This window comes from Urocitellus parryii, chromosome 10 (assembly GCF_045843805.1).
Source record: "Urocitellus parryii isolate mUroPar1 chromosome 10, mUroPar1.hap1, whole genome shotgun sequence".
In the NCBI taxonomy this organism is placed as follows: domain Eukaryota; kingdom Metazoa; phylum Chordata; class Mammalia; order Rodentia; family Sciuridae; genus Urocitellus; species Urocitellus parryii.
This window is the reverse complement of record NC_135540.1, coordinates 95289317-95361405: the sequence shown is the minus strand read 5'-3', so window position 1 is coordinate 95361405 and position 72089 is coordinate 95289317.

Genomic DNA, 72089 nt, shown 5'->3' with positions numbered 1-72089 from the left:
GAGTCTGCTTAGGCATAAGGGCATGCATCACAAAGAATGAAAAAGAGGTATTTTAAGACTGAAGACGACACATGGTGAACACTGGCAGGGGGGAGACAAGTCACAGGATTTTTTTAAGACCTAATGTTTCCTTTCAGGTTGACATGATGTCCCTCTCCCCTCCTGTTCTTCCTCAAGTCCCTTATCCTGACTGCCTAGGGGAGATCTATCTTCCTGTCTCAATACTGTTCTTAGACATCCCTTGCATTTTTCTAAGGGTATTTTCTTTAAATTAAGAGACAATGCTATAAAATAAAAATATAAGATGCCAAGTCTCAAACTATATGTTTAGTCCACAGTAAACTTCATATTTCTCCAAATTGTTTAATTATTTTAAAACTAATGGTCCTTCACATTGCCCATTGACATCAAAATATTCACTGAAACATTATTTAGGTCATAGAAATGCACAACTATAGATTATTGATTTGGTGATGTAGTTTGTTGTGACTTGTTCATAAATAGAATCAGAGAAACTTTTTGAAATGGGTACAAAAATATTAGAAGTATTACAAATGTTCATGCTGGGAACAGTGGCGCATGCCTGTAATATCAGCAGGTCAGGAGGCTGAGACGGAAAGATCATGAGTTCAAAGCCAGCCTCAGCAATACTGAAGCATTAAGCAACTCAGTAAGACCCTGTCTCTAAAAACATACAAAATATGGCTGGGGATATGGCTCATTGGTCCAGTGCCCCTGAGTTCAATCCCGAGTACCCCTGTAAAAAAGTTACAATCTTATACTTAGAGAAAAATGAAGATATCAAATTACATATGCACAGTACTCTGACACATGTAAAATTGTGTACAAAAAGAGGGAAATTCATGAAAAGCCACTTAGCTGTGGTCACTGAATTTAGCTTATTGGGTGTATTTAATTCTTAAATATACTTTTATGAATTTTATAATGTGAATATTTTACTAATATAATCAACTTTTTCAAAATTGCTATTTTAAGCCCATTTTAAAAAGCAATTTAACTATAAGATTTTCATAAAAATTTACAAGTTAAATGATTAACCACTTAAAATTTAAAGAAGGTTGTACTTTGTAAAATTTTGATAATTTTATCAAATTAAACTTCCTATTAGCAAAAAAAGAGTGAAAGTACAAAAACTTTATCAAGGGCAATTTAAATTTTAACTATGTTCGGACATACTGCATCCCAGTCTTCCATTTTGATGAAGAGCCCTGTTGCTTTTGGCTTTTCATCTAATCTAAAAGAAATCATGAGAAACACTAAAGGCTTATTTTTTTTTTTAATCATACACGATGTATAGATTTGTCAGGGTAGAATTGTGTGATTTAACTCTTTCATCTTAGCCCTTCTGAAAGCCACTGTCTCTAGGAAAAGTTTTTAGTTCATAATATGCTGACGTATGAATTAAAATTCACCGTCATTGTATACGCATGTCAAAATCTATACAACAAGTGAACAAAAAGCTTAACCTACAAAGCTTAATTCAACTCAGATTTTTACCTAACTTATTTTAAAGGCATGAGTCTATCTAAATGGTGATAGAAGAGTTTTTTATGTTTTCTTCAATTTATTTTATATTGGAGAATTATCTGTGATCAGCAGATAAACAATTATATTTACACATATGAAAATATTCTATAATTTTTCTATTATACTCAACATATATTTGGACCTAAATTCATGGTAAATTAAAACTACAGGTACTTAAACAAATACATATAAACACATAAATGACCTGTGACATTAATCATATTTGACTTGGAAATGTAGTTTGGGCAATTTAATCCACTGATGTTTTATAGTAGCTATGGTGAATGTTCAGTATAATCAAGTTCCTGTTTCTCTGAAGAATCAGGAACAAGCAAAGAAAAATTGAAGTTAATCAGATATTCAGTGCTTACTATCATGAGATAACTCATTATTCAACCTGAGCTTAATGATTATGAATTGTGTGCATGCTATTTACCATGGTAGATTCTGGGGATGAACACATATCTGATGGTCCTACTTTCTTAGTATTCACCAATGAATGGTAAATACTGCCAAGTAGGTGTAGTCTTATTTGCACATAAACTGCACATTAAAATAATCCCCAGATTACCTATAATACCTAATACAATGTAAATGCCATATAAGGTAGTTGTTATACTATATCATTTTGGGAATAATGACAGGAAAATACTAGACTATCTTGAGATTAGTATAAATTACTTTCCCCAAATATTTTTTAATCTGTGATAGATAGTCCACAAATGCAGCACCCATGGATATGAATGGCAAACTGTAATTTTCAGATACTGAACTAAATTTAATAACAAAAAATTAAAATTACAAGTTTCTATATCAGCATAAAATAGGAGATCTTAACTGTGGTGAAGATGGAAATGTATACTTAATGATGCAGTGCCTATTTTTATACATAGAAAATATGTAGTTTGGGCCAATAATCAGAAATGGAACAATTAAGCAAAATGTCAAAATATTCCTGTCAGAGGAAAAATTATATATAATACACATATATATGTGTTATATATACAAATACACACACACACACACACACACACACAGAGTGAGAGAGAAAGAGAGAGGCAGTTTGAGCTGCTGAAACAGAGTACCATAAACTGAGTGGTTCAAACAACATTTACTTCTCTCATTTATGGAGACTGGGGAGTTCAACAAAAACTACAGAAATTCTGGTTCTGAAAAGGACCTCTACCAGGTTTGCCGATGGTCTCTTTCTCCTAGTATCTTCATATGTTCAGGAGCAGAGAGGGAGTAGGCTTCCTTTGTTTCTTTTCATAAAGACATCATTCCATTGATGAATTGATGAAGGCTGTACCCTCAGGATCTAATTAATTATGCCTAGTAAGCATTTAAACCAGAATTTAAAACTAGATCATCAGACTAAACTACTGTTTCATTAAAATATTCTATTCTTCCTAAAAATTAAAATTGAAAAAAAATCAAATACATAAAGAACTGCAAACTTGGCATCTTTACTTTAGGTTTAAATTGCCTGCCTTCATAACACTACACCTTATTTCTATAACTGATTTCAACTTGACTCTCAAGCCTTCAATTCCTTATGAAATTACTGGACTCATTTTTGCCAAATTCAAAGTTCTTAGTCACATTTAGTTTAAATCATAGTGTTTCTTGGTAGATATTGAAGTCGAATCTTCACAAATTTATCTTATTCTTGACTATTTTCCAGGATGAAGCCAAGGCTTATAGAGAGCTTATATATAACCTTGACATCAATGGAAATATTTTTAGAATTGTCCTCAATATTGACTTGGTGGCCAGTACTACCAGGTAGTTTGGTGTTGGGTTATGAGACTTGGCCTGACCTCAATTCCATAGTTGATGACCACATTTCAACCATCAGCTATAGTATCCCTTATCAAGGCTGGGATTCCTTTGGTGTATGGCATCTCAACTACTTCTTATAGAATTTTCAAAATGTCTTTCATGTTTCTTGAACAGTGGGCTGGAAAACTTCTCTGAATCCTGTATGTGTAAGCAACGGACTCACCCTTGATCCCTGTGGTGTTCCAAAAGACATGAAATGATTTTCTGTCTATTTCTTCCACCATGTGTGAACGGAGTTACATTCACCCTGTTCTTTTCTGTGAATTTTATTATTTGAAAGTCACTTTTGGAATAAAATATGAGAAACTATAAGGAATAGAAGTCACTATTAGTGAATATTTTTTTCCTTTTGCTTTTCTTAAGTGTTACCTCAAAATGTGTTCACATTTCCTGTCTTGTGGACTTTAAAATATTTTTTTAAATTCTCATACATTCATAAGCACATCCTCAATCTATACATCAACTGTATTCTAGATCTCCCAGGATTTGTGTGTGCTCTTATTATACCTAATCAAACATTATTTTCTTCTTCTTGCACCTATTTCTTGAAATTGAAATACTTGACTTTAGGGAATGAATTAAAGCAAATTATATTCCATGTCTTTATAATTATGTCAAAATGATTCCAGATGTTAACAAAAAAGAAAAAAATGCTAGGCTTCCTTGAATATTGTTGAATATGTCTCTGAGAGGCATTTTAACACATCCAGTTTATATCCAAGTGATTTTGTTCAAGGTTTTATCTGCAAAGTTTCACAAAAACAATGACTAGCTTTTAATTGTGAAGTGCAAAAGTGAGGGTAAATGAAAAATTACCAGAATTAGAAAATGTTGGGCTGAATGTTGCTGAGTGGTAGAGCATCAATCAACACTCATGAGGCTCAGAGTTCAGTCCTCAGTATTGAAAAAAAAAAGATCATTAGCCAAAAATATTCTTTACACACATTTCTCCATAACTATTAATATCTAAAATTAACATATCATTAGAGAATGTATGTGCTAAGTTATAACACTTAGAAAATGTAGGTAATCAGTTATTTGTAGTAAGACTAGTCAAGGATATAGGAAGAACATATAAAAATACACATGTATATGTCATAAAGATAAGACTATAAATGAGACTTTTTATGTAAGAAGTCACACAATTTAAAAAACCTGACAGTTTTCATATGCCAAAATCAGTCTAATATATAATATTAGAATATATACATTTTTTAAAAAACTGCATAAAATAACTCAAATTATTGAAAAGTAGGCCTAAATATGTCCTAGAGAAAAGTTTATAAATACTAAATGTGGACAAGCAATTTAGGTTAGACTGAATATGTAATGAAATCTACATTAGTTGTCAAAAGTACTAGAAAGAGACTATACTTGACTCTGGTTCTTGTGCTGATAAATTTCTTTGTTTATATTCTTTTTCTTTCTAATATCACTATATCAACTAAGAATCGCTAAGAATTCTAGGAAGAGAAGGAAAATTCCATAGGTCTACATTTAAGTGTTCTTTAAATACGGAGCCCATTTATTTTTTGCTCTATACCATTCAACCATTCAAGGTGTGTTTTAATATAGTATTGTATGAGCTAGTATTATATTGGGTTATAAGTGATAAAAACCTAAGAGGCCTGAGGCAGGCCATTACTGGTAGATATGGGGCAACAGCAATGGAGACAGCTGTCTATAGACTGAGACATCTTGAAACCATGAACTCCAAATAAAATTTTTCTACTCTCAGTTGCTCTTGTCAGGTATTTTTGTGACAGTGACACACAGACAAACAAACAAACCCAAAAACAGTTGTCAGGCTAAACCCAATTTCATTATAATCTGTAGTTTTGACCTAGAAATTTTGATCAGAATTCTGATAAACAAAAATAAGCAGAGTGGATATCAACCCAAAAATAGTTTCTGTCATAAATTATCATAAGGTTCCGAATAAAAATCAGAATAAAATCTGCTGATTATGTAAATTGGTGTGTTATATTCTATTTAATATGTTAAAAATACAACAAAAAGTCACATACTTTCTTTGAAATATTATATTCAATGCTTTAGTGTCACTGACTCAATCCAAAAGACACTTTGTTACCTTTAATGTGAATATTTAGAAAACTGGAAGTCTGTTTAATCAGTCATTGGGGTACCACTTGCCAAGAAATTTTCCATTGGCATTAAAAATAATATTACCATCTAAAACAAGTATTTGATAATCTAAATACAATGTTTACCACAAGAAGCATCATAGTTTCCTATGGCTTATTTGTTAAAGCAGCAAATCCTTCCATGGTGAATGTGGTCTGTATGTTGTGGTAGAAGAATATGCAGTATTTTAAGTGTTACTATCCACCAATCACACATCAAAACAAAAACTGCCTGTGTAGTTGGCAGCCCTGAAATCTAATACAAGAGGAACAAAAGTAATTACCTCACACTTATAAAACTGTCTATATTTTCAAGACTATGTTGTTTTTGAAGAGAAATTTGCAGTAAATGATCAGACATCCAGAAACAAATTCTCAAATGATCAGACATCCAGAAACAAATTCTCAGTGTATGGGATTCTGCACTTGAAATGAGCAAACTAGTGGATTCTTATGCATTCTGCAATCAGAAAACCATACATTTAAGGTATGGTTTAAATTGATTAAATTGTGCACAGCCTATGGAAGATTTGTGCAGTCAGACCAAGAATTTAACATTTGGAGGAGTAAGAGTCTGGGAAGATGCCATTAAATCAAAGATACAGAGATGAGATATCCTGGATTAAGTTGTGCTCTAAATCAAATGATCAGCGCTGTTTATAAGTAACAGAAAAAGAAAAAAAAACAGAAAAGAAAGACATATCATAGATTGGGGGTAACAGAGATTGGATCAGAAGTCTATAAGCCAAGGAATGCCAAGAATTGTCAGCGGCTGCTAAAAGTTAGAAAAGAGAGTGATGGAAAATATTCTGGGAGAATAATTTTCTACTTTTTTAGAGACACCGAATTTATGGCAGTTTGTTATGGCAGTCCTAGGACATTGATCATATGGCAATATGTGCTCTCTAGGTTACTGGCTTTTTATAACTGAGCAATGGTATAAAATGCATGTAATAACTGGTAAATATCTAAATTAGGGACATCCATGAAGGTCTTCCTCATGGGATTGCCTGAAACATTTATTGTAATTGCATCACAGTTCAACATCCCCCTTTTCCCAGTCTTATTATACTTTTAGGTTTTTTTTCTGAGAACAGTCCCAAATATTCTCTGTGCATCTACATCTTAGAATTTGTTCTTCAGAGATCCTGAAATTTTAGAGTTGGTAGTATTTTTCTAAATTAATTCTAGGAAGTAGACTGGAAAAATGACATCCTGGATCTGGATGGCCTGCAGGTGAACTCGAACGGAAGCCCTCATCACTGGTAAAATATAGAGTACCATATCTATTGATGGACTTGTCGATTACCACTATTAAAATGTTTAACAGTGTAGACCAGGATAGAATGGGTTACTGTGAAAGGTATCACCGGAGCAGCCAAATTCACTCAGACTTTGAGAACTGGGGAATGTCATTAAATATAAGACTATATCATGGGCAATGGTAAATGCCTTTGCTGATTCCTCAGGACTTGGGGAGTAGAAATATTAAAATTCTGGGAAGAAGGAGGTTTAGTAAAAAGGAAAATAGAAGGAGTTAAGAGGAAGGTGGCTTTTATATGGTGCTGTATTTAATTTATGGACTACCTATATCTGAAACCATTTGACAACCATAAGAACTAACTTATTAGCCAGACATACAGTTTGCCACTATATTAATCCTCTGGGACATCTCTTTGATTCCCCTACAAACCAGTTTCCATGGCAAGTAAGCAAGTGCAATATCAGTGACCTAAGAGGGACATGAAGAGTCAAAGGGCTCAGATATTTCTAGTAGGAGAATCTGGGTCATCTCAACATGCATGTAATCTGAGTGACTCAGGAGGCTGAGGCTGAAGGATCCTGAGTTCAATGCCAGTCTCAGAAGCTTAGTGAGACCCTGTTTCAAAACATAAAAAGGCTGGAGACATAGTTCAGTAGCAGAATGTCCCTGGGTTCATTCCCCAGTATCACAAAAATAAAATAAAAATAAATGAAAATAAAATAAAAAAGAACTGGTTTTATTAGCCTCACTCTCAGTGTCTCACCTGGATAATTTATGCAATCTGATTCTGAAACTGAAGTTCTAAATGTGATTTTTTTTAAGCTTAAATGCTTGCAGGGCTCTGAATAAACTTAACCTGTGGCTTGCCACATGGTCCTTTTGGATTCTTTGTGTAAAGATCCTAAAGTTAATTAAAGTAAGTAATGCTGTCAAGGTTAATTGATCTTGATCATCAGAACCAGGTAGGATTTTAATAAGTAATGGGGGCAGGGAAGAAAGAGTTTGCCACTATATTAATCCTCTGGGACATCTCTTTGATTTACCTACAAACCAATTTCCATGGCAAGTAAGCAACTACAACATCAGTGACCTAAAAGGGACATGAAGAGTCAAAGGGCTCAGATATTTCTAGTATGAGAATCTGGGTCATCTCACCATCACTTAGATCAGCATAAATTCTTGCTAACAGTGAAGGGAATCTAAAACATGCAGTAGAAGGAGCAAATAATGAACAATGATTGTAGTTGGGAAATCAGTTGTGGTTATGTGGACTTTTTATCTAATTAACCTTCCTCTTAAAAGTCACAGAAAACATATGAACCAGAATCTTGGAAAGTCTGTTACCAAGTTGAGTGAACATACTGTATAAAGCTAATGAATTCTAATGAGTCAAGAGTGGACTGTATTGGATGTTGTCAATGAATTTCAGATCCTCCTTTGAAACCAAACTGCTTGATACTCTTTACCTGTCTGTATTGATGACGGCAGACAGCTCATGGATGAGATTCCAATGGATTATCCCATGATCAAAAGGAGCAGATTCTGTTATAGTTACAGGGCCAGATATTGCTCCAGTCAGATGTACAACAGCCCCATTTTCTTGCCTCAATTTAGGATACCACTGATGTGCCATCAGCCAAGTCCCATGCTTTACATGCATTGCAGTTCCATTATCTTTGCCTAATTCCGCTTCTCTCACTCATAGATAAGCTTGATTAACAGCAGGATGAAAATTATACAGTATAGCTTTTTACCCCAGGCTAGTCTTCATTAAAGATAATCTTTAAAGGTATCTTTTCCTCAATAACTCTTATCCTTTCCACAAATATCTCATTTACTCTCAGTATCATTTGAAGAGACTGATATATTCCACCCACTATTGAAAAGTCTTGATTTTGTAATTCCCATTTTATGAAAAAAAAAAAAACGTTAAACATCATCCTGAATTAGTTCTTGGAAAAATACTTTATTTATATTTTTCAATATTTTATAATATGTGACAATTTATTTCCTTGCCTATGTCTCCCAATAAATAAATTCAGATCCTTGAATTTGTTTGTACTAACCTATTTCACACCTGCCATCTAATAATTAGTCAATATGCATGTGAAAATAATATATGATAAAATGTTTACATATATATAATATTGTACTATTATATGTAATAATATAGGAACTAATGCATGTATATTATATAGAAACTATAATATAAATTATATTCAGTAAATTCATTGTATTATGTAAACACATTTTATAAAATTTTATTTATTTTATATGTATTCTACATATTTATAAAATAAAATATATTATATAATATAAATATATTAAATAAATCTGACATAAATTATATTGTAGTTTATATTATTTATATTTATATAAGTTATATAAATTTATATATTCTACAAAATAATATTATACTATTAGCCTAGATTGTGTTTGGAATAAAATTATCAGTGAAAAAATAAGAATATGGTATGATTCAGGAAACTTATTTTTATAAGCAGAGGAGTGAAGTATTTTCTGATTCTGATTCTGGCTTTAGGACAATGTTGAGTATGACCAGAATCTCACAAGGCAGATGTGCAGGCTCTGTAAATGCTGATAATGTTCCTGTCTAGTACAGAATGTTTATAATTTCTCATGTAATCAATGACAGCCTGTGACAGATTTCTTCCAAATAAAGGTCAAATTTTGTACTAGCCTGTCATAATTGATCTTTGCATAAAAATAGAAAAGTCCCAAGAATTCCTGTAGTTATATCTTTCAATTCCCCCTTCTTACACCCCTACATACAAGTAAAGAACTTGATATTTTCTTACTCTTACTATAATGACATACTGACACATATTCTTAAAACAAGTAAATTTGTCAATATATGTTTTCAGGGATGTTTCATAATTTATATACTGTTTTAATGAAGATGTGTTTGCTTCTGGAGAATTAGCACACCGTCAATTAAGGCAGTCAACCCTGAAACTAAAAATCATAATTATCCTCAGCACTGTAGTTAATGATTATAGATCATCTGGTGCAATTGTTCTCATCTGGGGGCTTTCTGCCCCCAAGGGAATATTGGCAATGACTAGAGTCATATTTTGTTTTTTATGACTAGGAGAAAGCTATTAACATTTAGTGGGAGAGGCCTGGGATACAGGTAAACATTCTACAATGCACAGGAGAGCCTGCCACATTAAAGAATTACCAGCCTCAAATGTCAGTAATGTCCTGACTGTGAAGCCCTAATCTAGCATAATCTCAGTATTTTACATGACATTCAGATAAGTTTTTCAGAGAAATATTTTAGTTTCCATATACTTCAAGGAATGTATTTTTATTATATTACCTCCTTTATGACAAAGAATTTTTGTACTATATAAACAGTTCTTAATTATTTTAGAAAGAGTTTTAAATTAGGATGAGTTTTTGATTTTGGAATTATTTAACTGTGTTATTTAACTTCAGAATAAATGAGTATATAATGTTTACAGTTACAAATAACATCACTAGTAATTTAGTAAATTATTTTTGTTCTGCAATTCTCTAATTTATGCAAACTTACAAAAATTTGTCCAGGGCTCAGTGGTAGAGTACTTACCTTGAATGTACTGGATTTACGCTGCAGCACCATTAAAAACAAACAAACAAACAAACAAAACAAAACAAAACAAAAACTTCATAGATCTGCATCTCTTCACCTTGTAAAGAAGAATATATGACCTAATCCCACATGATGATTAGGGCCTAATTTTTCTTCTGTAGACTCGTATAGCAAAAGAATTAAAGCCAAGAATTAATAAATGAGATGGATTTAAACTAAAAAGTTTCTTCTCAGAAAAGAAAAAAAAAATCAGTGAGGTAAATAGAGAGCCTACATCATGGGAGCAAATTTTTACCCCTCACACATCAGATAGAGCACTAATCTCTAGGGTATATAAAGAACTCAAAAAGCTAAACACCAAAAAAAAAAAAAACAAATAATCAATAAATGGACCAAGTACCCAAACAGACACTTAACAGAAGAGAATATACAATAAATCAAAAAATATATGAAAAAAAGTTTATCATCTCTAGCAATTAGAGAAATGAAACATCAAAACTACTCTAAGATATCATCTCACTCCAGTCAGAATGGCAGCTATTATGAAGAACAACTATAAGTGTTGGCGAGGATGTGAGGAAAAAGGTACACTCATACATTGCCAATGGGACTGCAAATTGGTGCAGCGAATATGGAAAGCAATATGGAGATTCCTTGGAAATCTGGAAATGGAACCACCATTTGACCCAGCTATCCCTCTCCTCTGTCTATACCCAAAGGACTTAAAATCAGCATTCTACAGGGACACAGACACATCAATGTTTATAGCAGCACAATTCACAATAGCTAAACTGTGGAGCCAACCTAGATGTCCTTCAGTAGATAAATGGATAAAAAAAATGTGGCATATATACACAATGAAATTTTACTCAGTAATAAAAGAGAATAAAATCATGGCATTTGCAGGTAAATGGATGGTGTTGGAAAAGATAATGCTAAGTGAATTTAGCCAATCAAAAAAATGCTAAATGTTTTCTCTGATATAAGGAGGCTGATTCATAGTGGGGTAGGGCGGGGGACCATAGGAGGAATATACAAACTCTAAATAAGGCAGAGGGGTGGGAGGAAAAGAGAGGGAGGAGGGGGTAAAAAGGATGGTGGATTGTGATAGACATCATTATGAAGATACGAATTGGTGTCAACATACTTTATATACAACCAGAGATATGAAAAATTGTTCTGTATATGTGTAATAAGGAAGGATAGTAGAATGAAACAGACATTATTATTACTGTGTGTATATATGTGAATGCATGACCAATGTGATTCTGCAACCTGTATACTCAGAAAAATGAGAAATTATATCCCACCTGATTCAACTGTATGATATGTCAAGGTCATTGCACTGTCATGTGTAACTAATTAAAACAAACAAAATGATTGTAATGCATTCTGCTGTCATTTCTGTTTTTAAAAAAATCTATTTATAAAAAAGAAGAGGATATGAGGATTCCTATGGTATACTTAATTCTCTTATTCATTCTTTTCTTCAAAAATAATATTGTAATCATACTTTTGTTCCTATACTTTTTAGCATCCAATACAATTAATTTTATGCTTCTGGTGTTTATTTTTATGAAAGGCTTACTTGCATATGGTTTACTTTATACACTCATTATTTTTGGTTAGATAAATTTATTTTATATGCATATTTATTTCTTACCTACCCTAAAAGTTTTAACATAATAAAAAAATTATTTCCTCTTATACTCTTTGAATATGGATACATTGTTTTACTATTAGTTCATTAGTTATTCTAAACACTAAGACTTTTAACTTTTATTTTTAGTTTTTTAAAGTAAATTTTGTTTTTACTAATAGTGATAAAAACAGAATATTTACTTATATTTAATTCTTCCCATTTCAGTTATTGTTACAAATCAGTTTAAAGTTACAAAAATACTGGAAATTTTTTACCTTTATTTATCATTATTTATTCACGTTTGTATGTTTTCTTTTCTCTTATTCCTTTCTGTACTTTTTGGGATTCATCTAGATCATTTTTCCTCAGTTGTAATTCTTTTGATATGCTTGATTTCAGGTTATGCTATGAAAATAGCTGTTTTTGTCTGATATTTTCTTTTACCTTCATGTTAAAGAATAAATCCTTGGGTGCAGAAATATAAGTATGGTTTTATTTCCTTTTATCACTTAGATAGCATCATTCCATTGTTCTCAGGTTTCCATAATTTTGTTGAGAGAATATTTCCTGGGTTGAGGTTACCCCTTTAGAGATAATACATGTTTTCCTTTGACAGCTTCTAAGATTTTTCAACTTCTCTTTGATTTTTAGCAGTGTTTTTTTGTTTTTGTTTTTGTTTTTGTTTTTGTGTGTATGTGTGTTTTGAAGTAGGGTTTTTACTACTTATCCACTTGGGGTTTGCAGAAATTCTAGGACATGTGACTTAAGTGTTTAATCATTTTTTGGAAACTTCTTCCCTTTTTTTAGCTTTTTCTTCCCACATTTTATTGTCCCCTTAGCAGCTCAATGGTTGTCATACTAGGCCTTTCCCTGTTGTTTCACCTATTTTTAATGCTGCATTATATTTTTTATTTTTGTTTTGTATTTCAATATAGACCTACCCTATGGATTCATTTAAATTGTCTATCCTCTAGTTCAATAATCCTTTATTCTTCTGCAGTTTATCTCTTATTAAATCCACTTAATGATTCTTAACAAATATTTTAGTTTTACATTTTAAAATATTATGATTTTAAAGACAGCAACAATCCTGAAAAATTCTCCATCATTTAATTTATTCTTGCATATGTATTTTATTTGCCTATTCAAATAGTTGGGCCTTATTTTTATCTATTTCTATTGTCTCATTTTCAAAACTTATTTCAAACTTAAATGACTTTTTATGATATATCAAAATCAATGATTTTATTGAATACCAGAAATTCTGTATGTTAAATATATAAATGTTCTAGTTTCTTTTTCCAAATATTAGGGCAATATATTGATGGCTAATTCCTTAATTTAATAAAATTCTGTATTCTGTAGAGGGTGGAATATGACCCTGTAGGGCAATTCTTATTGTTTAGATTTCCTCACCCCTATTTACAACAGCCTGATGTTTCACTATAGTTCTTTGTCCCTGGCATGAAGGGAGGGTGCAGGAGCTGAGGCATCAGGAAACAGCATACCTTTTATTCTGTTCTTCCCTACTTTAAAAGCTATGCTTTTCTTTAAAAATATTTTAACTCAGGTTCATAGTTTCATTTCTCCCACCAATGAAAGTAATGTACTGAAAGCTGGTTACTTTAAATCAATAATCATACTTTATTGAATTTGGGTTTTAGCTCTTATAAGACTCTCACACATTGCTGGTGCAAATACACGATGATACAGTTCCTGCTAAGAAAAATGTAACAATATATAACAAAATTACATCACTATATCCTTTGATTCATCAATACCTTTTCTAAGAACTCCTGAAAATGGACATATGTACAATGCAAAATTATAATAAGCAGGTTATTTTTTATGAAGATAAATGTTTTGGGCTGGGGATGTGGCTCAAGTGGTAGCACACTCGCCTGGCTTGCCTGCGGCCCGGGTTCGATCCTCAGCACCACATACCAACAAAGATGTTGTGTCCGCAGAGAACTAAAAAATAAATATTAAAAAAATTTTCTCTCTCTCTCTCTCATTCTCTCTCTCTCTCCTCTCTCACTATCTCTTTAAGAAAAATAAAAATTAAAATTAAAAAATTAAAAAATAGATAAATGTTTTGTAATAGAAAAATATCAGAAACTATTTAACATTCCAGATTTAAGAAATTGAACACTTTTTTCAGTTTATCGCACCTACATAAAATATAGTACTATTCAGTTATGAAACAATGAAGAAGCTCTCTCTGAACTGATAGGCAGTGATTTCAAGAAATATTGTTTAATAAAATATATTAGAATGCATATATAAAATACTACCTATTGCATATAAAAAGTCATAAAAATAGAGACATTTACTCATCTTCATTAAAAAAAGCACAGAATAAAAGTTATATACAATGAGTGGTTGGTAGGGATAAAATTGATACATGACAGAGATACCATGTATTATCACAACCATATTTTTCATTTTGCAGATTTTGACTTTTGAATCATATTCATATTCTGTGTCTAACAAAATATAGATTGAATAGATAATCAAACTGAAACAATGATCCCAAATGAATTTTATAATCACATTGGAGAGAAAAAAGAAAAATAACTAATCCAAGCATCCAAGGACACAGAATTGAATACATTCCCTCAGTTCTAAGTGGGACAGACTCTAGGAGAGAAAATGCAAATGAACTAATTTTAGTTGGTTTTTACTTTTTATTCATGTATTGAAAGCAACTTGAGAAAAAATATTTTTAAACTGAACAAATTAGTAAACACAATAATATTTTGGAAACCATAGTTCTCATTGTAGAATATATAATAAAGAAATTTAGAAGAATGAGAGAAAAGTCTGTAACAAAATGTGTTAATATTTATAGTATCAGTTTGATTTTATATTTTCTAAAACATGCTTACATATGAGTATACATATGTATACATATAATTGTACATGTATATGCATATATTATATATAAACATGTGTGTTTACACCTGTTTCCAAAAAATGGAGTTAAAACAAAGAAAATGAAGCTGTGATAAACAAAACTAGATTCCATATTTTAATTTCTAATAATACAATTATTCCTTTTCACAAAATAGTAATTAGAGTTTTTATTGAAATGACTGATTTTGGGGCTGGGACAGTGTACATACAATGTGACAATGGGACAATGTACATAAAATGAGACATATTATCATGTAAGAAGGTTGAGAAAGTATTCTGAACGTTAAAAGCATTCACAATCTTTAGAAGAGAGCCTGAAAGCATTCCATATATCTCAAAGCAGCATAATTTGAATATAAAAAAGCTAAAAAAGTAATAGAATGCAGACCAATGAAAAACTAGAAACTCATGAGTTCCTACTAATAGTCAACAAACAAACAAAAAAAATAGGGAGAAGGACAAACACAATAAAATATCTTGTATCATATGGAAGAAGGAAATTTGTTAATGAAAAAATTTTAAATACCATGGTCAAAATTGGTTCAGGACAAATTTAATGGCTTAAAAATATAGAAAGCAATTTAATGATTAACCTGATATATGCATGACAGAGAAAAATAGAAACTATACATAAATATCTTGCCTGGATGATTAACATATCAACAGTAAGTGTTGAATGTGTCTCCAGATCCAATGCCCTGAGAATAATATGATATCTTTCATCATATATGTAGCGTCCCTGTCAGAATTTATAGTGTGAACATAATCATGAGGAAGCACCAAAAATGAAAAAAGTTACATAAAATATATATTATAAATATGGTATGGAATCTATGCCAGTGAAATTCAATACATATTCCTGGACTGGATCAAATATTCTGATATAGGAAAATATAAGCAAGTTATTGTGGCAATAATTATATGAATAGTATATTATACAAATATATGCTATTAATATTCTGATTACTAAAGTTGATATGTGTATATGGTTATGCTAAAGATCATTCTTTAGTAATACACTTGTCAATATTTCTGGAATCAAAGCCTATGATATATGTAAGTTATTCTTAAATGACTCAGAGAATATTACAGTAGGTATTAAACAAGCATGAAAATATTGAAAATGAATTGTTAGGTGTTTCCATACTTAATTTTGTGTGTAAACTTGCTTATGATATGGTTTCTATTTTTTTCCAAAGACCAGTAAGTAGTTCAGATGTTGCTGTGACTGTGAAGGCCTATTTGCTAATGACATTTTGTTAATGTAATTAACATTTCAATCAGTAGATTTTAGGTAAAGCAGATTACCTTTCATGAAGTGGTTGGGTCTTAGTTGATCAATTGGAGGACCTGAGAGCAAAGATCAATCTTTCCACATGATGAAGAAATTCTGCCTAAAGACTATGACACACAAGAGTTTTATAGGATATTTTCAAGTTATTTAGTATGATGTGTTCTGCTTTATTATTTTTCCTCAAGATGACTAGGTGTGTGGATTTTTAAATTTCTTTTTTTTTGGAAGTTCTATAAAAATTTAAGAATTTTTTTCTAATTCTGTGAATAATACCATTGGTATCTTGATAGGAATTGTGTTGAATCTTTAAATTGCTTTGGACAGTATAACCATTTTAACAATATCAATTCCCCCAATGAACAAGAGATGTCTTTTAATTTTATATGTGTTTTTAAAATTTCTTTCATTAATGTTTTATAATATTCCTTGTAGAGATCTTCACCACTTAAGTCAAACTCATTTCTACATATTTTATTTTTTGGTAGCTATTACAAATAGGCTTGTTTCCTTCATTTCAATTGTGGATAATCACTATTAGCATATAGCAAAGATACTAATATTTGTGTGTTGATATTTTACCCCATAACTTTTAAAAATTAATTTATTAGTTTTTTGGTTTTATTATATTAGGTTTATTTGTTTTATTAGTTTTAGGATTTTCTTTATATAAGATCCTGTTATCTACAAACAGTGACAATTTATTTTCTTTTTCAATTTGATGTCCTTAATTTCTTTTGCTTGCCTGATTATTCTAGCTAGGGTTTCCAGTACTACAGTGAATTAAAGTAGTGAAAGTAGGAAACTTTGTTTTGCTGTAAATTTTCAGAGCTTACAGCATTCTCCATTCAGCATAATATTAGTTATTGGCTTATAAATGGCCTTAACTGTGTGAGGTACATTATCTGTATTACTAATTTGTTCAGTAATTGTCATGAAGGTATACTGTATTTTATCAAATTTTTTTCCTGAATTTTTTAAATGGATGTATGTTTTTGTCCTTTTCTCTGTTCATGCGGGTATATCATGATTATTGATTTGTATATATTGAGAAAACATACAGTAATAAAAACAGTATGCTATTGTCAAAGACACAGAGATCAATAACACAGAATAGAGAACTTGAAGTAAACCCATGCACCTATAGCCAACTGATTTTAGATAAGTTTTATGGACATTCATTGAAGAAAGGAGAGTCTTTTCAATACATTGTGCTGAGAAGATTTTATATCCATATGCAGGAAAATAAAACTAGGCCCCAATCCTTCAACAGTTACAAAAGTTAACTTAAAATGAAACTCAGGACTGCAACTATGAAACTATTAGAAGAAAACAAAGAAAAAAAGAGTAAAAAACATTGGAATTGACAAGGAATTTAGGGAGAAAACCTCATAAACACAGGAAACTAAAGAAGAGGAGACAAATGGAATTACAACAAACTCAAGAGTCTTCACAGTTAAAGAAGCAATCAAGAGTGAAGAAAAAAACTATAGAATGGGAGAAAGTGTTTGCACGTCATATATCTGACAATTAGTTGATTTCTAGAATACATATGGACGTCTAAAAAATTAGTAGCATAAAGAAAAAAATTTCAAGTTAAAAATGGGCAATTTAATAGACATTTCTCAAAATAAGACATATAAATGACTCATATATATGATACAATTCTTAACTTCATTAATGACTAGGGGAATGCAAATCAAAACTACAAAGAGATATCACCTACTCTAATAAGAATGGTTACTATCAAATACATTAAAGTACAATTACTGGCTGGGATGTGGAGTGAAAAGAACCCTTGCACACTATTTCTGGAAATGTGAATTAGTGCATCTATTTTGGTAAGTGGTAAGGAGTTGACTTAGAAAATTCAAAATAAAACTACTATGAGATCCAACAATCCCACCACTGGGTATATATTTGAAAAAAATAAAAATTGTCTCTTGAAGAGCCATCTGCACTTCTATGTTCATTGCAGCATTATTCTCAATATCCAAAAAATGGAAATAACCTAAATGTCCATCAACTAATCAATGTTACAGAAAATGTGATATGTATACATAATGAAATACTACTCAGCCATTAGAAAGAATCAAATCCTGCCATTTGTGATAACATAGGTGTAACTGGAGATCATTATATTAAGTGAAATATTGCAGGTACAAAAAGACAAATATCCAATGATCTTATTCATATACAGAATGTAAAAATGTCTATCTCATAGAAAGTGATAGTAGAATGGTGGTTATGAGAGACTTGGAAGAGGGAGGAGATGAAGATATCAAGAAATCTTGGTTGATGTGTACTAAATTATAGCTAAATGGAAGCAAAAAACTCTGGTTTGCTTCTACCAGACTATAGAAAATAGATAACTATAATTTATTTTACATTTAAAAAATCTAGAAGCAAGGATTTTGAAAGTTTTCATCACAAAAAAAAATAATGTGTTGAGGCGATAGATATGCTAAGTCCAGTTTAAATATTACACAATGCATACAGGTAGTGAAATGTTACATGATACCACATAAATATGTATAATTTTAATCTTCTCATGTATCAGATTTATTTTTTTAAAAAATCACACATTTCTTATAAAAGGGTACTTTATAAGATAATATGCTAGAGTGGACTATAATATATGAAATTATATATTATAGACAGAAAAGTTTTGCAATTAAAATTTAAAGATTTGACAACTTGTAAATTATGTACCTATAACTTATTTGAATACTCTTGGATGTCCATATATAATGATTTATAACTGTGACTGCTTAGATTAATGGCTATATATTTTTTCTATAAAACATCATTTAGTTCCAAACCTACCATATCCCAAAATTATACAAAATGAAGATGTAAGAATTTACAACATTTAGTTATTAATTATCAAAGTACAGAATATTCATATTCTTACCTTTCCATATATTTTTTCTAAAAATAAATACTCATGGTTCTATCACATCACCCACTATCAACTTAAAAAAATTCTTTTATATAAAATTGTATTTATTCATTTTTCTACTCAATTAAAAAATAAATAAAATTCCACCTATAGGTTCATAAACTAAATAATAACATCACAGTACTTTAGTGATAATGAAATATTACAACCTGTGCTCAAGTACTCATAAACTTACACCTAAAAACAACAATAATAGTCAAATAATTCAAAACTCACAACTGATGTCTAAGGGAAGTGGGAACACACATAAAAGGAAATAATTTTAAGGTGGGAGACCAGAAATTGCTAAGTGAATTACTTGTGTTAAATTTAACACATGAAATTTAAAAATATTATATAGATGAAAAGGCAGATTCCTCAGCTCATGCATATATTTCCTCTGATTGCTATATTTACACATCTCTAAAATAACTTCCCAAAGTGATTTTTCTCTTGGTCAATCCCTATACCAATAGTGAACTGTTTTATGGTTTAATTGTTTACCTATAGTCTTTTGAACTATATATATGTATTTCTGTATATGTATATATGCATATTATATAAGATATATAAATCTATGTGCAATATACATTTAATTTTATAATTATTTTTAAATTATATAATCATGCAAATATAATTTTGAAACATAATTATATATTGATTATATAATGATACATTTATCACATAATCACATATAAATTATTCTATACAATTATATATTATAATCATATAAATGATTCTAATTAATGTATTATAATGTATGTATAATTATGTATATAATTTCAAAACAGAAATTATATATAATTATATATTATATACATATGCACATGTATTTAAAAACATATACTGTGCTTGTTATGAGATTCCTTTGTTCTTCAGCACTCAGTAGAATTTATAGCTGGTGTTCAGTAATTGGTAGTACATAACGCAAATGAAAATAATTGCAATGTATGGGGTTCAACTCATAAAGATGAGTAAATGTTATATAATATTTTCTTGAGAAAAATTTCTTATACACTTTAGAAAAGCATAACATCAACATTCTCTATATTGACAGTGCTATCATGCACCATAAATAAAGGGAAGAAATAACAACATGTACCCAGTATGTAGAGATCTCAGACTGTTGTTCAAACATTTTTTGTTTATAATCTCTTTTGTTCACAAAGAAATCAGAACCATATGACTCATTGATTCCTATTTCTATCTCATGTTCAGTTTATGAAATATTTTATTTTATATCTGGATTTACTTTAGATGATCTTGTTGAAAAGCTTCCATTGGTAGGTATACACAAAATCTGTGGAATTAAGGCCTATGATGAAGAATATTTTGTGGCAGGCAAGTTTCTGGCCCCATTGCTTCTGATTGGTGTGCTTATTCCCTTATTGTTTTCCTAGAAATACCTGTGAAAAAAATAATTTAACAACAAAAAAAGGTTCTCCTATATCAGTAACCAAACAAAAGTTTTCTGGGGTAGACCTTTCCCTGGTTTCATTCATATAAGGGGACATTGCTTATTTTCTGATTACTCCCAGGATCCCAGTGCCTTGTCCATTCCTGGGGACAAATCAAAGAAGAAAAATAGAAGGTCATCTTTGGGTCACTCCTATTCAGTTTGCTGTGCCAAGCTGAAAACCAAGGCCATTAAATATGAAAATCCACTCATTGTCTCAGGCCTGATTGTATCCTGTCTTTCAGATCAGACTTGCCATAGTCATAGCAACCCTAATAGGCGGATGTGCATTGGACCACATCATTTGCAGGGTGTCTTTGACTGGGAAAAGTTTTGTTGAAAATATGTGTGATTAATGCCTTCAACTATTATCTCTAATTGAACAGACATGAAAGGGGGCCACTTTGTCGGCCCAGATAAGCCTATTGCATGGCTATTAATGGCATATTCAGCCCTTGCTGAATTAATCTATTATTGCCTCTTGTCTTTGGTAACCATAACATGTTGTTGGAAGGCTGTGCAAAATTTGAGTAACTGTTTGAAACACAGTTCCAGTAATCCTCTAGACATGGGTGTAAGAGAGGAGAGAAAAGCTATTTGGTGCATAATTGAATGTGCTGTGCTGCTTGCATTAGTATTAAGCAGTTGTTCTTATTTGAATGTGTTTTTATCAGAATGATGCATCTCTTCAACATCAATAGTTATTCAGCAAGATTCACAGAGTTCCTCTATCCATAATGTAACTAAAACAGGATCAACAGGGAAACTAAAACCTGTGTTGGGGTATGTATGCGTGTAGAGAGAGAGGATGGGAGAGAAATATAGAGAAAGAGCATTCAAAATAAAGACAAGCAAAATGTTTATCAGAGATATGCAGCTGTAATAAATGTCCATGTAATTCATGTAGATTGTAGAATACAGCTATTGGTAATACAGATATTGAAGAAAAAAAATCCCTAATAATTAATGTACATCAATTCTGGAGGAATGGCTTCTCTGGCCTGACTGAACAGGGAAGAATTTTGGTTATGATTAGATGAGCAGAGAAGAATTTTCCTGGAGACCCAAGAGGTAGCATTGTTTGAAGCACATATAAATAAAAACAGCATTGAATATATGGTTTGGAACATGAAGGAGCAAATTCTATTTCACAAGTCAAAGAGTTATTTAAAAATCTTGCTAAAGGAAGAATTATATATTATAAATATTACATCTAGAAGGTTAAAATTGCAAGATAGATAAGAAAATTTCTAAATGAATTCTAATGTATCATTTTTAATGCCATGTATAGTCTTTAAACAAGAATGGGATCCTAATATACATTATACTTCATGTATTTATAATATATTAAAATACATTCTACTGTCATGTACATCTAAAATGAACATTTTTTTAAGTATGGTATTTTACAATTTGTTAACTTTTAATTACTGTTAACTTATAAAATGATAGAATTAAATTTGCAAATCATACATAAGTGAAAATACATTTGAGAATGACAAAAGGGCCATGCATATACAATCAACTTATAGAGATATGATGGTAAATATAAAATAGTTTGACAAATAATCTTGGAAGGAAAGATGTCCAACATAAGTTTAAAAATTCTTCCAGACTTTCCTATATAAAATTTTAGATTTCTACATGTAAAAAAAAAAAAAGATGAAGAATGCTAAAAAGAAACAAAAGCTTGGAAGAAATAATTATGGAATGATGTTTTGATAATAAAATCCTCTAACATTAAGTGAAAACAGCACTCAAGAATAAAATTTTGAGCCAGGCATGGTGGCAAATTCCTATAATCCCAGAAGCTCAGGAGACTGAGGAAGGAGGATTGTGAGTTCAAAGCAGCCTCAGGAGAAGTGAGGCACTAAGCAACTCAGTGGGACCTTGTCTGTAAATAAAAATACAAAATATTATTGGGTATGTAGCTCAGTGGTCAAGTGGTCAAGTGCCCCTGAGTTCAATTCCCTGTACCAGAAAAAAAAAGTAAAATTTTATTTATTTTTTTACAAGGTAATATTGTCTAAAATATTCGCTATCCCAAATATTACTCTAGTACTTGAGATATCTGCAGATATTTCTAGGACAAAGAAGAGGGGTAAATTCCCAGAAATAGAATCGATGAGTCCAGGCTAAATGCATTTGTATTTCTGATAAATTTTGCCAAATTAACTGCTCTAAATCTTTCTTTTCCTATGTCATCACCAACCAAAGGTAAGAAATTCTGATAAATGAAGAACATTCTTCCCATGTAGTTACCAGTTTTAATATCTTATGAAGTTGAGGATACATTCATATGTTTAAGGACCATTGTATTTCTTTCTCTATGAACTGTTTATTGTTATATTTTACCTGCTTTTTTATTGCTTGGTGGGCTTTTTCAACTTGTTTTTTTTTTCTGATTTTTGGAAATCTCCCAAACTTTCACTTGTCTCATTTGAGAGATTAACTCTTTGCTATGAAATCTTTATTTTTGCACATTTATACTGTGTTTATATTTATTTTCCCACTGAGGTCCATTTCATCTATGTCAAAACACAGTATCATGAGTTTAGACAAAGGTATTTACTGTATACCTGTTTTCCAAACTTCCAAATAAATTTCCTTTATTTTTTATCTATCTATCTATCTATCTATCTATTTATTTATTTATTTATTTATTTTGCATTCCCTCTTTATCAGAAGTTTTTCATTATTTCACTTACTCTGAAATAGCAGAAATTTGTTTTTTTTAATTTTAATTTTTTGTTTTAATTAGTTACACATGACAGTACAATGATCTTGACATATCATACATTTGAATCAGATGGGGTATAATTTCTCATTTTTCTGAGTGTACATGTTGCAGAATCACATTGGTCATGCAGTCACGTATATACATACAGCAATTATAATGTCTATTTGCACAGAAGATGAAAGGAGACTCTCATTGTTATACAGAATACATGTATGATGATGTGAGGGGAAAAAAAAGTGTGTCACATTAGATTGGGTAGAGAGAAGTGATGGGAGGGGAAGGGAGGGGGACGGGAAAGGAAGGACAGCAGAATTTCATTTTAAAAATCACATGATATGTTCATAGCAGTATTGCTTATAATTATGACCAATTGAAATGACCTAAATTTACATAAATAAGAAAAAAATACACAAAAAAATATGTCTTTTGGAATTATATAATCATTTAAAGTAAGATAAAAAATATCTTAATCATACTATAAAGTAAAAACAAGTTCATAGAAGAATGTATATGAAAATTCAGTTTATATAAAATAATTAGAAAAATAAAAATAATTATATAGACCCATATACATATGAATAATCTGAAAGTTATAAACTAAAGTATTAATAGATGTATGTATGTATATGTTTTTTAATTCATTTTATTCTAGTTCTCTATATGTTACTTGGTAGAAATATAAAATGCTGAAAATATCAGGCAGAAACAAATAATATTCTTAAAACTATTCAAGCATGGTCAAAACTATGCAACCAGTTAAAGATGACTGGTTTTCTGAGAAAATACTGTTTTTCGCACCATATGAGGTACTGTAAATATGCCATCTCAATTTCTGTAGTTGCTCTATTTTTATACAGAGTGATAGATATGGCAAAACCATCTCAAGTCAAACAATTAATAAATGTTGAATATTTGTGATCTCTAGGGTTAAAGAGAAATTTAACAGGCAATTTTTCTGCATGCTTTTGTTGCCCAAGCATTTTTCTCCTATTCCACACAATTATTTTCCAAAATGTTGTTGGCGATATCCTTCATAAATGCCAAATTAATCATGATGCTCTTTGCTTGAAACTTGTTAAGGTCTTTCATGTATGTTTAAATTAAGTTTAATCCTTTGAACATACTTTATGAAGCCTACTATACTATTGCAGCATAATATGTCCAATATTTAAAATAAACCTATGTTCAAATCCTGGATCCACAAGGTTAAACAGTTTTAAACTTGGGGAAATTTATTAACTTCTTTATACTTCAATTTTCTTCAAAACAAGTTTGTTGAAATGCTTAGATTATAAAAATTAGGGTGAACCACAATAAAATTAGGGTGAAAATAAATAATGTAAAATGTATATACAGTACGTGGTGCTACTTTTGATTTGTACATATTTTTGTTTGCTGAAAATACTGTATATTTTGCCTTTGAATCTTCTAACAAGCATTCTATCTATTGAAACATGTAAACCATCCTCTTTGCCTATCCTAATGCTACTATCTGAGGTTTCAGCATAGACACTGCTTCAACCAGAAGTATTTACTTGAAGCACCAAGTCAGTGCCAGATACAACTATTCAAAGATTTCATAGTTGTTTCTATTTCTCTAATAAACCTGATGTCCTTATAATAATGGAATTAGTTATTTGATCCATCTCCACAATATAATACCTTAAAAGTCATTGTAAATAATGAAGCTAGGTTTGGAGTCAAACAAATGATCTCTGTCTCTTCCTTATTCTGATACTTGACCACATAATCTGTCTGATACATAGTTTACCTAAATTGAGTTCTTCCTTTCAGCATTTAGTAATGTAATTTATTCAGGTCAATTAGCACATATTTATCATCAAATAGAACAATTCTGTAATAAATGATTATTATAAGTATTATTTACCTACTTTTTGTGTGTGTGGGGGGGGTACCAGAGATTGAACTCAGGGGCACCAGACCACTGAGCCACATCCCCAGCCCTATTATTTTAAAAATATTTTTCTTTAGTTGTAGATGGACACAATGACTTTATTTTATTTATTTATTTTTATGTGCTGCTGAGGATTGAACCCAGTGCCTGACATGTGCTAGGTGAGTGATCTACCACTGAACCACAACCCCAGTCCCCCAGGCCTATTTTATATTTTATTTAGAGAAGAGTCTCACTGAGTCACTTACCACCTGGCTTTTGCTGAGGCTTATTTTGAAATCGAAACCCTCCTGCCTCAGCCTCTGGGATTATAGGGGTGTACCACTTTGCCTGACTTATTTACCTACTTAAACCAGTGTCAGGTACAGAAGAGCCATTCAGAAGAAATTCATTTGACTGCTAGAAGAATTGTCCTCAGTAATTTAAAAGTTTCCTGTTCCTATACAAGATAAAATTACTTATTCTTATTCGTCAATATTGCCCAAAACGTTTTGGTAAATACCCTAATACTTAAACTTTCTACAAAGTCAGAAAGAATCACTAGGAATAAAAACAGAAATTTTGTATAAAAGAAATTTAAAATATTGTCAAAATATTCAAATTTGCAGGGAAATAGATATTTTTTCTTGTATTACTAAAGAGAATACAAAATGACCCAGTCATTCTGGGGCAGTATATATTCAAATATTAAAATGTGCATTCCCTTTGTTTTAGTATACCATTTCAAGAACATTGTGTAAAGGAAAATAATCACTGAGTAAAGACTTTTAGGCAATGATTTCAATGCATCACTGTCTGTAATAATGAAAACTTAGTAGCTACTTAATTCGGGTATATGTTCAATTAATTACAACAAATAAAACAATGAACTGTGTATAGCTTTCCAGTTGATTGAATTAGGGATTCTTGCATAGCATAAAGTATAGGGGATTGCAAAGTATCATCTGTAATTTGATTCTATTAGAATGTGTTCATAAAATTATGTGTCAATGTATATGTGTGTGTCTTTTAAAATTTGCTAATTTGTCCAGTAATGGTGGAATTTGTTACATCAGACTGATCCTAATTGTACATATTAATGATAAGTTGAAATAAACATACACACACACACAAAAAAATGTAAGGTTATGTGAAGATATTGGAAAATGACGAAAATAAGCAGAGGAAAGCAGACAGGATTTACCCTTGACAGAAGGGAATTGCACTGAGTGAGATTTACAGTTGTACTTTTCCCCCTGAGGACTCTGCTCAGTTCTTCACAACATGTGTCAACTAAAACTCAAGCAGAACAGCATAGATTTCACTGGCAGGGGTGTAAGAAAACATTCTGGGACTACTGCGATGGTTTGAAATTAAAGGCTGGCATAATAGAAAACAAGGAATACTACAAACGCACTAAGTTCAGCAATCATATATATAAAATCCTACCAAATATTTGGCTGACTTTTCCTCAGCCCATGAGAGCATACCCAAGGAATATCCTGGAAAATCAGCAGCAGGGTGATGAAATCTGAACAGAAATTTCAGTTTCTGCCCATGACAGATAAAGTTTGGAGACTGAATCTTGCTATGCTCTTCTACTTTTCAATTTTAGAGTTCTCATTTGATTATTTTTTAATAATTTTTTTCTTATAGAGATTTCCTCTTTCATTATGATTGTATTTTCATTTATGTATTAAGCATTTGTAATATCTTCAATAAAATTCTTGTTTATTAATTCCTTCACACAAATCTCTCAGTGTAATTTCCTTTAGGGTTCACATTTTATTTGTATTCCTTACAACAGAATATACTTTCCTGTTTCTTCAAATATCTAGTGATGTTTTTAGTGAATAATACATGTAAGTATAGTATATACATAATCATAAGTCATCCTTAATATATAAACCCCAACAGCACACCCCCAGTGAGCACAGGTACCTCCTCTAGCCACATCCTACAGGACTACAATTATTATACAGTCAATCAATGTCAGTGGATTAATCCACAGATTAAGCTACACCTGTCATAATCGAATCATTTCACCTCTGAAAATTCTTGCATTGTTTCCCATATGAGTTTTTGGAAACAACTGATTGAAAATAAATCTATGTAGTTGAAACATTTACTTAGATAAAGTCTGTAGTCATTTGAAGTAAATTGTGTTAAGAAAACATCAGATGAGATTGAAAAAGAAGTTCTACAATTTTTTCAGTCCCCATACTGTGAACAAGTATCCTTTTCACAGGATATTTAGGGCCATGTTTTTCACATGTGTATAGCTTTTGTTGGCGATTTTGATGTTTAAATTGTACCCCCAAGAATAGTTCTGAAGTGTTTTCAAGGTATCCTAAGTATGAGAAGGCTATGGTGTCCCTTACAGAGAAAAGGCACATTTTTAGACAAGCTCATTTAAGTGTTACAGTGATGTTGACCATGAGTTTCATGTTAATGAAGCAATAACATCTATTAAATAAGGTGCCTTTCAACAGAAACATATACAAAAGAAGATTGTTGATTGATCTGTTCATGAAAATGCTGTGACCTGATAATGGGAATTTCTTATGGAAAGATGCTTTAGTGCCTGAGCAACTTTATAGAACAATGATACCATGTCCCAAGCAAATTTATAGAACACAACAACATGAATAAAAAGAATCAATTGCACTTCTCAAGCTATTGTGCACCTTTGAACATTTTCCAGTGTCCTGAAATTCTTCTTTGTGATAATTTGATCAGTTATTTTATTTAATATTTCTCCAATCATTTCTCATTGTAATTTCTGTAGGTATATGTAAGTATAGTCTGCTACTTATGTTTTAGATAATTTTTTTATATTTGTAAATTACACATTATAAATCTTATAATTTGTAGCTTTGGTACTTTATTTTATAATTTACTAACTATAAAAATATATTTTAATATAATGATTTTGGAGATGTTCTATGTTCTCAGTACTGTAACATTTATTTGCAGTTGCTTTTTTTTTTCTCTTTGAATTTGAAAAAAAAAGCCTAAAATATTTAGCATAGTTTCATTCTAAAATATTAATTTTGTGGATATGCTAAGTAAAATTTCATTTATTCTAAATATCGAGAAATTTTCCATTTTCACAATATTGAGTTTTCTAGTATAGAAACAAGATATACCTCCCCAGTTATTCAGGTCTCTTTAATTTCTTATTTTGATCTATGCTTGTAAATTTTTCTCTGGAAAATTCTTGCCTACCTTGAAATTTACTACTATGGCCTTCTTGTGTCCAGATTAACATAGTGCATTTTATTTCTGCTGGTATATCTTCATTACTGCATCTGTATCTTGCAACTCCCTACACTAAATAGAAACTATTTTTATATCTGTTTGTTTCTTACCCTAGAGTTAAAGGATACTCACGTCAGGGAATAAGTCTCATCCATTTTTAGGCCTAACATAGTTTCTCACAATAAGTTCTCATAAACATATGTTTATTAAAATATTATAACCATATGGGACTGATTAAGAGAAATAGGGTGAAACCATTCAATCTAGTGTTATATAAAGATGGTCACATAATGCACAACTATCCACAGCATTTTAAATTAAAAAAATCTGGAATCTTCCTCATCTTCACTGCCTCTCATCCTTCATTCATTGCATCAGAATATCGTGTTGGCTTAGTTATTCAACTAAGAATACATAGAATCTTACCCCTTTTTTCTGCCATCTATAACCTTAGTCCAAGTCCCCATTATCTACTGCAGGAATGATTACAACAAACTCTTCTCAGGCAATCATTTTATAGAGTAATTATTTAAAAATATAAGTCAATCAAAAGAGTGCTATTTAGCTTATTTAGGTTGTGATAATAAAATATCTTATACTTTGATATATTAAAAAACAAAATTTACTGTTTACATCTCTAAAATATATCTACGATCAAGGTACAAGCAGATCTAATGTTGAGTAAGGGCACTCTTTGAGGCCATCTTCTGTTTGCTTACATATTGGAAGTGGGAAGGAGCTTACTGAATTCTCTTTTATAAGGAGATTAATCTCATTTATGAGGATGGAGCCCTCATATCTAATTCATTTTCCAGAGGCCCAACTCTTGATACTACCAATTGAGTTTCAACATATGAATTTGGGGCATGCCAACCTTCAGACTATTGCAAGTTCTCTGTTCATAAATTCTTTCATTCACCTTTCATGGTACCACCTAAAACGCCTTCCATTTTTATTCTACATTCATCTCCCACATGTTCCTTGAAGAGAATAGACACACATTATTAAGAGTTTAAGGTTGCTCTTCCCTTTAAATTTTACTCTTCCCAGATATTCAAATATATATTCTTTGTCTGTTAAGACCTTGCAGATAAGTGCCATTTGCTTTAAACAAAAATCTATAAAATGTCCCCCTCCACATTAATTTTAGTCTTTATGCCTGTTTCAAATTCTATTTTTCTGAAAAAACTCATTCCCACCAAAAATTTGACTAACTTGCTTTATCATTCAACATATATAATAATAAATAACTCTATTTTTATAATCTACACATTTATAGTATTTAGTTTCTGTTTGTTCCCATTTTAGAATTTAAGCTACAATAGTGAAGAGGATTTTTTTCTCCCATTTTCGTTTTTCTTTGTTACTTGGGGTAAGATTTATCTGGCATTTGGAATAAATTTAAAAATTAAGTTGAAACATTTTAGCAAGTTATGGAAATTTAAAAAAAATTGAAGGATCTTTAAAAGACTAAATATTGAATTATAAGAGAAGATGTTTCTGTGTAATATGGTTTTAGATTTTATAGTTTTAGAGCTGTACATAATATCTGACCTACTGTATGGATTAGCTGGTGTATAAAATTTTGATTATAAATAAAATAATCGAAAGTAATCATGCAGAAGATATAGTATCAATGAATAATACAACTTTCTTATTTATTTTTTAATTGATTCTCAATAGATTCATTCTAATCCACACTCTTGAGGAAATGAAAAGATAACTTAAGCACTTAGAACTTTCCCAAACATGAGTGTTGTATGTTAGTTGTCAGTTTGTTATTTGGAAATTGTATTTATGACTGCACATGCTTGAAGAGGGATTTCTCTTTAATTGTCATCATATTTCAGATGCACAGTGAGAAGCCCATTAACTATGACCTTGTCAGAGGAGAAAATGGGGGAATAGTACTTAGAATGATAGAATCTTTCTTTGGAAGTACACAGTTGGTATTAAGACCAGATTTTCCTAGCTCATTAATAACAAGATTTTAATGTTCATCCTTTAATTTTTTCAAAGAAATTCTAATGAAAGTAAATTCCAAAGACTCTTTTTAAAATATATGATGAATCATTGCTGGCAACTTGAGAGAAGCATATACAGAAAATAATAACAAGAGCAATTCAGAATATTACTTAGTATTTCAAATTTTTATTTAATTAAATGCTGCTGCAACATCAATGGTATGGTTTGGATCTTTAATGTTACCCCCCAAACTCCTGTGTTATGCAATTCAGATGAAATGATTATATTATGAAAGCTGTAACCTCATCAGTGGATTAATCCATTTGATGGGAGAATAATTTAAATGGACTACTGGGTGGTAACTGTAGGCAGGTGAAGCATGTCTGGAGGAAGTAGATCATTGGTGACATACCCTTATGGATTATATCTTTCCCCTAGTTCCTTTCTCTTTCTCTCTCCCTCCATCTCTGCTTTCTGGCTGCCATAAGCTGAACTGGTCTCCTCCACCATGCCCCTGTGCCATGATTTTCTTTCCTTTCTCAAGCCTAGAACAATAAAGTCAGTGTACCATACGCTGAGTCTTTGAAACAGGAGCCCCAAACTTTTCCTTCTCTGAGTTGTTCTTCTCAGACTTTGTTTTTCCCCAGTGACAAAAACCTGATGAATGCAGCCAATCATCACAATCACATAGTAGACTAAAACTACCATTTATAATGTTTTCAATTGCTATTGTTGGGTTGGGTGGTACTTTTGGTTGTATCTGGGCTACCAGGGTTACTGTCATCAGTTAGCAGGGCAGTTATCCTGGGAAGACAGGAGGCCTCACTCATATGTACAGTGGGCTCTTAGGTGAGTCCCCTAGAGTCTTCTCAACAGGGTTCTTGTCTTCCATGAGGATAAACCAGACTTATTTATAATAAGGCAGAAACATTCCAAGAAGGCAGATGTAGATGCTACCAAAACTCATGTGCCCGGGGATGCACACAAATTCACCATTACCACCATTTTACTTGTCAGGAGAGCTGCCAAAATTCAAGGTGGGGAGAATAAACTCTATTTTTAACAAAAGTTGCTATGTAGAATCCATAGTCATCCTTATCACAGTACTGTTAAGGCTACTTCATCAAATTTTACAATAAATTCTGAGTCACAGAGGTGATATTTATATCAGTATGCAGATTTTTAGATGGTTACTAATTAAAAGATTTTTAAAAGATTGAAAAATAATATAAGGACTGAATATGATATCCAATTGCATTGTTTATTTTTAATAGGCACTTGTTTCTATCATTTATGTTTATTGAAAACTGTAAAATGTAAACTAAATAATTTGACTAATCAAAGTGGTGTTAACACCAAAGTTTTCTATACAATGAATAAATTATAGGCATTTTGAGTTTTCACTATGCTGTTTAATGAGTAGACTATAAAACTCTAAAGCATAAACCATAACCACATAGATTTTCTAATTCTACCAGGAGATAATATCTGAATAATTGAATGGATGAAATTTTCCTTTTTGTAAGCATAACACCTGGGCATTCTGCTAACACTATATCAAACAAAGCCTGCATTGGTTATGGGCATTAGCACAATTCTCAGATCAGAGACAAGATACAAAGAGTGATAGGAAATCACCAAATTCAAGCAGGGATGGATCAAAAGAAAAGTTCAAAGAAAATTGATGAGAATCAAGGAAAGAGGATCTGTCAGCTTTTTACATACAAAAATGAAAACAAACCTTAAAACAAAAGTCCTTTAGGGCAAAGTTTATGTTCATTTAATGATTTATATTGCAATGTCTGTGCTTCTGGTTTAACCATGACAAGATCAGTTAATGTTTCTGATACTATGCAGAGACAAAGATGCCACAACAAGAAAAAATTATTAAGAACTAAGTTGAGTGTTACAGACAACCTGAAGTAGTGTCCTAAATAAACCATCCTCACATTTCAGTGTTAAGTGTTCATCAAACTTGAGGATTTGCTGAAACACAGACTGTTAGGTCTCATTCTTCTACTAAGCCAGAAGAAATTTTAAACCAGGAGAGTTTCTTTTGGTTTAGTAGTCTTTATTGGGGCCTGAGAATTTGCTTTCTTGACAGGTTCCATGTGATACTCTTGCTTCTGCAACTTGAGATATACTTTGAGAAGCACTTTCCAAAATGAAACAAGAGCAATACACAATCTTCAAATGCTACATCCTATACTTTACCAGTATCAAGCACCAGGAAACAGTTGCCAGCTCTGACATCACTGCTGTTCCTGGAAGTTCTATTTTTAAACCATCACAAATATCTCCTCTACTTTATACCACAATATTGTGATTTCATTCTTTAAAAATAGCAATCACTTGGCAAAACCTACATCACACATTTTTGCTACTTGGGAGATAACATAGGAAGACATTTCAACTCATAAGTCCAGGCATTTCCCAAACATGGAAATGGCTCAGATTCTGGACATCCAGTTAAAATAACTAATATGTCTTTGGGGAAATGAGATTTCACTTGCCAATAGGGAATCCTCACTCTTTCTGAATCTCGTTTTTCAGGACCTCAATTCTGAGGAGTTCAGATATATTCAGGTTACTTTGTGCTTTGATAAACACATTTTGTAATTAATAAGCCAAGAATTAAAGGATATATTTTCAAAGGGAAAATAAGTCACAATGAAAAACCTTTATTTGCTTTTGTTATAAAATGACAAATCGAATTTTAGTAGTATTTGAATATATCCTCACTTATAGGTTATGTTTTACTCTTGTGTAACTACTGTTAACAAAATATTGAAAACTAAGATGAAGGTCAAGTGCCTCTTTGGTACTTTACAAAGAGGCTCTTTCCTGAGATTGTGGCAGAGCAGAAAATTATGAAGTCTAATTAGGAAATTTAATATTTTGAGTTCTCGAGCTTCAAAAACCATTTAATCTATAGCAAATGAAAGTTGGTTGTGCTAAATTAAGGTTCTGTTTCAAAACACCAGGTACTCTAACACATGGGAAGAGGGCATCTGGATATAAAGTATCTAAGATTTCGGTTAACCATACTCTTGGACTCTAAAGGTTTACAGAGGTGGTTTCATTCCCTGATGAGAACAATCATTTCCCTCAGTAAAAAGGCACCAAAGAGGCCTTTCTTCATCACTATAACACAGGTTTTCCTGACTACTTGTCTGCTGCCAACTAGCAGGCTTATGCTAGATTTGTGATATGAAGGAAAATGTCTATGTTCCAAAGATGCGGCAAAATTTAGCTATTATATTTTATTAGAAGATAAAGAAATGCCAGTGTTACTGCACTGTGAGGATGGTTGACCAAGAGGACTGAAGCAGACTGTAAAAGGGAGACACTTTATTGAGTTGGCATAATGTTGAGATACAATATGTAATAAGGAACCAAGGAATTGTGCTAACTCACTATTTGGGTGACTTCTAGCAATTTAGAAAAAAAATTCTGGAAAACCTATAAAATAAATGTTTTCCTGAATGATGTTAAACTATTTTAATTACCATATCAGATCTCCATGAGCAAGATTAAAAAGCTCAGGGAATAGAATCTGGAGAAATCAATATACTACAGGAAGCCAGAGGAACTGCCTCTGTCCCTCAAGAATGACCTATTGAAAGGGACATCCATTTGACTAAGCAGTTCAGTAGTAGGTATTTCTTTATTACAGACAAAGATAATGACAGGCCAGCTTGGTTTGTTTGGTATGACAGACTTCAAAGAAATAGAGATCAAATGGCCATGATAAAAACACTAGAGGTCAGGCATTCACAATTTTCATGAGATGAGCAAAGTCAGTGGGGCAGCCAAGGGAGATAAAACCAAAGAGAATTATGCAAAGGAATATCAGAAGATGGACTTCCTAACAGCAAAATAAATGGGCAGCCAAGGATGATACTGCTTGATATAAATTATAAAACAATGAAATGTGGGAGATTAGGAGACTGAGCAACTGAAAGTTCCTCAATAAAAATTTGTGATTCCCTTAGACAAATATAATAGAAACTATGAAACACTGCTGAAATAAATTGAAGAAGACAAAAGGAAACACATCCAGAAGGCGGAATTAATTATGAGATGATAATATTATCCAATGTGACTTGTAAATTCAATGAAATTCCTTTCAAATTATCAATGACATTGTTTATAGGAATAGAAAAAAAATCTTCAGTTTCACACAGAATCTCAAGGTGTCTGAAATAGCCAAAACAATATCTAAAAAACAAAAAAATCTTGGAAAACTCCTAATACCTTATTTCAAAACCTACTACAAAGCTAGAGTAATTGAAGTAGTGTGGTACAGGCATAAAAGCAGACAGACACTGATCAATGGAATACAATATGGATTTCCATGTTAGCCTTTTATTTTATTAGAAAATAACAAAGTGCCAGTATTACTGCACTGTGAGAGTAGTTGTCCAAAAAGACTATCCTTTTTAAGGCTGAATAATATTATATTGTATATTATTTGAACATAATCAAATAATTTATGGTCAAATTATTTTTTTTCACAGGAGTGCCTAGATTATTCAGTGGGAAAAGGATTGTCTTTGCAACAAATGGTGCTGGGGAAATTAGATATTGACATTCAAAGAATGAAGTCAGTCCTTAATTTATGCCATACCCTCAAATTGACTCACAATACACAAAGACCTAAAAACAAAGATTATATTTAAGGAACTCTTAAAGAATAAGAAATAGTTCACAAGGTTGTATGTGGCTATGATATCTTGGACATGATATCAAAGGAAAAAGCAACAAAAGGAAAACTGAAAACTGGCCTTCATGTACAATTTTTTTTAAATGTTCATCAAAGAATACTTACAAAAGAGTAAAAAGCAATATGGAAAATTAAAGTATTTGAAAATTACATATTTGTAGATATAAATATCTAGAATATGTAGAGTACTTTTAAAACTTAACAATAACAACAATAAAAATAATCCATCCCAAACAAAAATGGACAAAGAACTTGAATAGACATTTTCCCCAAGAAGTTATACAGATGGACAATAAGTACATGGAAATATACTCAGCATTGTTAATCATTAGAAAAAATATGTTTCAAAACTGCTAGGAGATACCATATCACACCCATTAATTTGAGTGTTGGTGAGGATGAGAAGCAATTGGAATACTTGTGTAATATTGATGGGGATTTAAATTAGTAAGTTGTTAAGAAAAATAGTATGATTATTTTTCAAAAATTAAAATTAAAATTATCACATCATCCAACAATCTACTTCCAAATATATTTTCAAAAGAATTAAAAGCAGGGTCTCAAAATATATTTGTACACACCCATGTTTGTGGCAGTATTATTTATAATAGCTGAAATGTGGAAGTGACCCAGGTGTCCTTTGACATATAAATGGATGAGAAAAATATGGTTTGTATATGCCATAGAATATTATTCAGCCTTATAAAAGAAGGGTATTCTGAGACAGTACAACATGGATCAACATAGATGAATTTTAGCCATTCTGATAAATTAAATAATCCAGTGACAAAAAAAATGACTGTTATTTTTCTTTCATGAGGTAGCTTAAAGTGGTTAAAATATGGGTACCAAATAGAATGGTGCTTGTCAGAGACCAGAAAAGGAGGAATAAAATGTTTTTGTTTTATGAGTATACAGTGTCAGTTTTATGAGATGAAAGAGTTTTGGAGAAGTATGTTGGTAATGATAGCACAATATTATAGATCATTTAGTATCAATAAAACATACTCTTAAACACAGTTAAGATGATAAATTTATTACACATCTATTTTTCACAATAAAAACAATTGAAAAAATATTTATGACCTTTTACCTAATTCCTGGAACTTAACAGTATTTTAACTTCAACCACAGAATGAAATGATGAGAAGTCCTCAGGAGAAAGTACTTTCCAACCACAGAGCAAGTATGTGAATAATGATTCCTACATCTTTTTTTTCAATGGAAATTAAAAACTTTCTGCTCACATGCACTGAGCACTTGGGGAATATTAGACTTGTGTATAAACTGATAAAAGTCTAAGATGAGGTTAATTCTTAGTAAAATCTTCATCATACTTCCCCATTAGTATGGTGGCATATAAGAGTCCTCTAAAACTGAAAGCCCAGCTAATATCCAATCTCCAAGGGTCTATAGATCCATGAACTCACTTGGTGGTCAGCTCCTAAGACTGAATGTATAACAGCATTGACATCCCTGACAGTTGGAACAACCTTCCTAGAAGGGCTTTTTGACAAAGAACTCTTACAGTGGGGAAGAACAAATGAGAATTTGTGAACCATTTACTCCTTGGTCAGGTAGCAAATTAAAAATATAAAAGAGTATAACACCAATTTTTGTAAGGAGAAGGGGGTGAATGGTGCCATTTATTGCCACATTAAATATCTAAAAATTGTGAGGTAATAGTCTTTTACACACCTTCAATTAATTCATTAGTCTAGCAAGTGCAGTAACCAAAATGATTCTGCACTACTGCAAGATAACCCAAGTTGTGATTCCAAATCATACTAGATTTGCTAGAGCAAATTAATACACTTTAAGTACATTGTATGTGGCTTTGGTTTGTGTGTGTGTGTGTGTGTGTGTGTGTGTGTGTGTGAGAGAGAGAGAGAGATTTTTTTTAAAAGTTAAGAACTCTCTTATTCACAATTTATCATAGGCCATAAATGGAAGGTCCATGGAGGCAGAGCTAGAGATTTTGCATTAGCCTAACAGCATGGATTCCTACTTACCAAAGATTATATACAGATTGCCACCTCCTAATATCCAATATGTCTTTTCCATTTTAAAAGAACCTGGGATTTCTTCCCAAAACAACAATCATCTATTCTGAGTACAGCTTTGCATTTTATGCCCAGAAAACTGCAGCTGGCACTATTCTAAGAGAGTCGATGAAGTGCCTATTCAGGAGGCATGGAATTTTATTTGGGGGAAGTATCATTCTTTCAAGAAACATGGATTTTGTCACTGCACAAGGTAAGGTATCAAGACCAGTAGAAATGCAGCTAAAGGTAAAAGAACTTTGGAAGGATTATTGGAGCAAAAAAAGAAAACAATGACCAGTAGTAATTAAGGCTGGGACTGGGGACAGAATTTGATTCCCCTTACTTCCTGATTCTGTTTATCCTTAGGAAATGAAGCCATTAGAAACTTAAAGAGGTTTCTCTCCAAATGTGTAGGGATAAGTGGGTCTATTCAGAACACATCCTGACCTTCAAAATCCTTCCAGTCATAACTGGCCTACAGTTGCAGCAATTCTGGAATCTTCTTGATCTTTCTGTATAAGCCATGTTCTTCAAAGGGAAGCCTAGTCAGCACATGTGTGCAGCAAGGATGCTAAGGCCTGACTTTTTCTTCAACCACAACACTCTCAGCCAAATTCTCCTACTTCGCTGCTTTACTTGTAGAGATGTCAGATCAATATTGCAGTCTGGAATGTTTCCCAGAGGACTCCTTCTTTCTTTTCCTTAACTATTTACATGCTACCTCAAATAAACCTCTTGCCTCCTAACACCAACTCAACATAGGCTATCTACTTTAAATAGATAAAGTTATATGCACTAAATGTCTTTGTGTTAATTTGAGCCTTTTTATTTTATATATTTAAGGTTTACAAATGATGTTTTAATACTAATAAACATAGAGAAATGATTTCTGCAGTCCAGTAAGTTACCTTGTCCATCACTACCGGTACTTAGATTGTGTGTGTACATGGAAAGAGTACCTAAATTCTATTCTTTCAGAAAAATTCTACTATAATATGGAATATTACTTAATGCATAGTCCTCATGCTGTACATTATATATCAAGAATGATTCACCTTATATAGCTGTAAGCGCATGCATTCTGACTTACTTTTCTACATCTCCTGCCTGACCCAACTCCTGGTAACTACAACTTTATTTATTTGACATTTTAGCATTCTGAATACTAGTGAAATAATGTAAAATATTTATTTGACATATGGGTTATTTCACTTAGTTTCGTCCATATTGTAGGAAATTGTATTGTCTCATTTATTAAGACCGAACAATATTCTATTGTTTATAGATAGATCACATTTTTTATCCATTCATCCATGATTTTTCCCATATCTCAGCTGTTGTGAATAAAGCTACAATGAAATTAGAAGTACAGATACATCTATGAGAAGCTGATTTCCTTTCTTTTAGGTATATGCTCAGCATAAGGATTAATGGACAATATGACTGCTGACTTTATTTTTGAGCAATTTATATTTTTCATAATGGCTTTATCAGTTTCAAGTGTTCCCTTTATTTCACATCCTCATTGAAACTTGTCATCACTTAACTTTTGTTATAGTAATCCTAACAGTTTTTATTTGTATTCCTCTGATGATTAGTGATGTTGAACACTCTTTTATTTACCTTTAAACATTTGTATATTTTCTTTTGAGAAGTGACAAGTCTATTCCTCATTCTTTAGTTTGTTTTCTGTTGAGCTGAATATATTACTTATAAACTTTATAGATTACTTTTATCAGATATATGGCTTACAAATATTCTCACCCAATATGAAAGCTGAAAGTTCATTTAATGATTGTTTCTCTTTACTATGCAGAATATTTTGAGTTTGATGTTGTCTCAGTTATTTTTTCTTTTCTTATCTGAGCTTTTCTGTGATATTCAAAAAGTTATTGTCAATAACAACATAATGCAGTTTTTCCCATGTTTTCTTCTAGGCATTTTATAGTTTACAATTTTGTAAAATTGTTTCTTCAATGTTGAATAAATTTTCATTTATGGTGTAAGATAAGAGTTTAGTTTTATTGCTTTCTGACCATTATTTGTTGAAGAGACTATCATTTCCCAAATGTGTTTCCATGGTGACCTTGTTCAATATTAGTTTACCCTTTATGCTTGCATTTTTTTCTAGGCTCTATATTCTTTTCCATTGATCTGTATTTTTATGCCAGTACTATACCATTTTGACTAATATTGTTTTCTAATATAATTTGAAGGGAGTGTTATATCTCCAACTTCACTTTTGTTTCTCAAGATTTTTTTTCTGTTTTTTTTTTTATCTTTAGGGACATATGAATAAGTGAGGTTAATCCCTGAGTACCTGGGAAAATGCATATGAAGAATGTTCAAATACTTTAATGATAAAAACATTAAACAAAAGAGGTATAAAGGGGAAATTTCTGCAAAAAGAGCATCAGCAGCAACAACAACAAAGCCATTTATGAAAAGCCACAGCTAATATCATAATCAGTAGAAAACTGAAAGATTTTTCTGTAAGATTTGGTAGAAGGCAATGATGCCAACTATTGCTTCTATTCAGTATAGTACCAGAGGTATGACCAAAAGCAATGAAACAAAATAATTACAATAATAACGATGGTAATAATAATAAATAGCCACCCCAATCAGAAAGGAAGAGGTAAATTATTCCCTTGAGCCAGTATAAGCTTTATGCAGAAATCAGTTAAAGAATTCACCCACAGAAATAACAAAAAATAAATTAATTTAATAAATTAGGATTCAAAATCAACATAAAATACCAGTTGTATTTCTTTGACAAATAACAGTATAACCAAAAATATACTTTAAAACAATTTCATTTATGATAGTATCCAAAAGAATAAAATATTGGTGAATGTATTTAACCAAGGAAGTGAAAGATCTATATGTTAAAAAGTATAAGAATCCCATGCAGTGATGCATTTCTGTAATTCCATTTACTCAAGACACTGCAACAGTAAAGCTCTGAGTAGTTCCAGGCTAGTCTGGGGAAATATAGCAAGACCCAATATCTCTCTCTCTCTCTCCTTTATGATATATATATATATATATATATATATATATATATATATTACATAAAGTATTTTATATGAAATAAATATATATCTTTGTATATCACAAGATATGAAATAAATTTATGAAAGAATTAAAGCCACAGAGAAATGAAAAGATATCCCATATTTGTGGATTGGAAGAATTAATACTGTTAAAATCTCCATACTATACCAAGTAATGTACAAATTCAACACAATATGTATAAAAATTCCAATGTCAGTTTACATGGAAATAGAAAACATAAATAAATCTCATATAGTTTCATTTCAGAATATTCCAATTATAAATCTAGTCATGTGACATATTTTCTTACATCTTTCAATACCTTCCCAGTACTTATACGTTTTATGTGCTTCTAAACTGATTGCTCATCATGCAATTTATTTTAATATTTGTTCTAACTATTTTGAAGAAATGAATATTAAGGTAACTGTATATATCAGCTAATAAAGAGCAAAATACATAAAAATTATAAGGATAAAGCATGAATCTAAAAAAGAAATGCTATTTTCTCCACCAAATTTTCTATGCCTTGAGAAATTTTACCAGAGGCTATGTAGTTTATATTTTTTTAATTCAGTCTTATGGGGCATTTTAGTGGAAATTTTGAAAATACAGACTCTATCAAGTAAAATCCAAACAGTGGCTGGCTATACAAAGACCCCAATTTCACATTTGATGGTACTTACTTCCTATCATTTGTTGTAACAACTCAAATCTCATCAAATGTTTTCTCACGTGTCTATAATTTTGTATACTTTTTTTTTTTCTGCCTCGAATATTATTCCTTACTACATCTTGGTGGAAAAGTGCTTTTCATGCCTGTGATTTGATTCTCTGTGACTTGCACAAGTTCAAAGAATGAATTAGTAGTAGAAAATCTGCATGTACTAATTGGTCTAAGACTGGGCAGGATCTCCAAGGGCAATCAATTTCTCTGAAAGCTACATGATCACTGAGCCCCGGGCTAATCCCTGATGTTTGAAGAATCTCATAGGACAGGAACTGGATGACAGCCAATTTCTGAGTCAGCTTCCGCCTAATTTCCAGATATTCTAAACAACAGTTTCCTTTTTTCCCAAGTTCTCTTTCTCTCTTCCTTTTCTTCTCTTCCCTTCCTTCTCTTCCCCTCTCCTCCCCTCCCCTTCTCTCTCTCTCTCTCTCTCTCTCTCTCTCTCTCTCTCTCTCTCTCTCTCTTCCTCTCTTCTTTCCCTACTTCTCTCTCTCTACTTGCTCTCTTTTCTTATTTTTTTACAGTCTAGTTTAATGTAAAAACTCCTTGTGACAGTATTTGCTACCAAAATGGGGGAGAAAGAAGGAAGAAAACTTTGTAACTCTCACTGAAATAATTTAATGCAACAGAGAAACTGGAGGAGAAGAGAAATATTCTGGGAAATACTTAGACATATTCCCATTGGTTCTTTTTCATTCTCGTCATATTTTCCTCTCTTTACCTCATCATATCATTATTTCTTCCTGAAAAGTTCCAGACTTTCTGTAAACCTCCAGTCTTATTAATCATCTTTCATATTCATATTCTCAGCCTGCTTTCTTCAAAGCAATTATTACACCATATTGAATCTTTAAGTTCTTTAGTTCACAATAAGACTCTGGGGCAGCTTTGGTAGAGGGAGAGACTTGTCATACTCCTTTATTCTACATGTTTAGCATGGGGATTGTTATTTAGTAGACATGCAATTAATGTGCGATTTAATAAGAAATTTTATTTTACTGTGAAAAAAAAACCACTAAATTGTTGGTACTATTTAAAAAAAGAAAAAAAATAACATTAACTTTGAAAAAATATGCCAAGGCAAGCCAGATAGTAAAGTGTGAGACTAATACACGAGAAAGTATTTATCTAACTTGAGTAGAGAATTAGATACATTATAGATATGCCTCCTTAATATTAATGGAACAATTAAAGAAGGGAACTAAAAAGCATGTCTCAAGTGTTTAGTGTGTTTTTAAATCTAAGAAATATTCAAAGAGCACACTAAAGAAAGAGATGTTACTTTTGAGTAATAAAGACATAAATGTTAACCATAAAACCAAAAGACTAATTTGATTGTGGCAAAACTTCTCATGAGTTATTGCTTTGGATAGCAAACTTGAATATATTGAAGTTAAGTTTTATGTTTGTTTTTCTGTTTCAGATGGTAATCAAAGTTTTTATTATAAAATAAAGGTGGAGATATGTTAGTGAAAACCCAGAATGTGCTCACAGTACACCAATGTTTTCAGTGACTGGCTTCCAGGGTTGCTCTTTTTGTACAATGAAAAACACAATGAAAATAATGAAAACCACATATGAACAAATTAATACCAAAGGGTGTTGAATGAGGGAAATAAAACATGGTAATATTAACAAGTTTATTTTTAACAAATATCTTGCTAACGTCTTCTGTAAAAATTTTCCTCTTCATTACTGTGAAGATCAGTTGAAGATCACTGGTCATCCAACTTCTAAATGCACACAAAGTCAAGAGATTAAATATAATGTAATAGTGATAGTTTACTGTGGTCTATGGGAGTGTATTGACTCTTAAAAGTGTGTTTGTTAATTCTCTCCTTGGTGTAAACTTTTGAAAGAGAGCCCAATATGTACAAACAGGCTTCCTAAACAAATAAAAGTTTTAGTATATAAATCAAGATTTTGAATCAAAGTTTCTAGAATGGATGGGTAAAATGAGAAATTCAAATTCAAATTTTTAAGTACTAAATGTGGTAATTGATTTCTGCGTAATTTATTCAAACCCACTAATCCCCAGGAATATATAAGAAAAATTTCAACAGAATAGCATCTACTAAGGGTTACACTTATTTTTCAAATTTTTGAGGAATGTTGAGTAATTGACTTTATTATAGGATATCTAGATATCACAGAAATGCTTAGTAAAATGTATAATGATTAAAACTGGTATCAGAGGCTGGGGTTGTGGCTCAGTGGCAGAGCACTTGGCTCGCACATGTAAGGCGCTGGGTTTGATCCTCAGCATCACATTAAAAATAAATAAATAAAAACCAAAATAAGGATATTAATATATATATATATATATATATATATATATATATATTAAAATTAAAAGCTGGTATCAGATGCCTCACGATATATTTTTCTACCAAAGAATTCAGTATTTATTCTAATAGCTATATACTATAAATTTCTTGCATTAGAAATTTTAAGTATTAAATAAGTTTAATAAATCTATATATAATTGGTTGCAAATACAAAGTTTATATATCATCATTACAAATAAATACAAGTGAGTAACCTATATTTAAATAAATGTTTTATATTCTGAGATTATTTTAGAAAGGTTTTTACACAGTAAAATTATTTCATCTTATAGAGTACATTTTGATTTTGAAATATATTTTCTGGATTTGAAAAGGAAAGAGTAGTGTTGTGGATTTAATCTTTTCAATGACTCTCTCACCATTCCTTTTTCCTCTGTTCTCATTGCTATCACCTTTTCTCTAATCCCTAGTACCCATTAACAATTATACTGCTCTGATATCTAATTTCCTTAATGCATGTGATATTTATTAGAAGAAACTCAGTGTCTGTATTAATCCATTATTCACCACTATAATTAATTTCTTGGAGTTACTTCTTTATAAAGAAAATGGGATTATTTAGTTCACAGTTTTGGAGGTCCAAGGGCATGACACAGATATCAGTTCAGGTTTAGTGGAACCCTTGTTGGGTGTGTCATGTCATGGTAGGATCATGTATTAGGAAAATATCATACCTTAAAACATGAAGTCGAGAGAGAGAGAGAGAGAGAGAGAGAGAGAGAGAGAGAGAGAGAGAGAGATGAGGGTCCCAACCCATGGGCACTTCCCCAATTCACCTATGACCTCCTACTGGCCTCATTTCATGAGGGTCTTACCCCCAACAATATTGCCACCCTGGGAACTAAGCCTGTGACACATGAGCATTGGGGAGACATACATAACCCATATCCTAGACAGAGCAGTGGATTCAAACACTTTGCCATGAGTCAGGAAGCACCATGAATAGAGAGCTGAGTAACACAACATGTTTGTATGTAGCGTCTGTTTTTTTCAGAATCTATGTACTCTACACCCAATTTTTAAACCTCCAGTACCTCCTATTTTCCATTCTATTTTGTGAACGTCTGTGTTTAACTCTCTCTGTTATAATAGCCTACCATGTAATCATTTCTTTGCTGCTTTAAACATAGCATTTATTGACATTTTCCTTAAGGAATCCAATAACTATTATTTTATAAAGTGGCAGAATATATAAGACAATAAAGAACAAATAAATGGTAATTTATAATAAAAATGTTAAGATCACTCTTGATCTGTAACTTGGTTTTCTTTTTTTCCAAACTTTGTTTCTGTCCTCATCTGATAAATCCAATACTGAGCCCTGACTTTAAATCTGGCAATTAGCTTTTGTTATTTGACTCATGCTGTCCAAAGTGCTTTGGGACTTGTGTTTGCTTCTTCATCTTATTCAGGCTGTGCTCCTCTTTATTTTCCCCAAAGGACAAACTATGATTATGTCACTGTCAATTACTCAGCAGTATCAACAGCAATAGCCACAGTAACAAAATACCAGAAAAATTAGCAGACTTTTTACAGCTTTCTGTGTTTACCAAGGAAAATTTACTGGATCCTTAACCGGAAGAATGGATGTGAAAGCTTGGTGGAGTTACAGGTGGCAGTTCAATTGTCTTCCAATAAAATATAGTTTATACATTGAATCAAATTTCTCCTCTTAATACCAATGAATCATAATGAATCTGCAATGAGTTTAGGAATAGTAACATAATACCATAAACTCTGTTCCTCAAGTTTAACTGCCCAGAGGTCTAAATGAGGGCACTTTGAAACCCATACTCCCCAAATTTTAATCGTTCTTTTTTTTTGATACTAAAGATTAAACCCAGGAATGTATACTACTGAGATATGTTCTGAGCCCTTTTAAAAATTAGATTGAATTAAAAATAATTATTGAATAGGGTCTTGCTAAATTGCCCAGAGACTCCTTCAGTTCCTGAGGCTGGATTCAAACTTCCAATCTTTCTTCCTCAGCCTCCTGAACCACTGGGATTACAAGTGTGTACCACTGGCCTAGCTCCTTCTTTTTTTAAAAAATGTTTTCACTAAGTTTCCCAGGCTGGCCTTGAACTTGCAATCCTCCTCCAACTGTAATTACAGGTGTGAGCCATTGTGCCTAGCCAATGGTTATTTCATATGCTACTATTATGGTTCATTGATTCACTGAAAATAGTTCTCACATTTTTTCTTTCTTGTAATCTCTTTAATAGAATATCTCAGTGTGTGCTAATTATACTTCACCATGGCTTCCATTTTATTTTTTTCCTTTTCTTTCTTTCCTCCATCTAATTGTCTTGCTTCAACTCTGAGCCAAGGTTACCAATGTCTGCAAAACTGTATAAAGATATCCTGATGGCATCTTTGGTGCCCACAGAAAATGAGTTCCATAGTTCTATTTTGCTTTTCCTAGACTCTGCTCCCCTGATTCTGTTGCCACTAATTCTGAGAATAGTGTTTCCCTTTGGCATCACCAATACTTCTGCCTACAGGTCACACTAACTGAGATCTGTCAAGCATAACTCATTCCCCCTCATTGAATTTTATCACTTCATTTTATTTGATTCATGTTAATCTAGAAATTATTTCCTTAAAATAAATTAAATGTGTGTGACTAATGTTCAGTATAGAGAATGAAGAAGAGTATTTTTATAAAGTATTAAATGGTGACTCTCCTGCACAGTAATCATGTGCCTTCTATGGTGTAGTCATGTATGAGTTCCATATTTTTATTATTTGATTTAGACATGATTGATATATAAAAATCTTATACAGTGAATATGAACAATTTGATGAGTTTGAGTTTGGACATACACATACTCTTGTGGCACTACAATTAAAGTAATGAATGTATCTACATCACCTCTAAAAATTTCCATGTGATCCATTTGTGTTTGTGTATGTGGTAGGGAGGGTAAGAACACTTAATACAACATGTAGTCTCTTAAAATTTAAGTGCATGATATCTTATAGCTTACTCTAGGCACCATATTGGACAAAGGTCTGTCAAACTCATCTTGATTAACTGGAAATTGATACCCATTGAATAAAAGGTTCCCATTTCCCCCTTTCTATTCTCTAGTTACCATTATATTTCTGCATCTATTAGTTGTAATTAATGTAATAGATTGTATTTATAGAATCAGATACAAATTTAAAATTAAATATGCTAAAACATGATGATAAAGTGAGAAGGCGTTAGAGTAATCCATGGGAGGTTTCAGTCCTCAATGCATGCTGGCTCTATGAAAGAAAGAAAAGAAACACTGGGTAGGAAAAGCCTTTTAATGAAGCTCAATTCTGAAAAAAAACTATGGTCAGGGAGATAGGGTAGGTGTTATTTGAGCAAAGGATATCAATTATAATCATCCTGAATCTGGCCTGAGTCAGCAAACTAAATATCATTCCACCTTCCAAATGGTCAGTCATTGCTTGGGAACAATCAGTAGGAAAGTTGGCCACACCACTACTATTATGGATGCTCCAAAGGGGTGGTATGTGATGGGTATGAATGATTGTTCTTTGAAGAAGACTGAGTAGGGTTTACGTGTGAACAGTGCTAAAACTAATCTCCAGGACCATAACTCTATAAGATTCTGAGGTAAACAAGAGAAGAATGTACATAGAACAGAAATAATGACTTCATGCCCAAGCCCAAACTGAAATGTCATACAAATCAAAATTATTCTTTTTTTTTTCTTTTTTCTTTCTTTTTTTATTGGTTGTTCAAAACATTACAAAGCTCATGACATATCATCCTTCATACATTTTATTCAAGTGGGTTATGAACTCCCATTTTTACCCCAAATACAAATTGCAGAATCACATCGGTTAAACATTCACATTTTTATATAATGCTATCCTCTATGAAAAATCCAGTTAGAAATCTACAGGGACTAACAGTGAACACAAATCTGAGTTTCAGATAATAAGGACTACCCACAATTTCTTCTCCCAGATATCTGAGACTTTGGGGGCTAATCTTGTTGGTGAAAGTTGATGCTTACCCAGAGTGCTCTTAAATACCTCATGGAAATAAACTCTGTGGTCCTCTTCCATGAATATTAACCATACATGTTTGGATTGACTTGACAGAAATGGCTTTGGAATGAAAGTGGTTTCTGCACTACACTAGCATGAGGTAGTATAGAATAGGAAATAATAAGAATAAAAAAAAAGAGGGAGGGAGAAGAAGGAGGAGGAGGAGCAGGAAGTGAAAAAGAAGAAAGAAAGACAAGAAAGAAAAGAGAGAAAGAAGAAACCACTTTTGTCATGGACACTAAAGCCTATCTAATCTTTAAATTTAATTATTATTAATTATTTTAATTATTAGTCTTGCCTTGGTATAATAAATGTATAGGGTAATTCACTGGGTTTCTTTGTTCTGTATCCTAATATCTATTACCCTATTTTCTACTATAACCATAACAGATTAACTTATTTTTCAGTATATAATAGTCCCACCTACCCAACAATTCTACCTTGATGCTTCATCATTGTTGGCTTTTACCACATGGCTGGCTTTTTTTCTTTCTTTCTTTTAGTTTTGGTACTGGAGATCGAACTCAGGGGCACTTGGCCACTGAGCCACATCCCCAACCCTATTTTGTATTTTAATTAGAGACAGGGTCTCACTGAGTTGCTTAGCACCTCGATTTTGAATCCTCAATCCTCCTGCCTCAGCCTCCCGAGCTGCTAGGATTATATACATATTCCACTACACCCAGCTTGGCTGGCTTTTTCTAAAACCATGTAAGTTAAAGGGAAATACTGCCAATTCCCAGCCCACATCTTAAGAAACAGTGTGCTTTTTGCTCATCCTCCTGAGATGAGATTTTTTTTTTCATCTTAAACATAGAAAAGTAAGTCTCTGCTGGATAGTGTCTCTTAGCCTTGTCCTAGAATAAGGACCTGTCCTAGAATAACACCTGAACCATATCAAGAGCCAGAATTAACAAGCCTGAAGCAAAACCACACAAGCTACCACACAGAGCCAAGACTGAGGAGGAACTGCCTACTCTTGCATTATTATGCAGCAAGACCTACTTCTACAGGTACTTGGAATGTATCCTAGCATTATGGATAAGGAAGCTGAGTATTTGTATCTTCTCCTGTTGGTCCTGAGGTTATACCCTTCATGAAGAATATAGTCCTGCAGGTCTCTAATTACAGAATTTTCCATTTGAACTGCTTTGCTTTCCATGCTTATTTTGATTATGATTTGAGAGGTTTATTGGAAACACACACAATAAATAAATTGTTAATATAAAATCAACATGGAAAGCACTATTAATATTTAGTTTCCATAAATGAGATTTGGTGTGAAAGAGTGAGCCTCTATTATACATATTTGGATGAAAGGTTTCTTCAATGGTGCATAAAGATATAAAAACTCACAAATAGCAAATAGAAAATGCCTACCTTTGAAGGCAACATCACTCTCACTTATGATAAGATTGGAAGCAAGACACATTCTTCTCATCCACTGAACATTTTGTAAGAAATTCATAGAAACAAGGCAGAATATGGACTTAAGGGGATTAGAGGAGCATAGATAAGCTAATAAAAATGGATATGAACAATAGAGCAATTTGTTTTTAAGATTTCATTGGAAAATATTCACCAGCTTTAGCAAATATCATTTTTTCTGCTATTGCTACCTAGCAAAAGGCAAATTATAGCAAACTACAGAGAATTTGAAGGTAGCTGTAATCAATAACAGACAGAGGTTAGGATCCTTAGACAATCCAATATGTTGCTGCATAAAACCTTTGTAACTTAGGTATGGCAATGTTTGATGGCAACTTACATGCATCACATTCCTGTAATCCCAGAGTTTTATATAAATGTGCTCTTTTCTATTTTCATACAGTTGACAACTTGAGTTCAACTTAAAAATTCCATTAGTTAAGGTATTCTCAATTTTTTTCTATATATAATTGTTAGTTTTTAATTTAACTTGATCAATAGTAGGTTGCATTGTATCTTTTCAGTAGAGAAGTACAATTTTATATTTCAAATGTATATCTTTCTACCTTTGCTCTTGTTTTTCTTCAATACACCCCAGTTCCAAACCCTGCCTCACAAAAATCTTCTGTTGTGAGTGTTGACGAGGCCAGCAAGCTCTCAAAAGAAACACCCATTTTAGTTGTCTATCTCTTCTACTTGAAGGCCATGCAAATGCCAGGATGCATACAAAAATGAGAAATTATTATGCTAAAACCAGCAATAAGTAGAGTTTTTTTCATTATTTTTTAATTTATATATGACAGCAGAGTGCATTACAATTCATATTACACATATACAGCACAAATTTTTCATATATCTGGTTGTATACAAAGTATATTCACAACACTTCGTGTTTTCATACCTGTACTTTGGATAATGTTGTCCATCACATTCCACCATCATTTCTAATCCCATGACCCCTCTCTTCCCCTCCCATCCCCCTTACCTATCTAGAGTTCCTCTATTCCTACCATGCTCCCCCTCCCTACCCCACTATGAATCAGCCTCCTTATATCAGAGAAAACATTTGGCATTTGTTTTTTTGGGATTGGTTAACTTCACTTAGCATCATCTTCTCTAATTCTATCCATTAACCTGTAATGCCATGATTTTATTCTCTTTTATTGCTGAGTAAAATTCCCTTTTGTATATAAGACACATTTTATTTTATCCATTTACCTGTTGAAGGGCATCTAGGTTGGTTCCACAGTTTAGCTATTGTGAATTGTGCTGCTATAAACATTGATGAGGCTGTGTCCCTATAATATGCTGATTTTAAGTCCTTTGGGTATAGACTGAGGAAAGGGATAGTTTGTTCAAATGGTGGTTCCATTTTCAATTTTAAAGAAATCTCCATACTGCTTTCCATATTGGCTGCACTAATTTGCAGTCCTACCAACAATATATGTATGCCTTTTTTTCCCACTCCTTGCCAACAATTATTGTTGGATGTCTTCATAATAGCTGCTAGTGATGATGAACATTTTTTCATATATTTGTTGATTGATTGTACCTCATCTTCTGAGAAGTATCTGTTCAGATCCTTGGCCCATTTATTGATTGGGTTATTTGCTTTTTTGGTGCTTAGCTTTTTGAGTTCTTTATATACCCTAGAGATTAGTGCTTTATCTGATGTGTGAGGGATAAAGATGTGCTCCCAAGACGTAAGCTATCTATTCAACTCACAGATTGTTTCTTTTGCTTAGAAGAAACTTTTTAGTTTGAATCCATCTATTTGCTGATTCTTGATTTTAATTCTTGTTCTATAGGAGTCTTATTAAGGGACTTGGGGCCTAATCCCACATGGTGGAGATTAGGGCCTACTTTTTCTTCTATTAGACACAGGATTTCTGTTTTTTTATATGTGCAAATAGTTTATTTCAAAGATGTGATAAAGAAACATAACCATATATTTGTAAAGAAAAATCAGAAAGAACAGAACAGATAATTACATGTCGATTACATGTTCTATTCTTTATTTGAAAAATCAAAACATATAACTTTAATGCTTTACTGATAGACATAGTTTTTGTTGAATTAACTCAAACCTCTGCTATTGGAATTCCTAAGAAGTATATAGACATTTGCTTGCAATACATATGAAAGAGAAGCTTTGGGTTGGGATTTAAATTTCAATCAGTGACTACAGAAGATAATTTGAAACATTATCTAATTACATTTATCTTAAAAAAACATTTAAAATTAATAACAAAACAAATTAGATACAATGCATCTTATTTTAAGATATATTGTGTTTGATGTTTGATGTTCTGAATTGAAATTAGAGCTCTTAGAGATCACAATAGGCCTAAAGACTACAGTTCTATCTCAGTGACTAAAAATCTCCCTTTGGCAAAAAATAAATGTGTTTTTATTTAATCATTTTTATAAGCAAAGGTTTACTTTTAAGACTATATATTTCAGTTAAATCAAATTATGTGCAATTTGCATACCTTAAAAGTATGAAAGCACTATTTTATGCTGTTATTTACACAAAAATATAAACCTACAAATAAAAACTTTCTTAATTAGAAATAAATTTCTTCTTACTTCTCACTTGGAAATAATGCTTTAATTTGTTTAAAAGATGTGAATTGGTGTGACTATTAAATATATCATATAATTTAGATTATCTTCTAAAACAATAACTTGCATTGTACACTTTGATTTATATAAAATAAAGAATAAAATCTTGTGACAAACAGATTTATAACTGCCTCTTTTTAGAGTTTCGGTTTAGGTATTCCTGTTGGTCTTATTACAGGAGTAATTATCACTTGAGATGGATTATGTTGCTCCATCACCTGGTTGATAGTAGAGGCATTTGAAGTGCTTGCCAAAGTGAGAAATAGGAATTATCCTACCCTCCTTTCTAATATCTTTCTTTCTTCTTTTATCTCTGCTTGCCTGTTTTTTCTTCTTCTTCATGTCTTCCAACTTCTCCTCTCTTGTTTTCTTTCTCTCCTTTCTTCCTTTTTCATCTCTTTCTCTGTTTTTATTTCTTCCCTTGCTTCTTGCTCTAAGTGTTCACACCACAAAGAGAAATAGGATAACTATGTGATGTAATGAGTATAGTAATTAGTTTAATTTCTGTGCTATGGTGTGAATATGAGGTTTCCCTCAAAAGCTTCTGCATTAATGCAAGAATGTTCATGTGTAGAATTTTGAGATTATAAAAGCTATAACCTAATAGCTGTATTAATTTATTTGATGGATTAATATTTTGAAAGGACTAACCTGTTGGTATCTGTAGGCAAATAGGGTGTATGGAGGAAATAGGTCACTGGATGTGTGCCTTTGTGGTTTATGGTTCCTCACTTGCTTTCTCTCTTTCCTACTTACCATAAAATGAGCTGCTTTCCTCTGCCACACTCTTCCACCATAATATTCTGCCTCACCTGACCAATGGACCAAATCTCTGAAACTGTGATCCCTAAGTAAACTTTTTCCTCTTCTAAGTTGTTCTTCTCAGGAATATTTGTCACAGTGATGTCACACTTTATGACTATTCTGTAGATTTTTAGGAAAACACATATAGAAACTAGGTAAAAAGAAACTACATAAAATAATATTTCCCCAAATTGACTGTTATGGGAGTAGTAAACTAAAGCACATTTATTTTATTCATTATTAATAGACAAGGTTATCAAAAAAATTGTCCCTAAAATCACTAGGCCTAGTTAATTACACAGAAGAATTGAACTAAACTTTTAAAACCACGTAGTCTCAACAATATTTAAATGATTCCAAAGTACATAAAATTAAGAACATTTTCTAGTTTTGTTTAATAAGGCAAATATGTTCCACAACCTTCAGTAGATAACATGCTCACAAAGATAATAGAATTTTCTTCTTTCCACATTTTATCATGACTACAAATTAGTATGATCACTCTTTGCCAGAGCATTGGAGATCATTTCTACAGACCATCTCAGAATCCTTCTAATGTTTGTCCCAACAGCCTACAAGAATATGTTTTCACTTGTATTAATTAGGTAAAATAGCAATATCCATATACAGTATAGATTTTAATTTTATCATTTAAATTTCTTGAACTTTCTAAACTCGCAAAATATTTAAAATGATGCAGTAAGGAAATAGTGACTGGGAATTTGTTGATGTTGCTTAAGTGACATAACTTCCTTGCTTGTCAAAAAGGATGGGTTCAAGAAGTCAATCATCCATTGCATGTTGGATTACAGATCTTATTCGTATTTCCTCCCAAAGTGAATATAAGTTATATTAAATAGAATAAATGTTAATAAATGCTAATATAAAAGTTCCTCTAATACATTCATTTTAGTCAAAATTTAATTTCCTTTGGCAGACTTTGCTGTTGGAGTTGGAGAAAAATGCATGGAATAATATATTGAAAGAAAGATGGTAATTATATAATTTTGATGTGCCTCCTTTTAGAAGAAAATATATACACAGTAAACTTTTGTTATTTTTACATGCAAGCTTTAGAATGAACACTGCAGTTTCCATAATGTACTTTCAAAATCAGTTATATATTTTCATTTAATTAGAGGCTTTAATTCGAATTTTTTTCATCTTTTTTCATATCTATATTTCTTAAATACTATGATTAGAAAGAATCAGAATGCAATGTTTTGAGATTATAGGATTTTTTAGTTTAAATTTTCATTACATTGTATTGTTCTTCAAATGAGATTCTAAAAGAGAATGGCAATTAAAAACAAAACAAAACAAAACAAAACAAAATAAAAAACAACAGGTGGTAAACCCACCTAAAATCAAATCTGCAGGGATCTTTACAAGGCCTGTGTGGAATAGAGTCATTGTAATGAATGTTAGTTATACCAAACAAAAATCACATGAAGTGTATTAAAGGTAAATAACTCTCAAGCTTATTCTGTTTCCTTTTTGGTGGGGAGGAGTTTGGAAACATTATATATATATATATATATATATATATATATATATATATATATATATAAATACATTATATATATATAAATACATTATATATATATATATATTGCAGAGTTAGAATCCCTTATTATTCTATCTTTCTCTTTTCAGCAAATATATATGGATGAAGAAGTCATTTTAATAGGTAAATAACATTCTAGATATTTGTATTTTTATCCAATAAAGAAAATTTAAATAAACTTTTTCTACTCATTATATTTTAAAATAGTGTTTTCACATTAAAATATTTTCTACTATCTTATTTATAAATGCATAAACACAAACATCAATCAATATTTGATTAAATAATACTTATTTAACTGATTCTTTACAAAAGGGTTACAGTTTCTAACAGGCATCACCTAATTTAACACTCTTCTTCAACTGAAAATAATTTTTCTTCTTTAACTGGAAATAGATTTTGATTCATAAGAGTTAACAAGCCTTTTCTAAAAGGGACATCTAAAAGTTCAATATTTGGAACACTTGTTAATATTTACCAAATGTTTTTGAGGCACTACTCTACCATATTGTAATTTGGTTACAAGATTCATAAAATAGCTCATAATGAATCATAGTTTGTTTTGCATAGCAAAACAAAAAACAACTCTTTTGGGAAGTTGGAAAACATTTCACTGAGGTGAAATTTGCACTTGGCTTAAGGAAGAGTTGAAAAGCACCAATGAATTCACAGGGCAAATCCACCAAGCAGAGGAAAGGAGAGACATGAAACAATAGATTAGAAATAACAAGAGCAACAATAGTAAACTCAGCACATGACAAAAATGAAGAGAATTTCAGCATGTCAGCAAAATAGGATTTGGCTTAGTAAGCAAGACATGGGATACAAGAGATAACATTGGAACTTAAGGCAAGATTAGAAGTTTTACTTTTTAGAGAGCCAGTAGAGCATTTTAATTATAGACATAATAATACAGACTTTCTCCTGCTCATGTAACAAAAACCACCAGTTAGTCAGTTTATTAGAAGAGGAAAACCCCAGTCCAGGGAAAATGCTTTTGTGATCCTTTGCAAGAATTCTAAAGGCACTAGTACAGCCTATCTGAGGTGAAGTAGAAGTAGAGGGAGTAGAAGTAGAGGGAGAGACAGCCAAAGGAGGAAGAGGCAGCATATCTGGTTTACTGAATTAAGGTGAAGATCTAGAAAAGAGAATTTAAAGTTGATATCAAGATATCTTATTCTTCAAAATGAGTGAATGATATCATCATAAAAGGCTTAGAAAATGGCATAAACTATGGCAGGAAAGAAAAAAAATATTATTCTGCATAAGTTCAATTTAAATACCTGTGGTAAATGTAGAAGAATATAATAGATAAATAAATATACAGTTTGGTGTATAATTTTGACCTAGAAAAAAAGTAGTTATTTTCTATTCAATAAAATAAGCTTAAAGTATAAGACTGTAATTTAATATATTGGTTTTAAATGAAGATTTTTATAAGGTTAGATTAATTCTACAACAGGACTTACTTTCTAAGGGACTCCTGATCTGAAAGAAAATTTAAGAATTTTCAAAACTACTATATATGCCAAACAGATTGTTCCAATTTTACGGTTGCTGATAACTCAAAAATTCATTAGTTCCCAATTTCTCTAGATGTTAAATTTAGCTATTTTGTGATGAAACACTTGGAATAAAATTATGATTACATATGAATCTATGCCTATTGTTGTTATTTCCAAGAATGTTGAAAATAATATACTGGAGAACCCACAGAGTTATGCCTACATAGACATTTATTTTCTAGTTAGAAAATAAATAAGAGAATATCACTGAATGACTCATTTTGACAAAAAATCTACCAAAAAATCCCTGAAGCTCTCACCACATTTTCTTTAGACAGCTGTTATCAAGGGAATTTAAAGTAAAATCTAAAGTAAAATAAGGATTAAATGAAAATTTTGACTGAATCATGTGAATCCAGTGTCTGAGTTTTCTTGGAAGATACTTGAGAATCTAATTTAAACTGATGAAGTTCTTGTCTTCAGGGAAAGATTTAGGTTGTATAACTCTTTATGATCTGTAAAAGATGTTGAAGTAAATGTTGCAAATGTAAGTACTCCATTGAGCTCTAACCTAGATAAACTCATAAGAAAAAAAAAACTGAAATTCTTTAGTGTCTATTATGAAACAATGTGAAAGTAGAGAAGGGTGGCTTTGCTTCTCAAATTTAAAAAAAAAAGAAAAGTAAGAAGAAAGACTGGTAAAAAACACAAAAAAAAGCACTTAGTTTGAGTTGCAATCTGGTCTATGTTGATCATCTACACTAGCATTCTAACTATCTCTCTGCCTTCAGTCTCACACTCTTTTTGCCTCAGAATATTGTACACATACTTTCAACCATAATTTGAGATGTAAAATCTAAATAAAATTGTGAATCTATTTTTCTCAAATTTTCCAGAGATTTTTTTTCCCATAACACTCAGAAAAATACCCCAACTCTGAACCACAAGCCAAAATGCTTCTTGTGATATGGAGCAGACTATGGCTACAGGGTGGGTGGCTCCCATCTGAATCCTCGTATCTTTCTTCTCTGCTCTCTCTGATCTAATGAGGGTAGAGAAAATTTTCTCACTTTAAGTAAAGAAACTCTAAGAAATTGCCTTAATGTTTGTGCATAATAAAATCAAAAAGTTCAAGTGTTTTGAGGTGAGGGATGGAGCAAAAAACAAAGACAGACTTAAAGAAGGAGCACAGAGAAAGAGAAAACAGGGTAGGAGGGGAGTGAGAAAGAGGCTCCAATGTGGACAAAGAGAAGAATGAAGTAGGAGAGAAAGCTTTCTCCCATCCATTCAAAAGGATGTGCCTGCCAGAACCATTTAGTGGAGCCACTAAACAGCTTTGTTAAGGTGTTTATCCCCCAGACACAGTTCTGAGCTGTGGCCTTTCAGTGGTATAGAAATGAATTCAGTGTATGCCAAGCACACAAGACAAGGTTTCCTAGGCTGACACAGTGTTGTGACTCATCTGCATAATCCCCTCACTCTGCTCTAGGAGGAAGGAGGAGACCATGAATTCTGGGATGTCAGTCCTGACAGCTTTATTTTAAAGAAGGAGCCACTCAACTACTATGCATTCTGGCCTTGCTCCTGCCAGGCATGTTAGATAGACTCATTTAAGAAGGTCCATAGTTGTATAACTAATTTACTTCTCTCTAAGATACAAATAGGAGAAAGATAGAAATGATGAAACAGATTTTTCCACACCAAATAAAAGGTTCAATTTCATCAGTTTATTTTAGCTACTCAGGACAACAGAGATAAGGAGCTGGAAGAAAATAATGGATTTTCTGTTTTTGCTCTCTATACAACATTGCTACTTTTTATTATCGGCATCACCGTTAGATTGATCAGTCCTCCCTTCCTGCCTTCCTTCCCTCCTTCCTTCCTTCCTTCCTGTTTTCTTTATGTCCCAACTTCTGTGGATGGATGAAAAGTTAAACCATTGCCATTTTATGAAGAATGATTTATGTTGTAGTGATACATTCATGTAAATATATATATATATATATATATATATATATATATATATATATAGTTGTATGTACAAATATCAATATTATGTTATATTCCAATATAAAGAGATAAGTACGCTTATATTTTTATTGAACAATTTGCTTAGGTTTTATTTTTTCTGAGCTATTAGAAGAATTGAAGAAAAGTTAATAAAATGTGAATATTAAATAAAACTGCAATTAAGTACTATGAATGAAAAATTTATGCCTAAAAACTAGTGGAGATTTATATATTCTCAAACATGTCCCAAGGATTTTACTTCCATCTTTAAAGAAAAAAGTTGTGTCACTCCTGGTCTACATTATATTATAAAAGAAAAATCTGGAAGAGCAGTAGGTAACTGTCAAAAAGTAGAGTTTTATTGAAAACATGATGGAAAAAAACTTGCAGAATATTAACAGCAGAATGATACAATCTTATAAGTGTTTTAAAAATCCCTTCCTGGTTCTGTTACCAGAAGTCATAATGGGGATGGGGTAAGTAAGGTGATTATTCCAATAATTCAGATAAATGATAATGGTGAATTTGATATGTGTCTAATGTCCTGTTCTGTATATAAAGTGACCAAGACATTCTGGTGAATTAACTCAGGATTGTGAAAAAAATTTAAAAAAATTATTTATGTTAGATCCCAGTGATTTTAAAAGGAGATTTAGAAAATACTTCCTAGAAATAGATTATAGGGTGAGAGATATCAAGAGGTCTTTATAGATTTGATAAGGTTTAAATGCATAGATTATCTTTTGCCTTGCACATTATATAATTCCAGGAATAATTATTTTCGTGGTCCTCAGTGAAAACATTTATTATAGACATTCAATTGGATGAGCTAAGGTAGATAAACAATTGTGAAGCTTAAAACCTAAGAGACACTTAAGAATCTGATGCTTAATCTGCGTATTTAAAGGCATGCTCTTGTGGTGTAAACTAATGGACAAAATCAGTAAGAGTGTAAGTTATATTGGGCTGGGGATGTGGCTCAAGCGGTAGTGCGCTCGCCTGGCATGTGTGCAGCCCAGGTTCGATCCTCAGCACCACATACAAACAAAGATGTTGTGTCTGCCAAAAACTAAAAAATAAATATTAAAATTCTCTCTCTCTCTCCCTCTCTCTTTCTCTCTCACTCTCTCTATGAAAAAGAGTGTAAGTTATAGGTTATAGATTCATAAACAATATAGATTATCGATATAATAAGTGAGATAAGACAATTATAAAGCAAGAACTGTTATAGATAGGCCTAAGACTCCATTTTGCTGTCTTCTATATAAAAAACTATTACAAGAGCTGTTTCTGAGAAACTCAAATGAAAGCTGTATTCTTATAATATATTGTTTTCTGTAGTTTGTACCCTACAAAATGTACTCAACCCAGGATATGGTGGTCTTGGTGACCCAAGACTTTGAAGTAGATTCTCACTCTGGCTAACCACCTGCTCAAACTCAGGATATAACTGTCTAGTACCTGCTTGAACCCAGAACTGTGGCCAATTGAATTACAAAGCTAATTACCTTTTTCTAGATTCTATACTTGCTCGTTTGCTAACTGCAAAATTCCAGTCCTGCTTAGGGCTCACAGGTCCTGCTTACTATTGTTTTAGTTTCTGTGGTTGGCTTACTTGCATAATGCTAAGAAAGCCCCTGAGTTGTGATTTTCTTTAAGTTCCCAGTATATAGGCCAGGAAGTTGCTATTCTCCCAGAGTTTCAGTCTTTGTGGGTGGGTGACAGTCCCTGGCTAGGTAAATAAAGCTCTCTTTGATTTGAATTTGGACTTAGAGTATTTTCTGAGGGGCTCTTTATAACAATGCAAATGTATGATGAAACCAGGCAAAAAGAGTAAGAAGAAAAGAGGAGGTCTCAGGGCATAACTATCACAGCTCTTCAACAGTTAGGAAATGTGCCATAGGGTGGAAGTAGGGGATAGCAAAATAACTGATGAAGGGAAAATACAGGTGATGTTAGGAAGTAAGGCTTCCAAAAACAATAAGATGAGAATGAGATGGGCAAAGCTCTCATGAATGGGATTAGTGCCTTAAAAAAGAAATTCAAGAAAGCTCCCTAGCCCCCTTTCTCCACAGGAGGACAAAATAAGAAGGCAGTGTCTTTAAACAAGGCAGTATTCCTTCTGCCATCACCTCATTCTTCGACTTCCCAACTTTTAGAACTGCTAAAAATCAATTTCATTTGCTTATAAGCCAGCCAGTTTGTGATAGCTTTTTATAGCTTCCTGAAAGACAGTATTCATCTGTCAATAGACACTTAGGTTGATTCCCTATTTTAACTATTCTGAATAATGCTGCCATGAACCTCAGAGTGCAGATATATCATCAAGACGCTGATTTTGTTTCTTTCAAATATATTCCCAGTGGGATTGCTGCACCATATGGTAATTCTGTTTTTAATTTTTGAGCAATTTCCATACCATTTTCCACTATGCCTGGAACAGCTTACATTCCCACTAAGAGTATACAGGGATTCAGTATACTCTATATCTTGTCAACATTTGTTGACTTTCTTATTCTTGATCATAACTATTTTAACTGGCATAAAGTCATATTTAATTGTGGTTCTGATTTCCATCCTAAATGATTAGTGATGTTGAGTGTTTTATCATAGAACCATTGATCATTTGTGTGTCTTATTTTATTTTAAGAAATGTCTATACAGGTTCTTTGCCTCTTAAATTTTGTGTTAGCTTTTGACTTACACTTAATAATTGTACATATATATGAGGCACAATAAAAATGACATAATGACATTTTGATTCATGTATACATTTGGTAGTGATCAACTTAGGGTAATTAGCACACCATGTTAAATTTTATCATTTCTTTATGGTTAATATATTTAAATTCTTCTATCTAGTTTGAGGTACAGAATGCATAATTGTAATTTATATTCATTCTGCTATTCCATAGAACACCAGACATTCCTCCTATCAATTACATTGTACCCATGATTACTCTTTTAATAATAATCGGTTATCAATAGAACTAAAAAATTTGTCCTGAGAACTATATTAATTAGACCCATTCTCTCAAGTGACCTATTACTCTAATAATCTAATTACTCTCCTTAGGCCCCAATTGTTAGAGATTCTACCATTTCCCAACAAATATCATACTAGGAACCAACCTGCCAGCATATGAAAAAACTGAGAGGCACTTGTCATATTCATTTTGGAAGAATAGCATTTCCAAGTATGTTGTTGTTGCTTGGAAATTTTTTTCTGTTCTGTTTTTTAATGTATCAGCCACTTTGAATATATCAGCCACTCTCTCCTGACCTGCAAATTTTTTGGTGAAAATTTTTCTGATAGTCCTGTTGTTGTCTTATATGATGAACACTTTTCTCTTTCTGTTTCCAAAATTTTGTCTTTGTCTTTGACTTCTGAGAATTTGATTACAATTTATCTCAGTGAAGATCTCTTTATGTTTAATCTATCTGGGATTTGTGTGTATGTGTGTATATCTATCTATCTATAGATATGAAACGTTCTCACATGAGCTCTGGGAAATTGTCTGTCATTATTTCTTAAAATAATATTTTTGACTTTTTTTCATTCTCTGTTCTTTTTGGACATTCATAAAGTTTATATTGGTTCATTTGATAATGCCCCATAAAACCTGTGGGATTTATTGAATCCTTCCCTTCCATATTCTCCCCTTTATTTCTCTCCTATCTTTTTGTGGCTAACATCAAATGATGTTTTTCAAGGTTATTATTTTTTCTTCTACAAAATCTAGTCTGTGGTAGAAATTTTGTATAGAATTTTTCAGTTCATTCATTGTGTTTGTCTGCTCCAGAATTGACTTGGTTCTCTTTATTGTTGTTTTTTCTTTTCTTTTGTTGTTGTTAAACTTCTTCTGTTATTCATGTACTGTCCTTCGGATGTTTTGTTCTTTGTGTTTTCTTATAGCTCACTGGGCATCTTTAATATGATTAACTTAAATTACTTTCAGCCAGTACATGAATGTTCATTTCTTTGAAGTTGGTTGCTGGTCCTTAAATTTTTTTCTGATATTTCTGTTTAATTATGATCCTGTGGTCTGTGTATCTTTTTCAGTCTACACAAACTGACTTTAGAACAAAATGTCCTTTACTGGTAGCCTCTCCATATTTGTGGGGAAGGTGGCTGGCAGAGACTATAGGTAGGCTTGCTTTGGGTAGGCTGACATGGTACTTGGCTCTGCAAATATTGACCTGAATTTCAGTTCTACTCCATGACTACAGAGATAGACTGAGTCTAGTTCTACAGAGGCCAGCCACAACCCTGGAGCAGACAGGGACCTTTGTATAGCCTGATACAGGAGTGTTGGCTGGAAAAACAACAGTCGTGTGAGGTTAGAGCCTGGGTCTCTGAATGTGTACCTGATTTGGGAGACCACTTGTACCAACCCTGCCTTGGGGTAGGTCCAGAACCTGGTTCTGTGAGGACCAGCCAAGAACACTGTTCATGCTGGTATCTGCTGCTTAGTGGATCTGATGGCTGAGCCCATGAGGGTTGACCTGTCTTTTGAGTCTATAGTATCTAGCCTGTGCCTGGTTTGTGGGAACTGGCCTGACACCAGAGTTCATTGATAGATTTGATGCTGAGGTCTATGGTATAGTTGGGTGGTCACTTCATTCTGTTCCCAGACCTGGGAAGTATCTTTCTTTATGTTGTACTACACAGATCTGGAGAGGGGTGACATAAGAAATGTAAATTTGCCCTTTCTACCCTCTTCGGTGTTTCTTCTTTTCTCTGTGGTTTATTTGGGTGATGTAATGGCTCACAAGTATTCTTTAGATCTTATAAAGTTATATCCTTTATAAGACCTTTATATCTTCTTTATATATTATAAACTTATAAAATTAGATCTTATATAGCTGTCATCAAAATATTCATAACTAGGAAACAATTTCATTTTGTGGAAGTGAAACCACATAGGTGAATAAAATAATAGTCTAGAGTTTCCAGATTTGTCAGGTCTTCATGAGCAACTTTGAGATTGTTCTGTGTATTCCTTAAACAAGCTACATGAAAATTAGATTAAAGCTCTTCCAGAAGTGAACAAGAAGACAATTTAAATTGTTTTACTCTTTTCAATCTCTGCCAATACATTTTGAAATATACATCATTGTCTTAAACTTAAAGGAAGAAGAAAATTTTGAGAGGAAATATAAAAGAAAAGGTCCTACCTGAGTATAAACTTATCTCTTTATATTTATGTGAAGTCAAAAATATGGAAAATGTAAGTTTTTAATTATAAAATTTCTGTTATAAATAATTTTGCTGAACAATAAAATGCATCCCATTCCATTTCAAGTCATTTTAATATTCTCCTGGCTTAGCCCTTATGTTCTTTGTCATGTAGAACTTGGAATATCTGTTCTATAAAACATTTTTTTTGTTCCATCTCCTGTGTCATCTCATAAAAATCCAGCAGTGGTTACATTCTGTATTCTGATGATTGATTTTATGTGTCAACTTGGTTAGGTAAGACTCTTCAGTTATATACACCATATTTTTTTGAACATCATGCTGAATGAAATAAGCCAGACAGAAAGTCAAGGGGTGACTACTTTTTTCTCATATGCAGAGGCTAGAGCAAAATAAAGAAAAAACAGTGGAGAATATGATGAAAGTAGAAGGGAAATACGTGAAGTAAGGGAGAAGGGAAGGGGGAAAAATGGGAAAGGGTAAGTAGCAGAATAATGTTGATCAAATGAATCTGTATGCGCAAATGAACCCCAGTGAATCCTACCTTTATGTGTACTTAATAAGCACCAACTTATAACTAACCAATGAACTGTGGAGAAAGTTTGGGGAGTTAAGGAGGGCCAGTTAGGGGATGGGAGAAGAGAAGGTGGGTACTAGGGGTTGAAATCGGATAAATTACATTCCGTGTATGTGTGATTATATCAAAATAAACCCCACTATTATGTATAACTATAATGGACTAACAAAAACATGAAAAAATGTCCAGTTATACAACCTGACAATAATCTAATTGTTTCTGTGAAGGAATTTTGAAGATGTAATTAAAGTACACAATCAACTGACTTTAAATAAGGGAGAGTATTAAAAATAGTCTGTATGGATTTGAGTTAAACATTTGAAAGGCCTTAAGAATACAGCTAAGGGTCCCCTGAATAAGAAGAAATTATGCCCCTGGACAGGAGATTTACTTTGTGTACAACTGTTCTCTTCTTCTCTCTCTGCTGGCTTTGCTATGGATTCCAAACTTTCCTCACCAGGCTGGCAATCAAATAAGTTGATTATTTACAATAAACCTCTTAATATGTATCACTTACTAATATTGTTTCTTTGTTACACCTATCTAGAAGTGTAAAGGTGATTCTTATTTTCTCATATTCTTCATTTACTCACCGTATGGATATAATTGGAGCTAGCATATACATCCCTGCCTATTTGTGAAGACTGTTTATATTGTACAAGAAACAAAGAATATCCAAAGATGATACCATATTTTGGATCTTAAATGTCCTCCAAAGGCCTGGGTGTTAAGTTTGGTACCAAATTGTGGCACTAAGGGGAGGTGGTTGAAATTTAGGAGGTAGAGCCTTGTGGAAAGAAGTTAGGTCATTGGGGGTGTGCCTCTGAAGGAGGTATTAGAACCCTGGCCCCTCCTCTCCCTTTCCTTTTGTCTACCAGGAGATAAACAGGCCTCTTTCAGCACACATTCCTGTCATGAGCTACAGTACCACCACAAGATTAAAGCAACAGGACCAAACAATTATGAATTAAAACTTTTGAAACGACGAGTTCCAATAGACCTTCCCTCTTTATAAGTTTCAGGTATTTTGTCATGGTGATGAATAACTAGAAAATTTTCTTTCTTGTGTAAGATATCAATGTCCTTTGGAATGAACAGAATTTTCTAGAAAAGACCAGATGATAAAAGAGAAGACTAATTAAACTCAAGAAGTAAATATAAGTTTCATCTCCAGGCAGAAATAATGGTCAAATAAATAATCATCATATACATTTGATTTAAATACCTCTTTCATAATAGAGCATCTAAATAATTTGTTATAATGTGTTATTTTATAGCATAAACATTTTCCTTCAAGTGTTATTTATAAACGCAGCTTTTAAACTATAAGCCCTACTTTAAAAGTTCTGGATCAAGACTTTACAATAGAATCTTCTGCAATGATGAAAATGCTTTTTTTGGGGGGGAGAGGGTTCCAGGATTGAACTCATGGGCACTTAATCACTGAGCCACATCTCCTGCCCTTTTTTATATTTTATTTAGAGATAGATAGGGACTTGCTAAGTTGCTTAGGGCCTTGCTAAGTTGCTGAAGCTGGCTTGAACCTGCCTCAACCTCCCAAGCCACTGACATTACAGGCATGAGCCATCATGCCTTGCTGTTTACAAATGTCTTATCTGTTTTACAGAACACTGCTGTTTAATAGCCACATGTCTACTGAGCACTTGAATATGAAAGATCCTTTGTACCCTTTACACAGTGTCTATTAATAATAACCTCTTTCATAACAAAAGTACAATTTCTTTACCAAGATATTGGCATTCAAGCATTCAAAATAGAGAAGATTTTCATCATCACAAGATTCCTTCCATTGACTGTTAGTAGCCCCTTCAATTCCGTTTTTGCAACTCGGATCTTTATAGAAAGCTATATGAATGGAAACATAATAAGATTGACTTTTTCCACACTGCATTATTCTTTGGATAGCTGTCAAATTAATTTTTGCATGCAGAAATTATTACTATTATTATTATTATTGCTGATTAGTGTCTCATGAAAGGCAAGCACCACATTTTACTTACCCATTTATTTTTTAAAGCATATCTCTATTGTCTTCAGTCTGGGGTTTTTACAAACAAATCGATGGAGACACCTGCTATGTAAACACAGTCTTGTCTTTTCTTGGGTAAATGCTTGGAAAAGCAATTTCTGGATCTTTTGATACTGCTTATTTGTTTTTTTAAAGAAATTTTCTGTTTTCCAGAGTGGCTATCACTTTTCACAAATGTATGAGTTAACCAGATTCTCTGCAAACTCACAAACATTTCGTGGTTTCACTAATATTTATTTTAACAATTCTGGTTGATATGTACAGGTATTTCATTGTAGTTTTAACTGCATTTCTCTAATGGCAATTTACTTTGAACCGAACTTTGTGTACTGTTTTGTCCTCTGTATATTCTCTTGACTTAAATGTCTGCATCTTTTGCCTAATTTAATTGGATGTTTTTGCCATTGAATTTCGAGAATTTCAATATTACTGTATGGCTGAATATGTGATTTACAAATATTTTTTCCCACACTACAGTTTTGAGTTTGTCTTTTCATCCATTTAACAGTCTTTTCCAGAGAAAAATCAATTTAGATAAAATCTAAAGTATGCAATTCTTTTGCATCAAGTCAAAGAACTTTTTAGCTAAGATACCATTTTTTTTTAATTTTAAACTTTTCTGTTTAAATTTAATTAGTTGTACCATATTAAATGTGATCCATATCAAGTGGGAAGTTTACATCAAAGTTTATTTTCCTGCCTTTGAATGTTCAGTTGTTTCACGATCATTTGTCGCAGGACTATAATTTCTTAAATGAAATGCTTTTGCATCTTTGTTAAAAATGCATTTGGATTTATTTCTGTGGTTCTAGTTATAGATTTTCCATTTTGTTCCATTGATCTATGCATTTATTCTTTTGCCTATAGCACACATAAATCTTATGATATCTCAGATTAATTTCTCCTACTTGTTCTAGTTCATGTTCCTTCCCATCTAAGTGTCATAATAATCTTTTCTCTTTCTACGGGAAAATTGCTAGAATTTTTATGGCATTATGATAAACAGGCATAAAGAGAACTAACATCAGTTTTCTTGTCCATGAATGCAATATGTTTCTGCAATTATTGATATCTTCTATTATATCTTCCCTCATCTTTTCTAGACTTTAGTATACAAATGCTGATTTTTTTTGTTTAATATGCAGGAGAGTATTTCATTTTTGAATAAGTTTAAATATCATTGTATATTTAATTCTTTTTTTATTCTTTATACTTTTATATGTAGACTATATCATAGTGTCATTTACAAAAAAATGACAGTTTTATTTCTTTTTGTCTGATATATATATATGTCATTTGTTTCCTTTTCTTGCATTATTTAGATGGACAGAATTTCCAGTGTTATATTGGTGAGAGTAGATATTTTTTCCTTATTCCTAATCTTAGTCAAAACAGCATTCAGTATTTCACCAGTAAGTGAAATGATACCCACAGGTTTCATGTAAATGTTCTTCAAAGATGAAATAGTCTCTTTCACTATTGTTATTCTGAAAGTTTTTATTAATAAAAGCTATTGGGGCTGGGGATGTGGCTCAAGTGGTAACGCACTTGCCTGGCATGCGCAGGGTGCTGGGTTCGATCCTCAGCACCACATAAAAATAAAGATGTGTCCTCTGAAAACTGAAAAATAAATATTAAAAAGTTCTCTCTCTCTCTCTCTCTCTCTCTCTCTCTCTCTCTCTCCTCTCTTTCTCTCTTTAAAAAATAATAGCTATTAATTTTTTTATAACTACTTTTATGTATTGCTTAATTCTGCTTTCTATTTTTCTCATATTTTCTTGAAAATTGTTACTTAGAATATATAATAGATATTGATCTATAGATTTATTTTGCTTGCCAAGTTTTTTATCACAGAAGTACAGTCTTTATAGAGTAAAGAGTAAAGTACAGACTTTATAGAGTAAATTCACTCTATTTTCCAAAAAAATTTGTATATTGATATTTCTATTGGTAAACTACTTATTATCAATTTGGGTCATTGTAGTTTGTATAGAATTGTTATTAACCCTACCTTAAAATTTTTAGCACAGTTTCTTAGAAAAATCCTTTGGGGCTGGAGATTTCATATTCTTTTTTTTTAGAAATTATGATTTTTTAGTGAGTTCAAAGTTAATTTCTTTATAATTGTAGGTATATTAAAATAACTTATTTTATGTTGGAGTTTTGTGGTATTTAATAATTTTAAAGGAATTGTTGTATTTCATTTCAGTTTTATATCTATTTTTTCTTTTAATGCTGGAGATTGAACCTTGAGGTACTTTACCACAGAGTTACATCCTCAGCTCTTTTTATTTTGATACAGAGTCTTGCTAAGTTATGGAGGATCTCTCAGGGATGCTAAGTCTGGTCTCAATTTGCCATCCTCCCTGTCTCAGCCTCCAAAGTCACTGGGAATTAAGGCATGAGCCACTGCCCCTCTCTAATTTGTCTAACTTTGGTGTATAAAAGTGTTCATGATATTTTATTACTGTATTTTTAATGCCTGTGGATTCTATAGTGATACATGCTATTTCATATGTAATATTGGTCATTTGTCTTTTCCCCCATTTTCTTTAGCTCTCTTTTAGGTATTTGATTTATTTTATTTATGTAAAAGAGCCAAATTTCATTTGCTTATATGTATGTTTTCAATTTCATTGATTTCTACACAAATTTTATTTGTCTTTGCATTCTCATAAATACTTCTGTTTTGTTCTTTTTCTAGATTCTTGAGATGGGAGCTTATATTATTGATGCAAAATCTTTCTTTATTAAGGATTTTTTTTGGCTTTTGCCTGCTATTATTGTGAATTACATTCCTTGCTTTTCAAACTTGAAACTTGTTTTATACCTTGGAATAATAAATACATAAATTTAATTCTCTGTGTATTCCTTTCACCACTACTTTCTCTGTTTCCCATGAGCTTTGATACGCTCTATTTTTATTTTTAATTCAGTTTAGTGGATTTCTCTTGAGATATTCTCTATGACACATAGATTATTTAGAAGTGAGTGTAACTTTCCACACATTCAGTAATCTTATTGTTATCTATCTGTTACTGATAACTAGTTTGATTCCATTTTGGCTTATCATTTTATAATTTTAAATTTGTTGAGATTTGTTTTATGGTTCAGGATATGTTCAGTCTTACTATTTCACAAGGACACTTGGGGAAAATGTGCCGTTTGCTTTTTCTGATCGTAATACTCTATAAATGTTTATTGAATATATTGTTGGCTGATGATATGGTGTAGTTTTGACGTAGCCTCACTGTTTTTCTCTCTAGTTTTTCTAGCAGTCATAGGGAGGGTGTTGTTGTTTTCAACTATCACTACTTCTGCTTTCCCATCTATCAGTACATCCTTGTCATAACATTGTAGCTGTGTTTTGTTTCTTTGTTGTTTTTGAGCATTTAAGTTTGATAGAATCTTCTGATAAATAGGCCCTTTTGTTATTATGGAGTTTTCTTTCTTTTTCTCTGGTTATTTTCCTCAATCTGAAGCTGACTTTATGTACATTAATGTGACTATGCCTGCTTACCTTTGATTAGTATTTTTCATTGTATAATCTTTCTGTTCCTTTATTTCCAGTATATCTGTGTTTTAAAACTTAAGTGAATTCTAATAGGATATAGTTGACTTATGTTTCTAAGTTCACTTTGCTTACCTACCTTTCATTTATATATTTGAACCTTACATTAAAACATTTCTTGATATAGGTTAATTTTGCCTTTTAATTTTTGGTTTGCTTTTTTGTCTATAAACCTATAGCTTAAGTTATCTACTATTTTAGAAATCTTTTTTGATTTATCTACAGTGCTTGTGTCTTTTTATATTCTGCCTTTAGTAGTTGCTTTTGGCATTGCAATAAATATACATAAATGATCCAATTCCACTGGTATCAATATTTTACCATTCTGAATTAATTATAGAAAACTTTACTTTTTTCACCTCTTGCCTGCCCTATTTATAATGGTCTTAAATATTATCTCCATATACATTTAGAACTTATAAAATGCTGTCATTATTTTTGCTTCAACCATTAAAAGCAATCAAAAACAAAGAGGATGTGAAAAATTTATTTATTCTCATGTTTAATCTTCTCATTGTTCTTCCTTTCTGATGTTCCACGATCAATTATTTTATAATTATTTTTATATTTAGAACTTTTATTCATTCCATTAAGGCATGTCTATAAGTGACAAATTCTCTAAGCTCTCCTTCCTTCTTATGGTAAGTCTCAGTTTCACCTTCATTCTTGAGTCTATTTTCTGTGGCCATCAAATTCTAGGTTGATAGTCCTTTTTTTTTTTTTTTTCCTTACCACTTGAAATATATTGTGCTACTTTCCTCTGCCCTTTATGGTTTCTGATGTGAAATCTGCTGTCATTTGAATTCTTATTTTATTGTTGGATAAGTGTTGTTTCTTTTTAATACAACTCCTTTGTTTTTAGTTTTTGGAAGTTAGATTATGATTTGACTTTATGTAGAAACTTTGGTCTTATCCAATTTACATTTCTTTCTGCTTGTTGAGTATATAGGCTTCTATCTTTTGACAAATATGAAAGTTTTTCAGTCATTATTTATTTCAGTGATTTTTTTTCATCCAGGCTTTTTTTTCCCCTCCTTTACTTTATGAAGTGTAAATAATACAAATATTAGATCTGAGAGTGAACTGTGGTTCTGTTTATTATTTTTTTAGCTCTTTTGTCTTTTAAAATGTATTTTTAGTTGTTGATAGACCTTTATTTTATTTATGTATTTATATGTAGTGCTGAGAATCGAACCCAGTACCTTACACATGCCAGGCAAGTATACTACCACTAAGCCCCAGCCCCAGCCCCAGCTCTTTTGTCTTTATTCCTTATATTTTTTGGTTCTAACTTTGGATTCACCTGATCTTCAAGTTCATTGAATTACATAATCTCAGAAGGGAGAGACACCTTGGTACATAAAAGTTTGGACTAAAATCAAGTCTCTGTATTTGGTCTCTAGTGAGACCACAAACAAGTGGTAAGCATCCTTCTGGGATGAGCATCCTTAACACTTACTTACTCAGAATTATTTAACACTAACTCACTTAGGGGTTTGGGGTGAATTGTTACAACTTACACAGAGTTCAAATCCAGGCTTCCCATTCCACCATTGCTATCACGGGCAGGATGTCACTATAGTTTTTTCTGTGATTTTTTTAGATGGAATAGGGCAATTTTTATGTACAGCTTTCTGTTTTGCTAGGCTTGCTTCTTCCTGATCCTTTGGTAACAGGGAGCAGTGTTTTGCTGGGAATTTTTTTTTTTATGCTCATTTGTTTTTCCAAGTTTTGAGCCTTTATACTTCCACATATGGAATATAAGACACATAAAACTAGTGGAGTATTGTTCTTAGATACTGAAGTCCAGTGGCTTTTCTTTATTGTTCCAATTTTCAAAGTCTTTTTATGTTTGTTTACATATGATGCTCAGTGTTTTCCATAGTATTCAGTGGAAAAAATACTGAAAAATATGTCTACTCTATCAATTACTGAAGTTAATACTATAGTCACTTTTATAATATTTCAATTTTAATATGTAATTATGAATATTATGTCCTGAGAAGAGTCAAATATTTGAGAAAGAAAATAATTTCAATCAAGGAATAGAAAGTAGTTCAATTTTATGGACTATAAGAAAAATAAAAGGCACAATCTCTGGAAGAAAAAAAATTCAAATAGCTTTTTGTTTTTTCAGAATTTAAAGGCTTAAAAGAGTAGGGCATTGAGACAAAGAAGTATGTCTGAGTCATTAAATCAAAGCTAGTGTTGGTAGATCTGTTTTGAAAACTAATATAATAGTACTAATTGTGAAATATTGAATGATTTCTTTGACATCCTTAACTCACTTTATTACAAGCCTAAGGATTTTTGAAGATAATATAATGTGCTTCAATATATACACACAGGGCAAATAGTATTCGAATGTAGATTCTAAAGGATATAGATCAGGTTTGTTTCCATAAAATTGAGAATCTGTGAAAAAAAAATAGCTACGACTGAACTAGAGGTAAAAGCAAATAAGAATTCTAAGTAGACAGATTTATGTGGAACAAGCAAGTGAAAAACTGAAGCAAATTGAAGTGACTGAACTTGAGGAAATGAATGGGAGAAATTCAGCAGGAAATAAACGCTCTAAAAAACACTAACTAACACATTACCCAAACTGAAGATAACTTAAAACCTAGAATTTTTAATAACTTTAAATAGAAAATGCCTTCTGTTTCAGAAATGTTAAAAATATAAATAATGTATCTTCTCAGACTCATATGCCTTTAACCATGGAATCTTAACCAGGAATGGCAGGTAAGAAGTGCACATGTTCTTTACAGTTTCCATTCTTTCAATATTATTTACAACAAGATTTACAACTTTGTGTGCTCATTACATAAATTTTAAATAAGTGAAGTTTACTGTTTAATCATTTTTGTTCCCTGGTTCTTAATTTGCATTTTCTACTAACAGTCTTCTTAAAACATGAAAAAAGGACTGTTTTCACTTCAACTCTGTAACTATCCTTGGACTACATTGTACTTCAGAAGTTAAAAGTACTTGCATCTGTACCCCAAATTAAAACATAGTCTTTTGTCTGAAAGAAAAGTATCCTGTTCATGAATAATTTTTGGTGGTAAGTTGAGGTCAGGTAGCTTTTGGAGCAATTAGAGAATTTAAAAATTATAGATGGGCCTGGGTTTGTGGCTCAGTGGTAGAGCTCTTGTCTAGCATGTGGGAGGCACTGGGTTCCATGCATGTGGGAGGCACTGGGTTCCATGCATGTGGGAGGCACTGGGTTCCATGTCCAGCTCCACATGGAAGTAGACGAATAAAACAGAGGTATGTGTCCATCTACAA